Source organism: Haliotis rufescens, unplaced genomic scaffold (assembly GCF_023055435.1).
Source record: "Haliotis rufescens isolate VD_foot unplaced genomic scaffold, xgHalRufe1.0.p SCAF_14, whole genome shotgun sequence".
Classification (NCBI taxonomy): domain Eukaryota; kingdom Metazoa; phylum Mollusca; class Gastropoda; order Lepetellida; family Haliotidae; genus Haliotis; species Haliotis rufescens.
Window position 1 is genome coordinate 5,758,324 of NW_025963824.1, and position 72,089 is coordinate 5,830,412.

Consider the following 72,089-nt stretch of genomic DNA (forward strand, 5'->3'; position numbering starts at 1 on the left):
ATTTATTCCATCAAAAATTGGTAATTCATACAAAGTATGCTTGGCCAAGTCCAAAATATACATTATAATACAACACAGGAGTGCATATACAATATTACGCACAGGGCCTGGCATGACCAGCCGATTGATAAGACCGGGCCCATCGTACCACCCGTCTAGGCGAAGTAAGGGTCGAAGTAGTGTGTTGGGCAAAGGAACACAGTTCTAGGAACCAGTGCCCTCAACTACCAGACTCCCGTCCTCCGCCGACACAGGGACGCAACCCACGGCAAACAGGTTGCCCATTTTAGTCGCCTCATACGACCAGCAATGGGAGGCTGTGGAAATATTCTGCCCCGGTTCCACACGGGGGAAGAGCTATTTGCATTACCCAGCACTCACCACGAGGAGGTTGCTCTTCACGAGTGCCTTTTGAACATAAAGAAGATTGTGTCTCCATGCGTGAATTGGCAACAGGATCCTGCAGAGTTCAAAACGGATTAACACAAATTGGATTAAGGACTCAAAGTTGAAGTAAGGTATTATATTTTCTCAAGAAGTTGACATTGTTAAGTAAATGTGACTTTTATGGTCTTATCAATGCGTGATAAAAGAACTTACGGGTAATAAGACTACCTGTTCGAGTATGGAAGTGTGCGTTTATTCAGAAACAAGCAAATACAGGAGGGATTATTATTCACTGGAATCGTATATACACTGAATTGGATTTATTACGTAGGATTACGGAATTCAAGAACTGTAAGTTTCATCAAATATTTCAAGATTATTGAAACTGGTGTTGAACTGATTTGAAATCATGGCAAGTAGAACATTGAGTGATGCTGTTACAAGTGACAAAGATCTGATTCATGAATCTGCAAGAAATGCTAAATCATTAATAACCAAATCAAGATTAAGAAAACAGACTGAAAAGGGCCAAAAGTATATTTTGAACATGGCACAGGATAAAATAAAATTCTTATACAAGCAGGTTTCTTCAAAGATAAAGGACATTGAGTACTTGATAAGCTCTGATGCAGATTTGGATGCCGTCAAAAATGAATTTGAAGATTGGAAGGAATTATGTGACAAGTTTCAAGAATCGGCTAAAGTTTATCATGAAAAACTTCATATTCAATCAGCTAAAGACGAAGAAGCAGCTTGGTTCCAATCAAAGTCAGGCACCTTTTCACAATTTGAAAGAAATGTTACCTCCTTCATTAAATATTACAGAACGGGAGATGACATTAGACCAGAAGATGGTGTTTCTCAAGTTGGATTACGTAACGGTTCAGTAATCTCCTCGGCCTCCTCTGCCAAAATGGAAATCCGGGCAAAAAGGGCCGAACTTATTGCCAGACAGAAATGTTTAGAACGAAGGCACCTATTAGAAGAAGAAGAAAACAGATTAAAACAAAGACAAGGAAGATTAGAACTTGAGACAGAAGTAGAACGAAGGCACCTATTAGAAGAAGAAGGAAACAGATTAAAACAAAGACAAGAAAGATTAGAACTTGAGACAGAAGTAGAAATTGCTGATGCCCAGTATGACATTTTTTACCAGTATGACCGAGAATCACACAGTTCTCGAAAACCAGAAAGTTCACAAAGGTCCTTCAAGTCAGTAAAGACTCGAAATAAAGATCTGAATCCAGAAGCTGAAGAATATACTCCTATTCAGAGTACAAACCTGCAGGTTGGAGTCCACAATTCAAAATTTGATGAAGTCTGTAAACAGAATGAGATAATCCAGCTTGTGGTAGAACACCAGAAACTGGCCACGCTACCCACTAGGAAGATTCCTGTGTTCAGTGGTGACCCACTACAGTTTAAGCCCTTCATACGAGCATTCGAGCATGGTATAGAAGACAAAACCATCAATCCCAAAGATAGGCTCTATTACTTGGATCAGTACACCAATGGTGAACCGAATGACTTGGTAAGAAGCTGTCTATTCATGAATCCTGAAAGTGTCTATGAACAAGCCACTGTTGGATAAGAAATTTGGGAACAAGTACAAGATAGCAACAGCTTACATGGACAAAGCATTGAAATGGCCGGCTATTAAGTCAGAGGACAACGAAGCACTGAACAGCTTTGCTATATTCCTGACCAGTTGTGGAAATACCATGACCGATATAGACTATCTAAGAGAATTAGAACATCCAAAGAACCTCAGAGACGTGATCCAAAAGTTGCCATATAAGTTAAGAGAAAGATGGAGAACGGTTTCGTTTAATATCTTGGAAAGGAGAAATGTCACCTTTGCGGACCTTGTTTGTTTCGTAGATAAACAAGCACAGATCTTGTCAAGTCCTTTGTTTGGCAATATCATCGACGACATCCAAGTTCAAGCATGACCAAAGATGAAAGAAGCGCCAAAGAGATATAAGAGCTTTGCTACCGACACATCAAAGTCTGAATTAGGTGAAGAAACTGCCACCGGGGCAACCTACCCAGTTCAACCAAAATTGATGACTTCTGGTAAGCCATCTGCAACTAGAGAAAGAACAGCCAACACGTCTAGAGCATTCATCAAGCCGTGCTGGTTCTGCAATGAGGACCACACCATGGAAATGTGCAAAGGAATGCAGTGTAAGACATTGGATGAGAAGATTGACTTCTTAAGACCAAAGGGCTTGTGTTTTGGCTGCCTACAATTTGGACATATGAGTCGCGAGTGCCCCAGCAGATTGACATGTCATATATGTAAATTGAGACATGCAACCTGTTTTCATGACAACAGCAAGGACAGAGAAAAGAAAGAAATGGACCAAACGAAGCCAAAGGTTGTCACAAACAACAGTTTGGCTACGAGTGAGAGCGGGGATCACAAAGACGTGAGCTTCATGCCTATGGTCCCTGTTAGGTTTAAAGTCAACCCTGGTGACAGAAATGTCAAAACATATGCCTTCCTTGACAACGGCAGTTCAGCAACCTTTTGTACCAGCAAGCTGGCAGAGGAGCTCCAAGTCACTGGAAAGATGACAAACATAGTTGTCAGCACCATGACACTTCAGCACCAAGAAAACTGTAAATACCTCCATCCTAACAAATTTAGAAGTTGGTGACATTGACGGAAACAATTGGGTCAAACTGCCTTCTGTCTTTACACAGGATGAAATGCCAATTTCCACAAGCACCATCCCCAAAGAAAAGTTCATCCATCAATGGCCCATTCTACAGGACGTCACACTGCCACCTATAGATGCGGAAATAGGACTACTTATTGGCAACAATGTCCCAAGAGCAATGGAACTGTATGAGATAATCAACAGCGAAGGTAACGGGCCCTATGCAGTCAGAACCATTCTTGGATGGATTGTAAATGGGCTAGTGCAGGAATCAGAGTCTCCCAGTGAGATCTCAGTAAACAGGACTGGTGTTCTGGAAGACGAGACATTGGATCTTCAGTTAATAGGATACTTCAACAGGGAGTTCAACGAGCGAATCAGTAATGATCAATCTGAGATGTCAAGAGACGACAAGCAATTCTTGGACATCATGAACTCCTCAAAGACACTGACAGGATTTGCCAAACAATAAATTACAGGCTGAACAAAGAGCCATTTCACTAAAGAAGAAATTTAAGAAGAATGAAAACTTTTATGAAGACTACAAGGTATTCATGAAAGATCTCCTTGACAAAGACTATGGCCAGAAAGTACCAGAGAATAAGAAAGACAGTAAGGATGGAAAGGTGTGGTATATACCACATCATGGTGTGTACCATCCAAAAAAGCTCAAAGAAGAGTTAGAGAACTTGAACAAATGTCAGATTCATCAAGAGATGTTACAAAGAAATGTTGAATGGACATTCAATCCTCCTGCTGGTTCTCACCATTTTGGTGTGTGGGAGAGACTAACCAGAACCGCGAGAAAAGTATTGAGATCTCTGGTAAGAGAACAAACGTTGGATGACGAAACTTTGCGAACTGTGTTGTATGAGGTAGAGGCTATAATCAATAACAGACCTATCACCAGAGCATCAAGTGATCCAAATGATTTGGAAGCCCTCACTCCAAATCACTTCTTGCTCTTGAAAAGAAAACCAAATTTGCCACCAGGTATGTTTAGTATGGATGGTCATTATCCAAGACGGAGGTGGCGTCAAGTGCAGTACGTGGCAGATCTGTTTTGGAAGAGATGGTTTGGAGAGTACCTGCCATTACTACAGGAGCGACAGAAGTGGGTGAAGCTTAGAAGAAATTTGAAGATTGGTGACATTGTGCTCATAGTGGACAATACTGCACCTAGAAACTCTTGGTCGATGGGCAAGGTTGCGAAGCTTATGCCTGAAAGAAAGGGTGTGGTAAGACGGGTTGAGGTGAAAACTCAGACAAAAGTTTTGGACAGACCTATTAGCAAGCTATGCTTGCTTCTAGAGAGTGAGACTTAAGATGTGTTTTGAGATTGTGTGATGTGGACACTGCCTTAAAGACAGGATCAAGACTTTGAGACTGATGAAGTGTTGACAGTATAGAACATAAGATGTAATTCCTGTACAATGTTCAATGACAATGAGCTGTATTGATGTTAAGATAAAGGGCATTGATCAATATTGTATGTTTACTACATTCATGCATGATGTAAAAGACTAAGATTTAAATAAGACAAACAGGATTATCTTATGTTATAGAACGTAGTTATGCAGCTAATTACAGTTGCTTGGGAAGACATTGTTGTACATTCAAACTTTGCTCTGTCCATGAGTTCTTGGTAATTGTTATAGTCAAATACAAGTAACAATTAGGGGCCGGAATGTCAGAGCCGAATTTTAGGTATTTGTGGTTCATTGAGAATCCTTTTGATTGGATCTTTGTTAGGGTTTGTATGTGTACATCATTGATGCATGTGTTTAGTATAGTTATAAGATAAAACATTAGAAACAGCCAGCCCTTGCTGCCAGTGGCTGTTTCAGGCTATTTTCCCAAGGGTTGGTTACAGCAATAGTAAAATGTTGCAGCTAAGACTTAAAGATCTCTTTCGATCTAGAAAAAGCATAAAACACTACATGGAAGTATGGTATATTAAAAGAATTACATGATTTTGGTTTGCGAGGCCGTTTGCCTCAATTTATATCCAAGTTTTTAACTGACAGGCAATTTCAAATCGGCGTGGGTTCAACCCTGTCTGATCATTATAATCAGCATCAGGGTGTCCCACAATGCAGTGTTTTGTCTGTCACTTTGTTTAGCATTAAAATCAACAGTTTAGCAAAGGTTTTAAATGATTCAATTGATGGATCGTTGTTTGTGGATGATTTTAATGTTTCTTGCCGTGGTAAAACATGCATACGATTGAGAGGCAAATGCAGTTGTGTTTAAATAACATCCAAAAATGGTGTCGAGATGGCTTTAATGTCTAAATCAAAACCTAACTGTATCCAGTTTTGCAGAAAATATAAACCTCACAAAGACCCAGATAGATAACACCCCCATTAAAGTTGTAAAAGAAGCAAAATGTTTGGGTATAATTTTCGATCATCATTTAACCTTTTTACCACATATAAAATACTTAAAGAATAAATGTCTGAAAGCCCTAGATTTGTTAAAAGTTGTCTCTAATTCCAAGTGGAATCAGAAAACCCTCCTCCAACTATACAGAGCTCTTATACGCTCTAAACTTGATTACGGCTCCATCATCTTGTAAGAGAAATTTAAAACTATTAGACACCAAGGTCTGAGGCTTTGTCTTGGAGCCTTCCGAACTTCACCTATTCACAGTTTGTATGTGGCGGCTGAGGTAGACCTAACATTAAGTAAACTAAAGAAATCCGACTCAAATCAATCAATTTATCAACAGCAATATAATGAATTACAAAGCACGTATGATACTCTTAAATCTATATTTACAGATAGATCCAAGGATGGTGACGCTGTTGCCAGCGCCACCGTCATTGGATCCAGAACTATCTCAACCAGATTACCAGATAACTGTTCTATTTTCACAGCAGAAGCAAATGCAATTTTAAGGGCTATAAAATACATCCACAGCCAACCAAACTAAACATAAACAGTTCATTATTTGTTCAGACTCTCCTTCTTGCATTCAAGCTATTAAAAACATGTCTTCCACGCATCCACTTTTAATGTAAATTGTTGAATTGTTTAATGATCTTGCTACTGGCCAATACAACATCGTTTTCTGTTGGTTACCAAGCCACGTTGGAATCACTGGTAATACAATGGCCGATGCTGCTGCAAAAACAGCACTCAACAAATCTGTGACACCACTTTTGCTCCCATACACTGATTACAAGCCACTGATTAGATCTTACATTCGTGATCCGATGCAAAAGAAGTGGGACACCCAAGTAGGTATCAATAAATTACATGAAATAAAACCTAAATAAAAACTATTGGCAACACCTACTTGGGATGTCAGTCCAGATTTGAAGAGGTCATTATACAACGCAATATCACTTTTATTATATTGGTTGATATATGATTACACAAAAGACATTTCTCGCCACGAATAGCTGCAAAATTGCTGATGCGGCGTTAGGCAATATTCACTCACTCACTCATTATACAACGATGTCGTATTGGACATAGCAGGTATACTCATGAATATCTCTTGAAAGGTGAGGATCCTTCATTTTGTATCCCTTGTGATGAGAGAATCATGGTCAAGCATGTCCTGCTTCATTGTGTTGATTTTTCCATCACAAGGGATAAATACTTCAAGGTTTCTTCTATAAGGGATCTTTTTACTGCTATTAGTTCTCATTTAATTATTGACTTTTTAAAAGAAATAGAATTGTACCATAAGTTTTGTTAATATGTTTTGTATAAATAAATAGTTTTTTAGAATTGGTAGAATTAAATTATATCAGATATTGTTAGTGGCAGTATCCTCGAAGGGGGTTAAAGTACTGTAAAATTATTGTCCCCCTGAGAGAGTATCGAAAGGCCCTGTCTTCCACGAGTAAAACACTCCTCGTTTGGGTTTGGACGTTTCAAGAATACTGTTCTATTAAAATAAACTCTCTCACTTGCATTAGTATTTTTCCTAGCAAGTTTTCTTCCACTCCATCAGGATGGAAATACGATGTTTGGATCGCGAAACACCCCAACGTTTATCGTAGGGACTGGCCTCTACTAACACTTTAAGTTTGAATTAGTGCTTTTTTCAAATCCTCTGACTGGCTGTACTTGGCAAATGAAACCTTACGAACAACGTCGTAACCGACTTCATCCCATTTTTGCTGATTAAAACCTCTCACACTATTTCCTAGTCTCTCCTGTTCAAAGGGCAATGAAGATTCTAATATTCTAATAGCCGTGTCAACATCTCCAAAGGTACAGGTTTTTCTATACATATAATATTGTTCGTCACAATTAAAAGTTTCCATGTCCATGTTAATGCTGGTTAAATAATGTTGACTGAATGGTGATGATTTGGTATAGAAAAAAAGGTACTCGTCTGTAGTCAGCGTGGCCATGTTAGAAGTTGAAGTACAGTCACGTCTCGTTAATCCGACATGGTTGGTTGCACATAATTGTGTCGGATTTACGAGTATGTCGGATTAACGAATTTAAGTGATTTTTGATAAAAAATCGGACGTTTCACGATAGATAATAACCCTGTGTACCTTGTAATAAAATCATTAAAAACGAAATATTTATATTGTTATGTTGTTTATTCATTCATTGCTTACTTTATAATTAATGACATTGCAAAAATAATAATAATTTTCACATTTATACATAACAATAGAGACATTACTCACTGAATTTATCACATCAACGAAACACGTTTCCTCGTGTAATTGCAAGTGCTACTGTCTTAACATCTTGCTTCATCTACTTGAAATAGTATTTCATTGTTTTCTGTTTCTCACATTTTGAAGGCACCTTTCTCAAAGTCCCCTGCATTTTTGTAATGAAGTCCAAGTCAGTGACGGAAAACACAACCAAGTTGTGTGAGATGTGCCTTGATGGCTGCTGCTTCATCCTCTGTGTTATCTGTGTTAACATCGTCAGGCTGTCCTCGGACGATGTCAACGATGGCGTCGTTGGTCAGTTCTTCCTCACATGGGATGTCGTCATCGGCGGTCAAAAAGCCTTCGCTCGATGCCGTGTCGCCGTACATGGTGTTGAAAGTGGCATTAATTGCGTTGATGGCTTCGAGGTCGGCGATGACAGGTTGAGCTGTAGCAGTTGCATCTGGGAGAATACGGGTGTGCCGCCAACAGTTAATGATGGTGTCTTGCATCACTTCATTCCATGCAGCCCTGATAAAAAGCAGAGCTCGCTTCACGTCTAGGGGTTGTGGTTCTTCTGCTTCAACATTGTAAAGGTGTAACTTCATTTGCTGTTCCTTATAATAAAGCTTGAAATTCTTTGTTATCTAGTGGCTGAATGTGCGCTGTTGTGTTTGGTGGCAAAAAGTGACATTTCACATTAGTTGTGTCGACAGTAGCATGGGACGGGGCGTTGTCCAACAACAACACCAGGTGGCGTCGCTCCAATCGCATTTGCCGATCCAAGATCAGTAGCCAGGCTTTGAATATTAATGAAGTCATCCATGCTTTCTTGTTTACATACCAGTGGCAAACTGATGTAGGGACAAATGTTCTGCCGAAACAACGTGGCCTGTTGTATTTATGAATAGCTAACGGCTTTAGTTTCTCAGTTCCTGTTGCATTGCATGCCCACATAACTGTCAAGCTATCTTTGGCCTGCTTTTTGCCAGAAACGGGGATAGTACTGGGTGTTGAATGTGGTTCAATCTTGTAGAACAAACCCGTTTCGTCACAGTTAAATATATCACACAGATTGAATTCACGCAGCACTTCTTACAAGGATTCTCGACCTTCTTTCACAAGTTCTAGTGAAACGGATGCTGATTCACCATGGACTTTATGCATCTTAATTCCATGTCCCAGCTTGAAGCGATGGAGCCAACCAGTGCTGTATGAAAAATCTTCAATGCATAATTTATCACCCAACACCTTCGCTTGAGTTTTAAGAAGTTCGTCACTTAACATGATGTTTCTCTTTCTCACGTCTGAAAACCACTAGAACAGTTCATTTTCCACTTCTTTTTGGTGTGGCTTTCGACTTCGGGATGTGCTGGTGTCCGATGAAGAAACTGCTGTCCATTTTGATGATCCCTTCAAAATGTCGGAAATTGTTGATCTGCCTATCTTCACGCAGAATTTTTCAAGTTCAAATGTGATGATTTCATTCTGAGTGATGTTTGGTTTACTCTGCTTAAACTGACAGATCTCCTTCTTGATTTGCGGGGTGATTTCTACTCGTGCACGCTTTCTCGGATGTGTACAGCAGACAGACATTTTGACGAATGTTACAAGGTGTTTGTTGTTGTTGTTGCATTAAGTGTTTAAGAGGTCGCCTTCTGCCTAGGCAATTTCGGCTGACCTTTCCCTCTTTGGGACTCCTGTGTGTGAGTAGGGTACACATATCTATTGTGATTTTGGTGTTCACATAATTTCTGTTTTTGTATTGATATGATTTCATTTTTATCCTTGGCTGCTCTGTTTATATACGTTCGAGTAGCTGTACATCTCTCGGAAATAGAGTTAGTTTGGCCTTCGCTATTGCATCTCTTGGCTTTAGGAGATCTATGACAGAAAGCGGATCTAACTGCATGTCTGCAAGTATTGTCTATTTAATTGAGCTTTTTTTAATTTCATTTTCCAGTCTTAGAATATGATCTAGACACGAGGTTACAAGGTGAGTCGACCATGTTTTATATACCTGTTCGTATTTTAAACTGGCTTCATGCACATTTATCTGGCTTCAATTTGTAAACTACATTTGTATAGATTTGTACATACAGGTTTGAATAGCTTTTCCTATTAATTGTTAAGTTAATATCTGCAGCCAGTGCATGTCACAACACGGGGTTGTGTACTCGCGGGCAGATGACCAAGGAGTACGCTGACCACTGTGTCGGATTAATGGGACTAAATGGCACTGAATCAATCGGTTCCCATTATTTGTGTCGGATAAAGCTGAGTGTCGGATTAACGAGTGTCGGATTAACGAGACTTGACTGTAGTTGATCTTCTAGGGGGGAAACAATTGAATAAACTCTACCATATATTCACGCTCTCTCTTGTAGACGGCCCTTTAGTAACATGAGTAACAATACCAACAACACCTCCTTGTACTTAGTCTACAATGTTTTCCATATATACGTCTGAAACAGGAATAAATAAACTAAGTAGTAATGATGAATTGTTTAATAATAGAGACTTTATTGGATACCTTTTCGAAAAATAAATATATTATATTATAGATTGATCGTTTTTATACTGTACCCTTACCCGTAATTCCTAGATGTTGCTAGTGAATAGATGCAAATTCACTAGTATCTGTGCAGAGACTGGAAGGACAACGTAGCAGTACACGCACTGAATCGCAGAGTAGAAGAAGTTTCAATAAGAAACGCAAGGTGATACTAACGGATGATTTAGCACGGATTATTACATCTAATTTGTAAAATTTTCATTGGTCGAGGTATACATTCAAACATGACCTGTCCTGTTTGAATGCAATAAGCAAAGGTGGTACACCTTTTTCAAACACGATTGACCTAACCTACACCCAGTATATCAATACATCATTTATATTTGTTAATCACTTTATAGTTCATCATCGGACGTGGGAGAGTGTCAGTCATGGGAAAATATCATTCCTGGAAGTCTTCCACGAAACATACAGGTATTGGTCAATCCTCAATAACCAATGACATAGTTAAATAGGAAAGGAATACTATGCTCCAAGTCATTCCTTGGGTACCTACCTGCCTGCCTGCCTGCCATCCATCCATCCATCCATCCGTCCGTCCGTCCGTCCGTCCGTCCGTCCATCCATACATACATACATACATACATACATACATACATACATACATACATACATACATACATACATACATACATACATACATACATACATACATACATACGTGCTTCGACAACTTAATAGACTATGCCACCTTACAAAAGGATTTCCTATTGGTACAACAACACTGTCGATGTTGACACCGATCGGAGGTCAGGAAAGACCTACACTACATTTCATAAGTAACTTCCACTATTTTCGCGAAAATATCGCGAAATTTTCTCGCCACTACAACGGCACTAACGCGGAATTATCGCGCCACCTTTGAGCCATTAACGCGAAACTATTGCGCCACTTTCGAGACACTTTCGCGCCATTTTCACGTTAACATTTAACAAGATCACGGCACTTTCGCGACACTTTCACGCCACTATCGCGACACTTTCACGCCACTATCGCGACACTTTCACGACACTTTCACGCCACTATCGCGACACTTTCGAGACAGAATAGTCACGCTATCTTGTGACAGTTGTGCTAAATGTACGGTACAATACATTGTATTACTCTTTTCCTTGACTGATTTTGAGTTACATTTTCCATGGCATGCTAGTCTGCATTATATAAGATCATAGTGTAAAGTTTCTTTTCCTTTTACAAATACCGCTGTCTATGCTTTATTTTGACTACAAATGTAAGGTGATCTTGTGGTCATGACTCCAATCACAAATAATCGTACACAAATAAGCTGAGGTGATTTTCACGGCATCAAATAAGATAGAACAGAATCAAACACAATCATGTGTCGGCCAAAATGACCGTCAGAAAACCTCATAGCCAACAAATGTTTTGTGCATGTCTAGTATCCCATAATGTTTCGTGATAAGTTTCATTCTGAATATAATGTAAAATAGTCTGGACAAAATCGTTTGGCTATTTAAGATTTCCTATGATAAACGAAGTCCTTCACAAATATTACGTCGTTAGGTATTTGTATTACACAGTGACTTGTTCTTGATGTGTGGATAATTATTAACATTGTAAAAGAATTTACTTCTTTTCCATTCCATTCCGACTATATCATAAGCATGTGTTAATGAATCATACTTATGAATCAGGTTTAGAGCGTATGCACCACAAACACATGCAAATGCAAGTCAGGTATTTGCAAGTCAAAGACATACATGTACAGTTACCACATTGAAATAACACAACTTTATACGAAACTTCTGAAATAAACTTAGGGAAGAGCTGGTTTCGTGTTTTAGAGGAAGACACTGGAATATACATGTATGTATTTACATAGACTTATCAGGCTGATTATAACTAGATTTGAATGAGAAATTTTAATCAATTAGTCGTACATTTCTTAGAATTGATGAGTATATGTAAATCTTCCATGAACTGCTATTTGAGCGTCTTCGGGATTTATAACATGGTGCCCCGATTTTGATTTCAGTGGGGGGCACGGGTGGCCCAGTCGTCTCAGGCGCTGCAATTCGCTGTGCATAGTTGCGTCCCTTGGGCACGCCAGAAACCTATGATTGTGGGTTCTAAACCCTGTTCGCCCCAATCAAGTTTCTAGGTTTGTCAGCACCATACCCGTGCTCGTGGGGTTCACCGAAATGGTAAACGTCTGAGACCTGCATCACTTCGGGCTTTCCTCCCACATTAAGCTGACACGCCGCGATATAACTGGAACACTGTTAAATGGGCAATTCCCCGAGAGTTGTTGCCTTTGTTATTGTTTTCCCCCGTGAGTACCCGGATGATATAGCAGAGATCTAGACTAGTTCGCGACCTGTGCTGCGCCAGTTGTCACTTTTGCTGACAGTAAAAGGGCGTATAGTCACATTTATCAACATAATGAAATACAGTTTTGGAAATAATAAGGAAATGTAGGTATCTTTGTGGGTAGCATCTTTAATGGTGACGGTGTTTTGATAAGTCACTTGCTTGGTAATTGTGTGATTTTCGTTTACACTATTTTGACTTGCAACACAAAGAAAATATTTCATCTGCCCATTGCTTATTTTATGGTGTTAATATTTTTACAGTCAAAATGTGCAAATGTTTCACTTAGGAAATTTATTAAACGCCTAAATATTCAGTTATTTCAAAAATTGACTGAAAAATATGCCCATCTGTATTATCATGATGATGAATTCCAAACATTTGTATGTTTAATGTATGAAAATGTAAGGATATTAAAAGTACATTTCTATATTGTTTGGATTCTAATCCCAGCATAATTAATCATTTGTGATGTTTTAAGCCCTTTTGACCGTCTTAGTCATTTTTAGCCAATCTGTTAAATAAATGAACAGATTTTTCAGTCAATCGCCTGAAATATTTAGACATTCTATAGATTGCCTGAGTGAATCATATTTTACACATTGACTGTAACATATGATTCTGTTCAATGCTACAGCAAATGAATGAAAACAAAATGCAAATATCATAATGACAACCTACCAAAGTTATATGTATATTTTTAGTCAGCTCCCTTGTTCGAGGAATGCAATCGTAAATATTCACATAAAGGAACAATATTCCACACATCTGCAGCTGTACAAAGAAACTTATGTTTCGTGTCACGTGTCTCTGTAACAATCAAATATTTCAAAATATATTTATCGTTTCGGGATATTATAACCTTTGTTTGGTTTCTCAACTGATCACTTAGTTTGTTTCAGTTGTTTCACATAGGTGTCAAGTCTCAAAGGTCAGCTGAGAAAGCCAACGTGACAACTGTTTTCATAATGTCCACGGTTCTTTTAAAAAATCCATTTAGTTAGATAACAATGAGCAGTCAATCAACATTATATGAGCTTTGGACAAAGAATGTTGTTTTCACATCGGCACTTCACGCCCAGATATTGGGGTATTCCGTCTGCTTTAATAAACATACACATGTAAACGCTTACTTTTGACAAATCAACTGTGCAAAATAACAGTCATTATTCAATCAACGTAATTTCTGCTGATCCTTTGATGGCGAGGAATGATGGTGATCACTCCTCTTGCTGGGCTGAAACGTGCATATTATATAACATACATTTCACCTCACTTCAAACCGGGATTCGGTTTAAACCTGGATTTGAATTGAATAAATACCCCAGACACACGAAATGCCTAATGGGAACCTTTATCAGGTAATCTGAGTGGTGCCTCCAGTAATTATACCTGTAATAAATTAACTGAGCAACAATTGAATGACGACAAATACACAAGTGTAGGGTTATACCAGAAAACATGGATGACAACAAGGGAGTAGTTTACCCACGTAATCCGAAATCCGAAAATGCTTTCACTGCAGGGATACTTTTCTGATGATAAACTATAGCACCCAGGGGTATTTCCAAATAACGACATCCGATGAGCTTTTGTCGTTCTTTTTGTCTGTTTATTTAGGCTGAAGATATTTATTAACATGCGCCCTTGGTCACAATAGATCACGGGTAACCCATCAGTGTTGAAAAATGTGTAAAACAAATATTGCCTCCAAGTTTATTTAGCTGCCCTTGCAGACGGTAGACCAGTCTCTTGTCACGCTCAGTTGCGTTAGCAAGCAAAATCGACTCACAGCAGCTAGTGTGCCCAAGCGGCAAATGTCAGACTGCCGAGAAGAAGCTAGAGAATAGCGGCATTAAACCCAACTCACTCACTGATTTCAGTGATTCGTTCTTATAAGTAGTGCCCCTTCTAACTTTTCACTTATTATACCTGTTGTCAGTGTTGGAAACATTTCAATGTTCTAAAACAGATAATTAAATAGTTGGTTCACATACGCATCGACCCGTTGGACGCGGACATTTCGCAATTTCATAAATCAATTTCTGAAGTGGTCTAACGGGTTCATTTTGTGACACGTGTGCGTAGCAAAAGTGTCTGTTTAATGTACGCATATAACGTACGGGGTTTGCCTTAAATATATGCAATATTATTATTAAAGCAATACACATACATAAGTAGTATATAACGGGTCGCCAGAAGGCCATTTTGGTTGAGGGAGGTTGAAGTAAAATAGGGAAGGTGATTGGCTGATCCAAGTCACGTGGTCAGATAGGATAACTCATGCATCAACAGCACGTCACAGGTGAGGGGGAATGAAAGTTGTGTGTGTTTTAAGGCATCAAACCCTTTATAAGAAAACAAAAGCAAAGGGTATTGAATAGAGCTATATGTATGGCGTGCTGCACTGAATAGACAAGCAGCCCAGTTTGAATTGAGCGTGCTTGACAACTCACGTAGCCCTATATTCAAATAACCCGCGCTCTCTAGAGCGTGCGACCTGGTTTGATGAATACAGGGTGTTTGTTGAAAGTACATCATACCACAATAGAGACGGGTTGTGTCAACTTTATATACGCCGGATAATGTAGGGGAAAAAAATGTACGTCTAGCTGGATCAAATTCATCTTGTACGGTCTACACGTTGTACACCGTGAACGTTAGAGAATCTGTATGGAAAACAAAACATAGAAGAAATAGATAAGACTATACAATCAGTAAGCTAGCAGTGTCGTTTAATTACATTTAGCGCGCAAGAACGAGGTAGTCACGTCACCCTGCATTGACTATAACGCTGAAGGCAGCCGGATTTTGATTACCCGCGCTGCGTACTCTTGTGAACCATTTGTATAGAGGGCGTTCACTTATTCAGCCCTGTCCCGACTTGCATAGTTGATTTTTCAATGCTAGCGTTTCCTTTTAACGCGATGACAAATAAACCGTACGGTTTGAGTTTTAACCGTGTAACATGATGTGCACAGTTTTACTTCAGAACGTGATATTTTGAAAATAGATAGTTAGAACCATGTCTATGTTCAATAAGAAACTGATAAGTACATGTAGCAGTGTGACGGCACGAAGCTAGGTTTGTTGGGAAAGTGATGGAAGCAATCTATAGGACATTTTCATGTTTACAATACTCACCCTTAATTCAAAGAGAGAACAGAGTTTATCATCGAAGAATGTTTCACGAGGAAAATGTTTCATTGGAAATATATGTCGAAGCAGGTTTATTCATATCTATGATGACATTACTTTCTCCTATAGACTCGCGTGTTTAGACTTGTTTGAACACGTCTACCACGTCACGTGTGCATCACGTGACTAGGCCCGCAGTATATGAAACAGATTTGAACCAAAAGTGAATCCTTTACAGCGGAGAGGCTTTCTTTACCACTCTGAATGCTTTTCACTTTGCTCGGTGTTATCGTTAATTACCTAGAAAATCACAGCACTTTAGTTGAGTCATGGCAACGAGCAGTACAAGTCCATCTACGGGATGCACAAAGCAAGCAGTGGGTTCATCAGAAGAACACAGACAGAGTATGTTTCATATCGGCAGTAGTCGCTACATCAAGGCTACCCGTTGGAGTGGAGAGTGGAAAATAGACATTCGTCAATACGAATGGAGTGCTGAAGGCTTACTGTATCCCACCAAGGTAGGTATTTGTTTATCTCTCAAACAATGGGCGCAGCTGAAGGTTATTGAAAAGACTGTGTCAGACTCGTTAAGTCAAATCCTGAACAAGGAAGATTGCTCTCTCTGTCTACCGTTAGGGTGTAACGTTTTCCTAACCATGAACTCGCCCAACAAAGTCGTGGATATACGGCAGTGGTGGCTACCCGATGGCGAACGGGAATTAAAACCGATGCCTAAAGGCATGGCTCTTAAGCCAGAAGAATGGCGTCAGCTGCTCAAAGTCAGGGCGCTACTGGATGACTGTATGGCATACAATCCACGCAGTATGTGTACGTTATAATGAACTGTGCAGACTATAGGTTGACTGCTTCATGATATCATTTTCTAAATATAGCAGATATAAAAAGAAAGTACACCACGCATACTGTTTCATTCAGGCAAAAAGGAAGGAAATATATAAAATGAACAATACCTGTCTTACTTTAAGGAATGTGCTAAAGGCTTGTGATGATTATTGATAAATAATACATTACATAATCTGTCAATGGTATAGAACAATCTTTATATAGCTTATTTTCAAATTGTCTATGAAAGTTTCTATGATTAGCAACACAAATGTTACCTTTTCTTGATTTGAAGAAACAAAATAGAGCAAACAATATGGAAATTATGATTACAAAGATGAAATAGGGAGCAGGACTTTTAGTAACATACTGGAATTGGAAGATGAGATAAGGTCATTCTTTGCAGTAGCTGCTGGTGTCACAGTAGTCCATGGCATTGACGATGACATGGTGGTGGTGGTGAGTGTCTCAGTACTAGACCACAATGTCATTGATGATGTGAGAGCAGCATCCGTGGCGGTAGTGGTGTCAGCAGTGGGGGGGGGTTGACATTGATGATGTGAGAGCAGCATCCGTGGCGGTTGTGATGTCAGCAGTGGTGGGGGTTGACATTGATGATGTGAGAGCAGCATCCGTGGCGGTAGTGGTGTCAGCAGTGGTAGGGGTTGACATTGATGATGTGAGAGCAGCATCCGTGGCGGTAGTGGTGTCAGCAGTGGTGGGGGTTGACATTGATGATGTGAGAGCAGCATCCCCGGCGGGGGTTGTCATTGTTGTTGTTGTTGTTATGATGGCGATGGAGTGATGTCTGTTCAATAAGATAAACAATTCTTAGTATTCTTTTGTTTTCATTGTTGTATCGCAAGAATACACACACGCACGCACGCACGCACGCACGCACGCACGCACACACGCACGCACACACACACACACACACACAGTTCCCTACACGGTACTACCTTTAGATTAGTTCGAGAAAATCGTTTTAATCTTCAAGTGAGAAGGCTTTCATTAATAAAAATAGGTAATAGTATAGTTTTTCGCATACTCATTACAAAAATAATTATCATGTGTTGCACATTTATTTATAATATAAAATTTAGTTCGATCGTGAAACATTGGTTACTTACCGCAACTTATTCTGTTCACGTTGATGACATTCATGGGACTTATGATGTCGGAACATTCGACATCGCCCCCTCTAATTGACATCAGATCCGGGAACAGGTTTCCTCGAACTGACAGTTCATCCCCCCTCCCCAGCTCAATACGGAGGATACCTACGAAAGGGTTTCCGTTCACGTGTATGTACTTAACATTTGTCTTCTTCTAGATAAGATCAATCCGGCACCGCTTTTTTTACATGTGCGCATATCGAATTCGGGTTTCTCTGTCAGTACAGTCACTACAGAGCCGAGGGAGAACCAAACTATTATGAGACACTTCAGCATCATGACCATATCCCGGTCGCATCCCGCGCTCGCTCACATGTGACTGATTGGCTTAAGATAAGCATGCGCAGAAGAGGCTTGCAGAACTCCGCATACAATTTTTTCATGATATTTTACCCTGAGTGATCCCTATGCGGAGATGCTGATAATTAGTTTTCAACTGCTAAAATAAGACAATTTGCATCTGTTTGGTTTGAATGTGATGACATTGTCTGGAAATATGTAATGAAAATCGATCATTGATGATTTTTACTTGAATATGATTCGCTTCAGTTTGTTCATATTATCTGATTAACGATGCAATAATTACTACAAGGTTAAGAAATTCAAAACAATTTTTATTACACATCTAACTATGAAATATCACATGCGTTTCATCACAGAAGATACTATGTACAACTGCATAATAATATATTATAGATCTCTCCATCATAGAAATCTAATTATTCGTGTCTATCAAGGTTACCATAATTATGTCAATGATATGATAAATATAACCACTGACCCTATCCAGTGTCTTCCATGGTAATACATTTATCAATTATCTTTGCTTTGTGGCTGATGTGATATCAGTCCATTATTTTTGCAAAGTGACAGTCCATTTCTTTTGTCTCTCGTCAGTTAAATAATTTTGACGAACCCACGTTTCGTCCTCGTGGAAAGGTGTCGGATCATAGCGGGCATGAACGATTTCATATTCAACCATATGTTGCTTTGCTTTTCGAAAAAGATCCTCGTGTGTCAGAGTTTTCATGACCTCATCGAAGTACCACGTGACCTCGGAGCTATAGCTCTTAGGATATAGACACGTGTGTTGTCGCTGCGGGGGATGGATGATTTCACATCCGGGACATGGACAGTTAGTTTCTTTAATTCTTATCTCTATACCATTGCGCAGTGACGTGACATAGTATCCATCGAGGATATGTTCAAACTCCAGCCTCTGTTTCTCAATCTTCATTTTCCTGGGGAGCGGCGACACAAAGTTGTAACTCCCAAGCTGTATATGATACGGTCCCTCTGAGACCTGGAACTGCGTCGATTTAACTAACTCCAAAGCAATTGACATAGCCAACATTTCATCGCTATAATATCGCTCATTCTCATAGACCGTGCCTCCTCGTCGATCCATGATGATGAAATGATAATTCATCGATGACATCGTTGAGCTGTTGCAGTTCATGGCGGTGCTGTTGATAATAACCAAAATATATATATATATATATATAAAAAAATAAAAATAACAAAACAATACACATTACATATTCATTCCTATATGTGTTTAAAATGTAGTGTTATAATCGACATTTGCCTTTATTTCAATTTACTGTTTCCATAGCGATATGTTATTCTATTAATTCATTGATTACATTCCTTTATCTAGCAGTTGTTTTGTTAACGAATCGAGTATAATCGGTTAACCTGATATAGGTAAGATGTGCATCCATCGAATACATGTATACATGTGTCTTCGTGTAGGCATGCTTCTTGCAGTTTTCAGCTTGACTAGTAGTCATCCGCCTGTCTGCGACACGTCATACATGGGATAGTGCGCGTGCTTTAAACACGATAAACCATTGACAAGGAGAGATTTGGATCGTCCTACTCGGGAGCAATGTAACCATAGAGCATCGAGTATGTACCTTTTATTGTCTAAAGGAGACAGTAGATAATAATGTAGTACTTCATGAAAACAAAGGATTCTCCTCAAACTATGCGGGGGGAACAATGGAATGGGGATTACTGAGTCTGTTTGTTTTGGGGGGCAGTACGTGCTTTGATAAACTGGGGTGTCAAGTGGGTGGTCTGGTTGAAGGTCTAGCCGAGCGTCATTGTGTGTGTGTAAATGTCTTTGTACTTTTCCAACGTTATAAATAAAACATATGTGCATTCAAATTCGAGTTTTGGACAGTTGCGATGTTGCAGTTGAGCAGTAAGGATGGAAGGGGATCTCTGTACGGATTCAGTACCTTGTAAGTCTATTGTGGTGTCGTCAGACTGGACGAAACAATCTTCAGCCGATTTGGCCCATGCAGGATTTATCTATTTGAACCGTGGTGATGTCTGCCGTTGCTTTAAATGCGACATTCGATTGAAAGGATTGGGATGAATCCGTCAACGTTTGGATTGAGCACGAGAAGTGGTCGCCAGACTGCGCATATATTAAAATAGTTTCCTTTTCCCATGTATTACGAGGCACTCGTGAAGAGCAACCTCCTAGTGGTGAGTGCTGGGTAACGCTAATAGCTCTTCCCCCGTGTGGAACCGGGGTAGAATATTTCCACAGCACCCCATTGCTGGTCGTATGAGGCGACTAAAATGGGCAACCTGTTTGCCGTGGGTTGCGTCCCTGTGTCGGCGGAGGACGGGAGTCTGGTAGTTGAGGGCACTGGTTCCTGGAACTGTGTTCTTTTGCCCAACACACTACTTCGACCCTTACTTCGCCTAGACGGGTGGTAAGATGGGCCCGGTCTTATCAATCGGCTGGTCATGCCAGGCCCTGTGCGTAATATTGTATATGCACTCCTGTGTTGTATTATAATGTATATTTTGGACTTGGCCAAGCATACTTTGTATGAATTACCAATTTTTGATGGAATAAATTGCCTAGAGTCTTACGCCAGAAGGCGGTGGCTCATGGGCCAATCTGGTACTTTCGACCTCTGAGTTCTGTATGTCTTCAATTTCTTGCCATGGGCCGAACCAGCCTGACATTTTATTTGATAGACAAATACAGCTATTCATGTTGTTCTTACTGGAGTATAACACCTCTGTATCCCTGATGTTTGCATGTTGGAGATCCGGTGCAGGAAAACATCGCTCTGTGTAGCACTCCATGGTGGGTGGGGAGCAGGGGTGCTGAATAAATTACTTTCATCATGGCTCACAATCAATCTGGTTCGAACCGTTATGACAAGAAAAGACGTCTAGAAGCTGAGATTTTCTCGGCTGATGAAGATGTTTCTCCTTCACCAAAATCAAATTCTTGGGCTCGGTTTCTTGTAGTCGAAGCACTTAATGAACAACCATTAAAAATAAACCCTTTTGCCATATGTAAAGCCATTGAAGGTATTTGTGGTGAGGTAAAGAATGTTTCACGTCTCAGGAGCGGCTCTCTTTTGGTAGAGTGTGCACGGAGACAGCAGGCTATTAATCTTTTGCAATGTACAATCTTTGCTAACACGCAAGTTGTTGTCTCTGAACACCGAACTTTAAATTCGAGTCGGGGGATCATCCGCGACAGAGCACGTTGTCTGGCGGAAATGTCAGAAGAAGACATTCTTGAGGAACTAAAAGGACAAAGCGTCACGTCGGTGAAGCGTTTCACTAGAAAGGATGGGGAGAACATTGTTCCAACAAATACATATTTGTTCACATTTTCACTTTCAACCATTCCCCAGTCTATAAAGGCAGGCTATTTTAACATCGGAGTGGAGGTGTATGTCCCCAATCCACTCCGGTGTTACAAATGTCAAAAATTTGGACACGGCTCAAAATCATGCACTCGTCCTAATGTTTGTCACCGTTGTGGTAGCAATCATGACGGTTTCGATTGTACAGCAGACCTCAAATGTATAAATTGTACGGGTCAACATGTAGCGTCATCCAAATCCTGTCCTTTTTGGAAACGTGAAAAAGATATTTTGACTATCAAATGTCAAAACAATGTTTCTTACCTTGATGGGCACTCGTGAAGAGCAACCTCCTCGTGGTGAGTGCTGGGTAGCGCTAATAGCTCTTCCCCCGTGTGGAACCGGGGTAGAATATTTCCACAGCACCCCATTGCTGGTCGTAAGAGGCGACCAAAGTGGGCAGCCCGTTTGCCGTGGGTTGCGTCCCTGTGTCGGCGGAGGACGGGAGTCTGGTAGTTGAGGGCACTGGTTCCTGGAACTGTGTTCCTTTGCCCAACACACTACTTCGACCCTTACTTCGCCTAGACGGGTGGTAAGATGGGCCCGGTCTTATCAATCGGCTGGTCATGCCAGGCCCTGTGCGTAATATTGTAAATGCACACATGTGTTGTATTTTGATATATATTTTGGCCTTGGCCATGCATAATTTGTGTGAATTAACTATTTTGGATTGACTAAATTGCCTAGAGTCTTACGCCAGAAGGCGGTGGCTCATGGGCCAATCTGGTACTTTCGACCTCTGAGTTCTGTATGTCTTCAATTTCTTGCCATGGGCCGAACCAGCCTGACATTTTATTTGATAGACAAATACAGCTATTCATGTTGTTCTTACTGGAGTATAACACCTCTGTATCCCTGATGTTTGCATGTTGGAGATCCGATGCAGGACAACATCGCTCTTTGTAGCACTCCATGGTGGGTGGGGAGCAGGGGTGCTGAATACATTAATTTCATCATGGCTCACAATATATCTGGTTCAAACCGCAATGACAAGAAGAGACGTCTGGAAGCTGAGATTTTCTCATCTGACGACGATGCTTCTATTTCACAAACTTCAAATTCTTGGGCTCGGTTTATCGTCGTGGAATCACGTAATCAACTACCTTTGAAAATCAATCCCTTCGCTATTTCTAAAGCCATTGAAGGTATCTGTGGTGAGGTGAAGAATGTTTCACGGCTCCGGAGCGGCTCTCTTTTGGTGGAGTGTGCACGGAGACAGCAGGCTATTAATCTTTTAAAATGTACTAGCTTTGCTAACACAGAAGTTGTTGTTTCCGAACACAGAACGTTGAATTCGAGTCGGGGGATCATCCGCGACAGAGCTCGTTGCCTGGCAGAAATGTCAGAAGAAGACATTTTGGAAGAACTCAAAGGACAAAGTGTCACATCAGTGAAACGTTTCAATAGAAAAGATGGTGAAAATATCGTTCCAACCAATACCTATTTGTTCTCCTTTTCTCTTCCCACAATTCCACAATCTATTAAGGCAGGCTATTTTAACATCGGAGTGGAGGTGTATGTCCCCAATCCGCTCCGATGTTACAAATGTCAGAAGTTTGGCCACGGCTCCAAATCATGTGATCGTCCAACTGTTTGCCACCGTTGTGGTGGAAACCATGATGGTACAGGCTGTACAGCAGACCTGAAATGTACAAATTGTAAGGGTGAACATGTAGCATCATCGAAATCCTGCCCTTTTTGGACACGTGAAAAAGACATTTTGACAATCAAATGTCAAAACAATATCAGTTACTTTGATGCCAAAAAACTCTTTGATAGCCGGACACCTTCATCCAAACAATCTTATGCTGCTGCTGCTGCTGCTGCTGTCTCTCGCTCTTCAACACGTAGATCTATAGAATGTCAGACGGACTTGACGTGGACACATTCTGAACACCCGCTGCCTCTGACTACATCATGTGACAGTCAAACAACTCATTCTGTCAGCCCAGGTGAAATGTCTTCAGATTCTATCATTGTGACTCAGGTTGTGGCCCCATCTACACCCACTCCTGATAAACCAGCTACCAACAAACCATCAACTGAAATGCCAAAAAAACAAAAGAAGAAACAAAACAAGAAAATTTCTACAAAGATCCCTACTCTCACTGAAACATCTGTAGATGTTCACAATTACTTTGAGCCTCTTGAGATGGATGTCACCCCATCTTCACACCACAGCAGTGGTGACTCCTCTTCACGTTTACGTGAACGATCTCCGGTAGAACCACCATGAATCATTCGAATCTAATTCAATGGAATTGCCGAGGACTTAGGCACAATTTTAACGAACTGCAATTATTATCAACGGATATTTGTCCATCAGCAATTTCTTTACAAGAAACGTACCTTAAAACAACCGACACATTTGATTTAAGGCAGTATAGTTCGTATCACTCCTTCTCTCCTCCGGGAGATAAAGCTACTGGAGGAGCTTCTATTTTGGTGCGGCGGGGCGTTGTTCACAGTCCTGTTCCGCTTGACACGAATATGCAAGCTGTTGCAGTTAGACTTACACTGCATATTGCCTTCACACTTTGCTCCTTATACATTCCTCCATCTTCAAATCTTCAGCGTAATGATCTCCAAAAACTGTACGACCAGCTCCCAAAGCCCTGTGTCATCATGGGTGATCTAAATGGACATAATCCTTTATGGGGAGGTTCTATCATTAATCAAAAGGGTAAAGTCATCGAGGATTTTGTTTCTGATAATGACCTCTGCATCTTTAACGATGACTCGGACACCTACTTACACCCTGCAACTGGTACGTATTCATCATTAGATCTGTCTTTGACTGATTCAGTGTTGTTGAATGAATTCTCATGGACCGTCCATGATGACCTATGTGGGAGTGACCATTTCCCGACCGTGCTTAAACCCATTCATCCCGTTGATGATCCACCTTCACCTCGATGGAATTTTGTGAAGGCTGATTGGCTTTTATTTCAATCTTTATGCAAAGATAAATAACAACCTACGTCTTTTCAGAATGTTATTGACCCCATTCAGTTGTTCTCAGATCAACTGAATGAAATTGCTGATGAATCAATACCTAAGTCCTCGATCAACCCACGTGTTCGTAAACCGTGGTTTGATGACACTTGCAAACACGCTAGGAAATGTCGTAAGAAGGCGGAGAAATACTTCCGTAAACATCCCACTGTCCATAACTTGAACATCGTCAAAATTTCAAATGCTAAGGCGAGACGTCTTTTTAAACAAAATAAACGTCAATCCTGGCAGAATTATGTCTCAAAAATTAACTCTCGTACCCCCATGTCCAAGGTATGGAACATGATCAAAAAGATCAAAGGCAAGGGATCAAATTCTACAGTAAACCATCTAAAGGATGGCGATACTTTGCTAACGACTAAATCTGATATTGCCAATAGACTTGGGAAAACGTTATCTCAACATTCTTCTTCATCTAATTACGCTCCTGAATTTCAAAAGTATCAACTCCAACAGGAAAAGAAAAAAGTAAATTTTACATCTGATAATGGTGAAGATTACAATGAGGTATTTTCACTACATGAGCTACATACTGCCTTAGGGCAAGCTCATGATACAGCAGCAGGCGCTGATAATATTCATTATCAGCTACTGAAACACTTGCCAGAATCATGCCTTGAAACTTTGTTGACTATATTTGATGACATTTGGACATCTGGGACGTTTCCACCTTCATGGCATAATGCCATTGTTATACCAATACCCAAACCTGGGCGGGATCATTCTGATCCATCAAATTACCGCCCTATCTCTTTAACTAGCTGTGTTTGTAAAACGATGGAACGCATCGTAAATAATCGATTAGTGTGGTACTTGGAAACAAATAATCTTCTTACCAATATACAATGTGGTTTCCGGAAGAACAGAAGTACTATCGATCATTTAGTGCGTTTAGAATCGTTCATTAAAAATTCCATTGTAAATAGACAACATGCTGTATCGATCTTTTTCGATTTAGAAAAAGCTTACGATACAACATGGAAACATGGTATTTTAAAAGATTTACATGACTTTGGTTTAAGAGGCCGTTTGCCTCATTTTATATCGCAATTTTTAACTGACAGACAATTTCAAGTTCGTGTTGGATCAACCCTGTCTGATCATTATAATCAGGATCAGGGTGTTCCACAGGGCAGTATTTTGTCTGTCACATTGTTCAGTATAAAAATAAATAGTTTATCAAAAGTATTAAATGACTCAATTGATGGGTCATTGTTTGTGGATGATTTCAATATATCATGTCGTGGTAAAAATATGCGTACTATTGAACGCCAATTACAGTTGTGTCTTAATAAAATTCATAAATGGTGTCTTGAGAATGGCTTTAAGTTCTCACAGAGGAAGACCAATTGTATACATTTCTGTCGGAAATATAAACCCCATAAAGACCCTGAACTCTTTTTAGATGGCACTCCAATCAAGATTGTAAAAGAAGCCAAATTTTTAGGATTAATTTTCGACCATCATTTAACCTTTTTGCCACATATTACTTATCTGAAGACCAAATGCCTGAAGGCCCTAGATTTGTTAAAAGTCGTTTCAAATTCAAAGTGGGGAGGGGATCAGAAAACCCTCCTTCACTTATATTGATCATTGATCCGTTCTAAATTGGACTATGGCTCCATTGTGTATGCTGGAGCTTGCAAGAGCAATTTAAAAAAGCTGGATTCAATTCACCATCAAGGACTACGTCTATGTCTTGGTGCTTTTCGAACTTCTCCGGTTGACAGCCTCTATGTGGAGGCTGATGAACCTTCTTTAAAACAACGCCGTACTAAATTGTCTCTTCAATATATTTCTAAATTACGTTCGAACCCCTTTAATCCTGCTTATGCCTCTGTATTCTACCCCCTCTATGAAAATCTATTTCTGAAGAAACCGAAGCTGGTTCCTCCACTTGGGATTCGGCTCAAATCCAATATTACTGCTGCAAATCTTGATCTGGATCTTATCTCTCCTTCTCGGCTTTTGTCTACTCCTCCCTGGCAGTTGGTGAGGCCAGAAGTAGACATTTCACTGACACGCTTTCTCAAGTCTGAAACAAATCAACTGGTTTATCATCAGGAATATTTACAATTAAGAAACAAATATGACACTCACCGTTCAATCTTTACTGATGGATCCAAGGGTGGTGGCAAAGTAGCAAGTGCCACTGTCGTTGGATCACAAACCATATCATTTAGAATACCTGACAATAGCTCTATTTTCACTGCTGAGGCCAATGCTATCCTTACAGCTTTGATATATATTAAACACCAGTCTTCATGTAAACAGTTTATCATCTTTTCTGATTCTCTTTCTTGCCTTCAGGCACTGCATAATGTATCTTCCACTCATCCACTGATTTTAGATGTTTTAGAACTTTACAATGATCTTTCAACTGGCCAATACGACATCGTCTTTTGTTGGTTACCGAGTCATATGGGCATCACAGGTAACACAATGGCTGATGCTGCTGCTAAAGCAGCACTCAACGAATCTGTGACACCACTTCTGCTTCCATACAGCGATTATAAACCTGTAATAAGAAACTACATCAGAGATATAATGCAGCAGAAGTGGGACACCCAAGTAGGTATTAATAACTTACATGCTATAAAACCAACCATCGGTTACACCTACTTGGGTTGTCAGTCCAGATTTGAAGAGGTCATTGTACGACGATGTCGTATTGGCCACTCGCGATACACACATGAATATTTGTTAAAAGGTGAAGATCCTCCGTTCTGTATCCCTTGTGATGAGAGAATCACGGTCAAGCATGTCCTGCTTGACTGTATTGATTTTTCCATCACAAGGGATAAGTATTTCAAAGTTTCATCGTTAAAGGATCTTTTTAATCAGATTAATTCTCATTTAATTCTTGGTTTTTTAAAAGAAATAGAATTGCTTGATAAATTTTGATATGTACATGTATTGTAAAAAGTATGTGATTTTAATTTGGTAGAATGACGTAATAACTGAGTTTGTTAGTGGCTGTACCTTCAAAGGGGGTTGAAGTAACGTAAAATAATTGTCCCCCTGAGAAGGTATGTAAGTCCCATTTCATTCAAAGTATTTTTCATTTTCCATGTTTTTAATCGTAGAATTCTTGTTGTTTTTAAATGTTTTGGCTTAAACTTGCCGACAATCACCAGTAACCGGAGGGATGGTGTAAATCCTGCTGGGTTACCATGTAGGTAGCAGAAGTATCGTAAGTCCCCATGGTACCTAGTATGGTGACCTACCTTTGGCTATTGGTGATCTAAAGCCCATTTTTATTGTGTACTGTTTTGAATTGTTATGAATTTTATTCTGATATGCTAGTTTTACAATCTACATCTGTGATAGTCTAGTGTTTTTACTGTCCTTTGTCGACAGATTTTATTGTCACTATGTATTAATATATAACTTGATTTAGTCACGTTATGGCTGAAATATTGCCCATGTGACTTAAAACTTAACTCACTCACTCACTCTTACCTTGATGCTAAAAAACTCTTTGATAGCCGGACACCTTCACCAAAACATTCGTATGCTGCTGCTGCTGCTGTTACGGTCTCTCGCCATTCAACCAGTAGATCTATAGAATGTCAGACTGACTTGACTTGGACAATTTCTGAGCATCCGGTTCCTCTGACTACAACATCCGAGAGTCAGACAAATCATTCCGTCAGTCCAGGTGCTATATCTTCAACATCTCCGGTTGTGACTCAGGCTGTGGCCCCATCACCGCCAACTCCGAAAATACCATCTTCTGAAATGTCAGCTCCAAACAAACCTTCAACGGAAATGGCAAAAAAACAAAAGAAAAAACAAAGTAAAAAAATTACAACAAAGATCCCAACTGTCACTGAAACATCTGTAGATGTTCATAACTTTTTCGAGCCTCTTGAGATGGATGTTACCCCATCTTCACACCACAACAATAGTGGTGACTCATCTTCACATTCACGTGAGCGTTCTCCTATAGAACCACCATGAATCATTCTTGTCTAATTCAATGGAATTGCAGAGGGCTTAGGCACAACTTTAATGAACTACAGTTATTAACAACAGATTATATTCCATCAGCAATTTGTTTACAAGAGACGTACTTAAAAAATACAGATACATTTGAATTAAGGCAGTATAGTTCCTATCATTCTTTTTCTCCTCCAGGAGATAAAGCTACTGGAGGAGCTTCTATTTTGGTGCGGAGGGGCGTTGTTCACAGTCCTGTTCCGCTTGATACGAATATGCAAGCTGTTGCAGTTAGACTTACACTGCATATAGCCTTCACACTTTGCTCCTTATACATTCCTCCATCTTCAAATCTTCAGCGTAATGATCTACAAATACTGTACGACCAGCTCCCAAAGCCCTGTCTCATCATGGGTGATCTAAATGGTCATAATCCTTTATGGGGAGGTTCTATCATTAATCAAAAGGGTAAAGTCATCGAGGATTTTGTTTCTGATAATGACCTCTGCATCTTTAACGATGACTCGGACACATACTTACACCCTGCAACTGGTACGTATTCATCATTAGATCTGTCTTTGACGGATTCAGTGTTGTTGAATGAATTCTCATGGTCCGTCCATGATGACCTATGTGGGAGTGACCATTTCCCCACGGTGCTTAAACCAATTAATCCCGCTGATGATCCACCTTCACCTCGATGGAATTTTGTGAAGGCTGATTGGCTTTTATTTCAATCTTTATGCAAAGATAAATTACTACCTACGTCTTTTCAAAATGTTACTGGCCCGATTCAGTTGTTCTCAGATCTACTGAATGAAATTGCTGATGATTCAATACCTAAGTCCTCGATCAACCCACGTGTTCGTAAACCGTGGTTTGATGACACTTGCAAACAAGCTAGGAAATGTCGTAAGAAGGCGGAGAAGTACTTCCGTAAACATCCCACTGTCCATAATTTAAATATTGTAAAAATTTCAAATGCCAAGGCAAGACGTCTATTTAAGCAAAATAAACGTCAATCCTGGCGGACTTATGTCTCCAAAATTAACTCTCGTACCCCTATGTCCAAGGTATGGAACATGATTAAAAAGATCAAAGGCAAGGGATCAAATTCTACAGTTAACCATCTGAAGGATGGCGATACTTTGTTAACTGATAAATCTGCCATTGCCAATAGCATTGGTGAAACTTTATCTCATCATTCTTCTTCATGTAATTACGCTCCTGAATTTCAAAAATATCAGCTTCAACAGGAAAAGAAAAAAGTAAATTTTACATCTGATAATGGTGAAGATTACAATGAGGTATTTTCACTACATGAGCTATATACTGCCTTAGGGCAAGCTCATGATACAGCAGCAGGCGCTGATAATATTCATTATCAGCTGCTGAAACACTTGCCCGAATCATGCCTTGAAACTATGTTAAATATATTTGATGATATTTGGACATCTGGGATGTTTCCAGCTTCATGGCATAAAGCCATTGTTATCCCCATTCCCAAACCTGGGCGGGATCATTCTGATCCATCAAATTACCGACCTATCTCTTTAACTAGCTGTGTTTGTAAAACGATGGAACGCATGGTAAATAATCGATTAGTGTGGTACTTGGAAACAAATAATCTTCTTTCCAATATACAATGCGGTTTCCGTAAAAACAGAAGTACTATCGATCACTTAGTGCGTTTAGAATCGTTCATAAAAAATTCCATTGTAAATAGACAACATGCTGTATCGATCTTTTTCGACTTAGAAAAAGCTTACGATACAACATGGAAACATGGTATTTTAAAAGATCTTCATGATTTTGGATTAAGAGGCCGTCTGCCTCATTTTATATCACAGTTTTTAACAGACAGGCAATTTCAAGTCCGAGTGGGTACAACCCTGTCTGATCATTATAATCAGGATCAGGGTGTCCCACAAGGCAGTATTTTGTCTGTCACTTTATTCAGTATAAAAATTAACAGTTTGTCAAAAGTTTTAAATGATTCAGTTGATGGATCACTTTTTGTGGATGATTTTAATCTATCTTGTCGTGGTAAAAATATGCACACAATAGAAAGGCAATTACAATTATGTCTTAATAAAATTAACAAGTGGTGTCTTGAAAACGGGTTTAAATTTTCCAAATCAAAAACTAATTGTATTCATTTCTGCAGAAAATATAAACCGCATAAGGACCCTGAACTATTTCTGAATGGCACCCCTATCAAAGTTGTTCAGGAGGCCATGTTCTTGGGACTTATTTTTGATAGCCACTTAACTTTCCTCCCACATATTAAATACCTTAAAGCTAAATGCCTGAAGGCACTCGACTTATTGAAAGTAGTTTCTAATTCAAAGTGGGGAGGGGATCAAACAACTCTCTTACACTTATACAGGTCACTAATCCGTTCAAAACTTGATTATGGCTCCATCGTCTATGGTGGAGCCTGTAAAAGTAATTTAAATAAACTTGATACTATACATCATCAGGGCCTGAGGCTTTGCCTTGGTGCCTTCAGGACGTCTCCCATTCACAGTCTATATGTAGAAGCGGATGAACCTTCTCTTAAACAACGCCGTCTAAAATTATCTTTACAATATGTCACTAAATTATATTCTAATCAGTCCAATCCAGCTTTTAATTGCGTCTTCAATCCTCTTTACCAAGATATTTACAATAAAAAGTCATCTCTTGTTCCACCACTCGGAATCAGAATCCAGTCTGCCCTGTTTGCTTCCAATATTCAACTGCAAGATATAGCTCCAACTCAACTGTTTTCAACACCTCCTTGGCAAATGGTAAAGCCAGAGGTAGACCTGACATTAACCAAACTTAAGAAATCAGATACTAACCAATTAATATACCAACAAGAATACCACCAACTTAGAAACAATTATGACACTTATAAATCTATATTTACCGATGGATCCAAGGATGGTGGCACAGTTGCTAGTGCCACTGTCATTGGATCCAGAACAATCTCTTCCCGTTTACCTGATAACAGTTCCATATTCACTGCAGAAGCAAACGCCATTTTTACAGCACTTAAATATATCAGTAATCAATCTAAACATAAACAATTCATACTGTTTTCAGATTCTCTTTCATGTCTTCAGGCAATTAAAAATATGTCTTCAAAACATCCACTTTTAATCCAAATTCTTGAGTTATTTAATGATCTTGCTACTGGCCAATATGACATCGTCTTTTGTTGGTTACCAAGCCATGTTGGTATTAAAGGTAACACAATGGCCGATGCTGCTGCAAAAGCAGCCCTCAACAAATCTGTGACACCACTTCTGATCCCATACACTGATTGTAAACCCTTGATTCGATCTTACATCAGAGATCTTATGCAACAGAAGTGGGACGCCCAAGTAGGTATCAATAAATTACATGAAATTAAACCAAATATCGGTTACACCTACTTGGGCTGTCAGTCCAGATTTGAAGAGGTCATTATGCGACGATGTCGTATTGGCCACAGCAGATATACGCACGAATATTTATTACAAGGTGAGGATCCTCCGTTTTGTATCCCTTGTGATGAAAGAATCACGGTCAAGCATGTCCTGCTTGACTGTGTTGATTTTTCCATCACAAGGGATAAATATTTCAATGTAAAAACAATTAAGGACCTTTTTAATGATGTTAATTCTCGTTTAATATTATGTTTTTTAAAGGAAATAGAGCTTTTTCATAAATTTTGATGTGTTCAATGTATTGTTTTACAAATTGGTAGTGCGAAATTCATAACTTAGATTGTTAGTGGCTGTACCCTTGATGGGGGTTGAAGTAGCGTAAAATTATTGTCCCCCTAAGAGGGTATGTAAGTCCCAAATCATTCGAAGTATTTTTCTGCACACTAGGCTTTTAAACGTAGTATCTTCGTTATTTTAATCTAAGGCTTAACTGGTACACTGTCGCCAGTGACTGAAGGGATGATATAAATCCTGCCGGGGTCCATGCAGGAAGCAAAAGTACTGTAAGTCCCCATGGTCCCCAGTATGGTGATCTCCCTTCAGTTGCTGACGATTTCTAGCCCATTTTTAAATTGTGATGTTCATTAATGCTTACTGCCTTTTAATATTCTCAACTAGTTTTAAATCAAGTCTGTGATATTCTAGTTATTCTACTGTCCTTCGTTGACAGCTTTTTATTCAGTTTAAATATATGTATCATAAATGTATCATAAATGTACTTTCTCGTCACGATATGCCTGAAATATTGCCCATGTGACGTTAAATAATAACTCACTCACTCACTCACACCATGTATTACGTCACGAAACGTCCAGGATCTACTGTGCATGTCCCCCTATAGGTATTTAAAACTCATGTACTTACTTAAAAGTACAAAACATCCATATGGATGTACAAATAATAACAAAATTAGTATCCATCTCCTGAGGTAGCTTTCATCGGCACTGTACTTCAAGTACAAAAAAAATCTATATATGGATGTACAAAACTTTAAAAGATAAATAGTAACTTTCTTCTGAGGTAGCTTTCATCGGTACTTCTGATTATTTAAGACAAAATGAAAAAGAAAAACCCCAAAACTCATGCACTTACTTAAAAGTACAAAACATCCATATGGATGTACAAAAACTTTTAAAGATAAATAGTAACTATCTCCTGAGGTAACTTTCATCGGCACTGTACTTCAAGTACAAAAACATCTATATATGGATGTACAAAACTTTTAAAGATAAATAATATCTATCTCCTGAGGTAGCTTTCATCGGCACTGTACTAAAAGTACAAAAACATCTACATGGAAGTAAAAAACTTTTAAAGATAAATAGTAACTATCTCCTTAACCCTTCTCCTGAGGTAGCTTTCATCGGCACTGTACTTCAAAAGTACAAAACACCTACATTGAAGTATGTATGTTTATATAATAATTACTCCTGATCATATTGTGGCAGCATTCATTTGCCATTTTCTTATCCAAAGTCATGAAGCAACACTCATTGCTATTTCCCATACAAAGTATAATAATCTCAAGATCAAAAGAAGTAGCATAGTAGTAGTAGTAGGATTCAATGCTATTTCTCGTACAAAACCATGTTAATAATCGGTCAACAAGTATCTGTTAAGAATTGTAATGTATAGATGTACACATCATTATTCCTTTTGACTAATCTTTCGAGCTTGAAAGCGTGTCAAATACGCTACTGTATTGACTTGCTGGTGATCATCCTCTGTGAGCAAGGGTGTTTGTGAGGTATCCGGTGCGATGCTACTCTCTGGTGTGTCTATTTGTGAAACGTCAACTGGAATAGTCGGAGAAGCATGCTGCTGCTGTATCGGTGTTGATGTGGATGGATGTGAGGATGGCAATGGCGTTGATGCTGATGAGGATGGTGAGTGAGATGGTGGAGGTGTTGGGGTTGGTGAAGATGTTGGTGGTGATGGAGAGGATGGAGATGGTGGTGGTGGTGATGGAGAGGATGGAGAGGATGGAGGTGGTGGATACAGACGTGTTGACGAGGAGGATGACGACTCCATGTTGCAAATACCTTCTGCATGCTGCATTTGCCCTCTTACACATTTCAATATCAAGTGACATACTGCTAATAATATGGTCAAGCAACTGATCACCAACACAGATGTGACTTCCTTTAGTAGCTCTGAAAATTATTTAAACTATAATAAAACATTAAATTATGAATTACCAAATTTAAATTATAAATAAAAACATTAAATTATGAATTACCAAATTTATAATGTCTTTTCAAATTAAATTTCCTCCTCTTCGTCTTCACCTGATATAGGTGAAATTTCAATTTGGAAATTCTTATTTCTAAAACTTTCTTGTTTTTTTCTTCTCCAACAAAGAATAACAAGGATAATAGCAATTACAACAATTACAGTAAGACTAATTACAGAAAGAACAAAGCTTAAATCACCTCTAACACTTGAAGACATGGAAGGAAGTGGTGGTGGTGTTGGTAAAGGGGGTAGAGGTGAAGGTGGTCGGTCCGCTAGTGATGGTACCTAGAGGTGTAACAATACATTGATTAATTGCAATAGTTTGTCTAGCTATTATTAGTTTTATTGGTTGACTCAATAGTTTCATTAGTTCTTTTATTGGCTATTTATTCACAGATGCAAATTTAAACAAAACCACGAAACATTTAAAGAAAGTGATTTTCATGAATTTAAGAAACTTGAAAGTCTGATTTCACCTTGTTTTGCATTGCAAAAGTTTTAATCATCTATGATACATTATCAGAAATTTATTTCTGAAGTGTCATTTTAAAACAATTGCAATAGCATCACAGTAGTAGGCACTTGATACTTTCAAAATGGTTGATGCTAATGTGAAGTTAACCCAAGTGGTACCTCGTGTCCTAACCCTATTTGTCGTGGTCGTTGCACCCATTGTGGTCGACTCTGTGCTGCTGCGGGTGTGGTTGGTGGTGATCTGACCACTGCTGGTGTTGGTACGGGGGGATTGCAATCACCCAATTAAACACACACACACACACACACACACACACACACACACACACACACACACACACACACACACTATTAATAGTAATATTATTAATACTATTCCATTAAATTACTATCCAATATTACAGGAAAATTCCTAAATTTCAAAACTATTGTATCGAATGGATTCCATCGTGGACAGCACAGAATAAATTTAACACTGAGAATTGTTCATATGAATTGAATTATTTAGAAAGCATTTACTTATCAAATGTAATGACAAACCACATGTTTCATTATTGACTCGAATTGGTCTAGTGATGTTTAAAATACTTTCATAGTCCGCTCCTTTTCCTCTCACAAATTGTAGTTCAGGAAATAACTGACTTGCTATGCGCAGCCGGTCCATTGCAGTCATTTCTATTTTTAAGATCTGACTATAGGTGTCTCCTGAAAAGATGTGATAGATGATGATGATGATGATGATGATGACAATAATAAAAAATAATAATACTTGAATTTTGTTTACTTCTTAAAACTCTGCCTACTGGATTTGTCAATACTGAGATACATTCCTCAGCATGATAAAAGAGTTTATTTTAGCTCTAGATAAGATTTCTAACTTTCTTTTGTTAATATTTAATATTATTTAGTAACTATTGATTTCACTTTGTCCCTTAATTGGAACATCACTAATCGCACTTTGAAAATAATAATAATTTAAAAATCTACCTTTCGTGTGTTCCCAAATACATGCTGCTGCTGGGCATCTTATTATGAATTTCTTGTGTTGACAGTTTCCCGTAATTTCTTTACAATACCCGGTCTGGTCAGTCCACAAAAGGACAACTAACCAAACAAACCAACTCCCTTCTCTCGGACATCTTGAAAGAGTGTGAGCTAATTTCATTTGAACCGATGATTAACTTTAACTCTTCACATTTTTTAACATAAGAACAGTGATGCGATGGGAAGCCCTTTAACCCTGTACGGAGCTCAGATGGTGCGGTGGGAGTAGGGTGAATGGGTGGAATGTAACCATTTATCCAATCACATTGGCGGGAAATGTAGTACTGTGACTAAAACTTTGCTAAAGGATGTATGAATGTCCCTATATGACTTGTATATGAAAGTTCTCCATACCCACACAATTGATTTAATTGTCATTTTATGATGGTGTTTTATAAGAGAATGCATGATCGAGTTTTACGCTTTTCCAACCATATAACATAATTGAAGTCACAATTCTCTGACTTTCTCATGTGTTCTCCGTCCATCACAAAGTTGATCAACAACAAAGATCATTGTAAAACTTCAGTTTTGTTTTAATAAACATTAAATATTTCAAATGAAACAATCATGAATCAGATATAGATATCATGACTATTTCTCACAGTAAACAATTAGAAAGACGGTATTTTATCAGAACAATCACATGAATATACATTTCATATCTAATCAGTACAATTCACATGGTTACAATAGAGACTGTGTCTAACAGTTATCTCAAAATATACTGTCATGCATTAATGACCCATCAGATCGTCGTCGTCCCTGCGACTCAACCGGTACGTATATCAAGAAACGGTTTAAAGTTTGAGCAAAGCCAATCTTCCTTTAATATAATCTGCAGCATTCGCTGGTAACTGTTCTTTTTCTCCGTTGTTAAAAAGTTGGCTTTCAACCATTTAAGGTCACTATATTTTAGTCTATGGATCTCGTGAAAGATGATACCCCTGGACTGCATGAAGTCATTGGCGTCACCAAGGATCTTATCGTGGTCTAGTTTTGTCTCCACTTCATCGAAGTACCAAGTGACCTCATTAGCAACACTCGAAGGAGTGATGCAGGTATGTTGTCGTTGAGATGGATGCCCCATTTCGCACCCTGGACACTTGGGAACTTCCCACACAGCTTCTTCTATCCCAGACTTAATTTCTTTCAAATAGAACGCATCTAAGACGGATTCGAACCAATGTTGTTCGTGGACACTCTTACGTCCGGGCAGGGACAAATTGTAGTGTAACCTGTATATATAAACTCGGTACGGGCCTTCCTCATCCTGAAACCTTGGGGGTTTCACCAGTCTCGTTGCTGCTGAATAGGCACTCCCCTTAATACGATACAATTTGATTGATTTGTAGACAATCCGTCCGCGTCCGTTCTGCACACGAAAATGGTATCGGCTTACCTTGTTCATCTCAAACAAAAGAATGGAATCATCACTATTATGATCATGATTATTATTATTATTAGTAGTAGTAGTAGTAGTAGTAGTAGTAGTAGTAGTAGTAGTAGTAGTAGTAAATGTAAATGCAACAGAGAGGACTCCGGTGATTTTATCACAGACAAGATGCTCGAACACAACAGAGGTAACAAAGGATCCACACCCTCTTTGATATTAACAATTTTGACATTATTGAATTAATATTATTTCAAATTTATTACTGTAAGTACCTCATAACTGTCTGCATGCTTGTCCGTGTTCTCTGTTTTTTTCTCTCTCTCACTCTGGACTTTGTAAAGCAGATAGTTCAACATGAGACCATGATCAGTGAGTGTGAGTAACGGTGGAACTTTGTCAACACAGATAATTGTGGGGGAATTGTCTGTTTGTGACCATAAGCATAACTTTTTACTCCACAGGGTAGTAAGTATCTCTTATTGTCCAAAGGGGAGAGAGCTACTTTGTTGACTTTCACCGTGTATAATGTATTGTGAATAAATCGTATCTGCCTGAATGTCGCCCAGTACTGCTGTCTATCGAAAAGACACTCTTTATACATTTGGTGACGGAGATGTTTTTTCACCCAACTTCGCTGCATGCCTTTGGCACGTTTCTCATTTACCACCTTTCCAGCATGATCCCCATCGACCAAGAAACTATAATTTTTGGCTTTCAGACCCACAAATTCACGGATGATGTTTCCACCCTCTTCATCTTTCATTAACCCAGCCACTTTGTGCCGGTCTTTGCTGTACAGTGGATGAGATTTTGTGTAATTGGAGGTATCAAACAAATGAATGTGTTGTTGCATGAACAGGTAGGGATCAAGCAGAGGTTTTTCTGGTGGGGCACTGATCGAAATCAGGACAGAATCCGTATCCGTCATTAACAGCTTCAACTGTTCACCGTATTGTCTGAGAAGCACATCGTAATAGAACGAATATATGTGTTTTTTCGCGTGTTCCAGGATACAGAATCCTACAGCGATAGGTTTGTTGAGCTGAATCGTCACCCTTTCCATTTCAACTGCTGTCAAATGTTCGGAAAACACATTTAAACACTTAAAGTTACACTTTGAAGTGTATTTGAGCAGCCTGTCAGCATCTGTCACCAGCTGTACATTCTTATATTTTCGACAGGTTCCAATTTGTTTTCCATAACAAGCATTGTTGAGGAGCTTGTGAAAGTCACATGTTGCATTGTCTGTGGCCACCTGTCTTTTCGCGATGTTGATGTCGATGTCGATGTATGGTTTCATCCATGCTCGCTTGCCTAAACCTCATGACTTTGTGAATGTGAGATAGTTGTAATCCCAGTCTCAGATAAAATTTGAGAGTTTTGAAATGAATGACATAGTTGAACTTGTCTTTCAGTGTACAAAACAGTTTTTTACCCTCGATTTGGTGAGAGGCAAACCTAAGTGCTCAAGAATATCCCTGCAATAGGGGGACAACTCGTCCGGGGGTCATCGTGCATGGGAGCAAGGGGAAACGAATTTAAAAATTCGTGGAGGGGACCAGGTACCAACAAATCGCACTCTATGGCAGAATCGTACTCTCCATCAAAGGGAACACTCGGCCAATCTATCGTCTCAAAATCGTGACGCTCTAAAAACGTAAAATCGGACACAGCTAATGGTTCCATCATGCATTTGCTGTACAAGCTGTTCACGTCATAGTAAAGCAAATAGTTGGTGTCCTGAATGGGATCAAACTCGGTCATGTAGGGATTGTTAGCCTTTGAATACCTATGACTGATCATGCTGACCCCTCCGCGAATACCTTTTTCAATGAACGAATAATAGTCGGGGTGAGTAAACAATGAGTTGCACTCCTGTATGCTTCAGACCACTTACCAGTGTAAATCCTGGTAAACTGAGAAAGTGAAAAGGATCTAGCCCATAATCTCTTCTACACATCTGTCGAAACGTTTGCAGGACGTCGCATAAAATTAACGTGTCCACAGACGCGTACAGCCTAACAAAGTCATTTAGCGTGTGACAGTCCAAGGTGTCCCACAGCTGATGAACAAAGGCATATTCTTGATCGGAAATGTGCTCCTCAGTGAGCGAGGAATAAAAGTCGGCTTTTGAGGGTAATTTCTTTTCTTTTAGTTTTTCTAAACTGTCCATACACTCATAACACATGTACTGATATTTTCATCTCTCGAAGGATTGATACATTACTCATTTCAAATACTTTCGAAAATGAAGAATTATATTAATATGTTCACCATTATCGCTGCTCTATGTTACTCATAACTTTATTACTTTATTTGTACTATGATCAAAGTTTTTCATTAACTTCTTTTACATTCTCGAAATTCATCTTTAAAACGAACGATGGTCCATACACTCAGTGCATAGAACGGTACACCATACCTTTCTTTTATGCAATCAGCTCACGCACTTGGATCAAGCTCAGAGAGTCGTTTACGTTATTTATTTATTTTTTATGCGTACCCACGCTTATACATTCACCCCTACCTCACCAGTGCAAAAATGTGTCCTATCCCTTAAAACAGTTTTATTTCAAAGGATAAAAAAAGTCTTGTACTCGTAGAGACATCTCAGATATAGCAAGATTATGTTCTCAATCTTGTTCGTTAAATCTTTAATTTCCTACCTACTTATCGAGTCAAGAAACGAGCACACCAAGAAACGGTCAAGATTTCCAACTATGTGAATCGAGACATTTCCATTTTGCATTATCCAAGTTTGTCATAGCAAAAATTCCAATACCAGGTTCTTCCGAGTACCATTCCTACGAAGAGTAACTGATTCATTGGTTAAACTGTCAACCAATCCGAGTAGACTGAGTTTAATTTCCCTAAAATTATATTCACCATATGCACAAGTCATTCATTACTGACCAACACTTTTTATCGTGATTGACAGTACATACGTCTTAAAAAACACTGTCCATCGCGACTTCCTTCACTCGACAGGACGACTTCCAGCCAGCCAGCCAACCAGCCAGCAAACCAACCAGCCTACACCCACCCAGCCTACACCCACCCAGCCAGCCAGACATACTACCAACCATCCAACCAAAGTGAGTATCCATGTTTATTAATCAGCTGTCTTAAGCAGTTAACGTTGTTATGGATTTTCATAAGCCTTTTCAATCAGATTGACAGTGTCTTTGGTTACGTTTTACTGTCTTATTGCTGTGTACTGATTATTTGTCTTCACATCATGATGCGTGCATCTTAATGTTACTAACTTTCATGTCTTTATTGTGGTACGTTGTATACTTCTCATCAATCACTTGATGTGTACTTCTTATCGCTGAAATGTATTTCTTAATGTTTTACTTGCTTTATGCTGTACAACAAATTTCCACGGATAATAAAGCATTATCTTATCTATCTTATTTTAACTAGCCTGTAAGACAACCAGCCACCCAGCTGACCACCCAGCAAGCCAGTCAACCAGTGTCATGAGTACCAATACTACTATTACTACTAGTGCTGTTGCTGCTGCTGCTCCTCCTGCAAAACGTATCTTGTATTATTTCAACAATCCTGTTGACATAACAATAGACCCAAGGAGCAGTCGGGCCTTCATCCATATAAAAAAGAGGAATGCCAGAGGGGAAAAGTATGTTGACTGCGCTCAGGAAATATTGGAAGCGGCGGAGGAAATGGAATTGGTGTCAGACACGGATGATGAGGTGTCGGCGAGATATCATCCATACGCCAGGGAAGGTGAGTATTATTATTATTATTATTATTATTATTATTATTATTATTATTATTTTTATTATTATTTTGGATGAATTCATAATGTATGTTAAACAATACATATGATCTATTAACCGTGCAGTTTAAATTAAGATAGTTGTCAAATGTATTACCATACATAATGATGTTTACCTTTATCTTATTTTCTAAGAATGTTAAACTTCGTAGTATTACTTTCAACGACTTTACTTTATATATATATATATTGTAGGTGCACCGTACGTCCCGAGACCTCCCGACTACCCACCACCACCTTATAGACCTACTCCTCCAACACCAAGTACGATGAGTTCACCACCAACACCAGCCATTGTCGCCACTGCTGCTGCACCGTCGACACCAGTCGCTCCAACACCAACGTGTAAACCAATGTGTATACCAACACCAGGGGCTACACCGTGGACACCGGCACCAGGCGCTACTCCGTGGACACCGGCACCAGGCGCTACACCGTGGACACCGGCACCAGGGGGTACGCCATGGACACCAACCACCAACTCTTGGGGGTATTCATTGCCTCCCCCTCCTCCCCCATCTGCCTCTCCTCCGGTGGGGAACAACAACAACATGAACGTCATCAACAACAACGACAGCAACATGTCGCAGATGCAAACAGGACAGCCGTCCCAGGTGATGTCCCGCCCTCAGGTGTCACCAATTCTAATGATGGGGGTTACTACTTCTACTGGTACCCACGTACCAATCACTCCAACACCATAAACAACTGCATCAGCTGTTGCTGGTGCTGCTGTCCAGTCAGTGAATAAATATGTCTCAAAACTTGATTATCTTATTTTTTCCTTAGTTTATCGTAATGTTGTTAGTTTTGACTACATACGTAATGCATTTTCATCTCATGACAAAAAAAATTGTACAAAAATTTAAAAAAAATATATAATAACTTATCAAAAACCCTTAAAAATCATGAACAACAACAACAACACTTGTATGTGTATGAAAATGCATTACGTATGACGTGTAGTCCCTCGCTGAAGCTCACGTTATACGAGGTCAATAAACACACACTGCGGGTATCACGGATTCACCTCACTGCTTACACACAGGACGAAATGAACAAAGTTCCCACGCTGGTCCCATTCATTCATTCGTGAAACGAGAGAAAGCTACCTTCTGGCGCGCGTGTGTGTGACATTTCAATTCCACTCACGTATATAGTTGGAATTTATCACCAGTGCGAGAGACCGCGGTCCTTCCGTTCCAAAACTATTTCAGGCATCCTCAAAGTAAATATTTGCTCACTTAATCCTTTCTTTTGTTGTCCCCGCATAGTTTGAGGAAAACCCTATTGTTTTCATGAAGTACTACATCTCGAATTTGAATGCACATATATTTTATTTATAACGTTGGAAAAGTACAAAGACATTTACACACACACAATGACGCTCGGCTAGACCTTCAACCAGAACACCCACTTGACACCGCAGTTTATCAAAGCACGTACTGCTCCTCCTCAAAACAAACAGACTCAGTAATCCCCATTCCATTGTTCCCCCCGCATAGTTTGAGGAGAATCCTTTGTTTTCATGAAGTACTACATTATTATCTACTGGAGACAACGCGACTTTCCTTACCTTCACTGTGTACAATGCGTTGTGAAAAGACCTAAGTTGTTGAAAAGTAGCCCAAAACTATCAAACACACATTGTTTTAACATCTTATGACGTAGGTGTTTTTTCACCCAGGTACGCTGTAAACCCTTAGCACGTTTCTCCTCTAACAGTACAGTACTCTTTTCGCCTTCCTCGCTCTCTACTTCCTGCTTTACTACAAAACTGTAGCATTTACTTTTCAATCCTACAAATTCGATGATAATATTATGTGCGGTTTCTGATTTCATAAGAATCGGCTGTTTATGTCTTTCTTTACTGTACAGCGGATGAGTCTTTGGAAAATTGGAAGTGTCAAACAATTCCATGTGATAGCTCATAAACAGATAAGGGTCCAGGAGGGTTATTTCAGGTGGAGCACTCACGGTGAATAAGAGCGAATCTGTATCAGACATACACAGTTTCACCCGACTACCATACTATCTAACCAAAACGTCATACCAGAAAGAAGAGATTCTTCTCTTGGCATGTTCCCGAAAACAGAAACCCACGGCGATGGGTTTGTTTAATGCGACTGAGGTGCGTTCCATTTCTACTGAAGTCAACTGTTCGGAGAAAATATTGAGACGTTTGAAATTGCACTTGGCAGTACATTTCGTCAGTAGGTTAGCATCGGTCACCAAACGAATGTCCTTATACTTACAACAGTTTTCAATCTGTTTTCCATAACACGCATTGCTCAAAAATTTGTCAGAATCTTTCGATGCACTGTCACTAGCCATTTTACCTTTGTGTGTGTTGATATCGATATAAGGTTTCATCCATGCATCCTGAGCGAATGTGACTACAGCGTGAATATGTTACACTCGCATTCCCAGTCTCAAGTAACACTTCAACGTTTCGAAATGAAAAATGTAGTTGTTTTTGTCGTAAAGCGTGCAAAACAATTTTTTCCCCGCTCGATTTAGTTTAGATAAACCTAATTCTTTTAAAATCTCTTCACAGTACGGTGAAAATTCGTTCGATGGTATGTCTCTATGCATTGGCGCAGGAGGGAATGAAGCGAAGAAGTCGTGTAAATGCGGAGGGATTGTCAGATCGCATACTATCGCATAGCCATAGTCTCCGTCATAAGGGACAGACATCCAGTCAATGCTGTCAAACACGTCACGCTCTAAGAACTCAAACTTCCCCACGGGCAAGGGCTCTGTCATACAAGTAGCGTACAGGAGTAGAGGAAAAGTTAGTAGTTCATGACAACAATAGCGTAATCCTCCCAATTTCAAAGGAAAGCGATGAAGCGCGAGCGAGTGGACAATGGAGGGGGGTACTTGAATGTGCGTTAGACCGTTGAATCCTCCCTAAAGATGTGGTAACAATGGGGACAAAGGATGATATTGATACAGGTGGATTGAAGTGTTGACACAGGTGCTCGTCGTCTGCTAGCGGTTTCCCGTTCGTCGTCTGCTACCGGTCCCCCCCGACTTCAACGGGGTAAATGCGAATAAGAAAAAAGTTCGTCTGCTTTAATAGTCGTCTGCTGGTTTGTTAGTGACAGTTGTAGACAACGAACATGTCTTAATTAGTCTATGATATCATTTTCCAAAATTAGATGGTATATAAAACGTTAGTCCTCGCATAACTAATCATTCTTAGCACAGACCGTCTTCAGTGTCGCATCCATCTACATCAGGCATCGTGAGAAAGTAACATTGAGTTAAAATGACGAGTGAAAAAACGTTTTTTTACTCCTGGAAGTACGTGCACCGCAAACCCGAACAGCTACAGGAAAACACAATAATTCAATCACCGGACTGGTTTCAAAATCGGAAAGAGTGTGTGAGAGATGCTGACAATATGTTTCAGCCAGACAATGATGATACAGCCAAAAGAATAATCATCAAGAAGATCAGAACATTCCCCTTATGTGTCGACGAACTAGATGCGCACCACACGCGCAAGCACGCTGAGGAACTGCTGTCGCTCTGTTACTGCTTGGAAGTGACTAAGCTCATTTGTCAACTATCCCGAGAATTGTGTTTTGGCTGTATGTTTGAAGCAGAAGGTGATCAATCCCATACCTGTCGCTTGACGGAAGAGGAACAGGTGGACAAATACTTTACAATGTCAATGAATGATCTCAAGGATGTACGTGTGTTAGATCGATGGATGAGCATTTTAGCTGATGACTCATCATTGAAAGATTCCTTTAATTTTGTACCTTATCAGTGTAAAGATTATCGCAACACGTATTTCAAAACCCCAGAATGGTTTGAACAATTGAAGCGACGTGCTGTAAAAATGTTAATATTTGAAAAACATTACTCCTAGTAGTTGAAAATCCTTGACTTGTGTTAATAGCTATTCGTATGGTAGTTGAATTCACAAGATTTATTCTATACAATAAAGCATGATAGTATTGAACAATGCATGTGTCTGTTATCATTGTTGTGTATATAAAGAGAGTGTGCGCGGATGGGCGGTCGCAGTTGAGTTTACCTCACGAGACAGAAACATGTCTAGTAAGTCACGTGTAACACCGTCGTCGTCTCGTCAGAAAGAGTTAGAGAGCTATTACTTTAATCCCAAGTCCCCGGGTGCGTATTACGGTGCCTCCAAATTTCAACAAAGTTTAAAAAGACGTGGTAAAACGGTTAGCGTGTCCAAGGTAAAAGCCGAGTTGAGCAAGCACGATGCTTACACGCTTCATAAGTCGGTGAATCGCAAATTTCAACGTCTCAAAGTACTCGTCAACCGAGTAGATGAACAGTGGGATGTCGATCTGATGGACTTGAGTCGCTATGCTAAAGTGAACGGTGGTGTACGTTACGTGCTGATAGCCATTGACATATTGTCTCGCTATCTGTGGGTAGCCCCTTTGAAAAACAAGAAACCCGAGTCCATCGTTGACGGCTTTAAAGACATCCTTTCACACAGACGTGCACCTCAAAAGATCAGAGTGGACAAAGGAACGGAATTTAAAGGGACATTCAAGGATTTTATAGAGCGTCAGTCGATCAAATTGTTCGTCACTCAGAACGAAGACATTAAAGCGAATTACGCCGAGAGAGTCATTCGAACGTTGAGGTCGCTCATAGCGAGGTATCTGACACACAAGAACACCGAGCGCTATGTGGACGTGCTACCTGATTTAGTGTATAATTACAATCACACCGTACACAGAAGCTTAGGCGAGTGGGCCCCTGCAGATGTGAATGAACGAAATGAAGTCAAAGTATGGGGACATTTATACATGAAACCATCAGCATACATGTCACACAAGTTCCGTTCCTTTCAATATAAAATAGGGGATATCGTGAGAATCAGTTATTTGAGAAAATCTTTCGCTAAGGAACACAACTTGAGATGGACGGAAGAGTTATTTAAAGTAGCAGCCCGTTATCGACGACAGGGTATTCCTTTATACACGCTGAAAGATTTTCACGACCAGTTCTTAAAGGGACGCTTTTACGGAGAAGAATTACAGCGTGTCGATAAAGATCTAGATGCCGCATGGGATATCGAAAAAGTGTTAAAGAAAAAGAAAGACAAAGGGAAATTGTACTATTTAGTCAGGTGGGCAGGTTGGCCGTCGAGTTTCGATTCCTGGGTAGAAGCAAGGGAAGTGAAGGACAAGTAAAATGGATAAATACATCGTGTTTAACTGCGCAGACTCCCGGGAGTATTATCCGGACAACACGCCTTACCGTTTCCGGGTGAAACTGTCTCAACATTTGAAACTGGAGGGCATGTGGATGGTGGCTCTGTTAGAAATAAAACTAGGACGAGTCGAGTTGAAAGATATCAATAATACCACCATTGACGTGTTGTGTAATCTGTGCGACAGTTCACACGTGGGTGAGAATTATCTACCTTTATTGAGACGAGTCGATCTGAGAGACGGACCCAATTATTATTTTCACCAGCCATGGTACTTACCCGTTATCGTGAGAGACACGTCAGAAATCGAAGTGTATATAAAGTGTGCAGAAGGAACATCGCATTCATTTCTGAAAGAGACCGTGAACGTATCACTCGTGTTGCGACTGTATCCCTTTCTGACTTAAGCACGATGGAACGGAAACTGTACATTCCCGACACTAAGAAGTTTGTGGACTTTTTAGTACATCGCAGAAGTAAGCATCAGGGCAAACAGCTGATCAAAGGTCGACCCAGGTCGCGAATCATTCCCATCGCACCCCTAGCCAAAGTATCACCCAGCCGCGACTCTAAATTGAACGTAACAATGACGTCACCCAATCAGAACGTGGTCCAGAGAGCCGTGGCGGCTCAGAAGCGAACTAAGGCTATAAAACGCAAAGCAGGAGACAAGATTGTCACATCGAAGAAAGTACGTCGCGAGGGTAACAGCTCTAAACGATCCTTCATCGAGTTTAAAGATACCCCCGCTGTCGACCCCAGAGACATCTTCAACCAGTAACCATGTCGGTACTGACAGAGAAAGAGTTTTCCGAAGCCCTGCCAAATAGCTTAGATTTATTCGAACTGCCACCCTATCAAACCAGCATCCTTCAACATTACTACGAGAACGTAAGGCCCCTGTCCGTCATCACCGATTCCAGTCCGGTGGAATTTCACATACCCAATGGAGGGAAAGACTACATCGACTTGAGCAAGACCCGACTTCACGTCAAACTCAAAGTCACTCACACCGACAAAACGCCCTTAGCCGATAAAGAAAAAGTAGGGCCCGTCAACCTCACTTTGCACAGCTTGTGGAATCAGGTGAGCGTGTTCCTACAGGGACAACAAGTGAGCTCCAGCAATGCCGGTTACCCTTACAAAGCTCTCATGGAAACCGTCCTCGACTACGGCGCCGATACCAAGACCAGTCAGCTGACCAGTCAGCTGTATTACAAAGATTCGGGTGTCACCGTGGATGATTTTAACTCCGCTGATCCCTATGCCGGTAGCAATGACGGTCTCATCAATCGAGGAAGCTTTATCGCCGGAAGCAAGTCGCTCACCCTAACGGGGCCCCTCATGGAAGACGTGTTCGGTTTCGACCGTCATCTGGTGAACGGCGTGGACGTGGGGCTCAAACTGTTTCGCTCCAACACGACCTTTGTCTTGATGTCCGACGAGACCGATACACATTACACCGTCGAACTGCAAGACGTGTACCTGAAAGTATGCAAACTGAGGATCAACGACGCTCTCATCGTGGCCCACAACAAACAGTTCGAAAAAGCCAACGCCCTGTACCCATACGAACGATCCATGATCAAAATGGCCTCGGTCGCCTCGTCCAGTCTGAGTTTTAACTGGGACGCCATGTTTCAGGACGAAGTCCCCAGTCGACTCGTGATCGCCTTGGTGAGGTCCGATGGGGTGAACGGATCGTACACGGTCAATCCCTTCTGTTTCCAAGGCAACATCGTTAAAAGCATGGGACTGTACTTGAACGGTACCAGTGTACCCGGACGGCCGTTAGAATCGAACGACGTCGAGGCTTACGCCGGTCTGTACGACTGGAATAACGAATGGCGCAAAGACAAAGGTTTGAACTTGGACCGCACGGAATTTTCCGTAGGTCATGCCTTGTACGTGTTTAACCTGCAAGACATCCAAGGCGACAGAGGGGAATATCTGAATCTGGTCAAGTCGGGTAATCTACGACTAGAAGTCCAGTTTGCTCAAGCCCTCGCCCATACCTTCAACGTCATCGCCCTGGCCAAGTTTCCGGCCCTCATCAAAATCGACCAAAGCCGTAATGTGTTTCTAAAGTAGACAATGTACAAACGACAGTTACAGTGTGCCATCCGTAGCGACCCCAGCCTCCGTACACACGTGGTGGGTGTGTACGCGAGAGATACATTAGCTAACATCACCGTACCTTCCAGTGGAAAACCATGGGGATGTGTGGCTAACACGGACCTAGCACGGGGCGAGGGTCAACATTGGGTTGCCTTTTACTTTGACGGGTGTGGAGTCGGCGAGTTTTTTGATAGTTATGGACAGAAACCCAGTTACTATCATCGTGAATTTGAATATTTTATCAAGAAACATTCTCGCAGTTATCGATATAACACGTCTGTTTTACAGCAATCTAGTTCGAGTGCTTGTGGATTCTATTGTTTATATTACGCGTTACAGAAATGTAGAAATAGTGCTAGTTTACGAGATATCGTACAGATGTTTTGTACAGACAAAACACGCAATGATGCGTATGTGACTCGCTTTATCTGTGACTATTTCAAGTACTGTTTCACGTGTTCTACGATATAACACGATCTTTCCTCCTGTAGAGTGGTAGACGAGTCAATAAAAACAGAGAAAATGTCTATTGTGTTTCAGTTCTATATATGACATGGACGTATGTATAGGGTTCTATGTAAGTTGGGTTATACGGTTTTTATGATTATTTAAGATCAAAGTCTCACGAGTACGCGTCATTGTCGAGTGTGACACCGTACGATTCAGACATGGCGAGATACGTCCTGCGACATTACACGTTTTTCAGACAACTTCTTTCGTCGAACGATTACCAAGAAACCTTGAGCGATATTCGCAGCATGAACGGCGAGCAAATCAAGGGTACTAAAGCCATCGTAAAGCGATTGCTCGATGCTCGCATCCTGGTAACACGCGGTGAGAATCGTCGTTTCTTACAGCCTTATCCCCACAACCATTATTTGAGAATGTTGCGACGTATCGCTCGTCCCAACACGACGAATAGAAGCATTAAGCGAACCCTGTTAAACCATACTCCCTTGATTCAGTTTATATTCGAGTACGAACACGTCAGACAGGTCAGAGACGAAGCCCAAAGAGCTCTCCAAAGACTGGCTAGACGTCAACAACGGACACTCGTACCGAGGGCTGCATAAATAAGCCCGCACCGGTGACAGAATGTATCAGTTCAAACAAACACTCCGTGAAATATGTCCGAGAAATGTTTGCTCCCTTTCATCACACCTACCACCTTGTCCGTGATCGGGGGCACGTGTAGCGGCAAGACCTATTGGACGAAACGCCTGTTAGAGAATGCCAGTACAGTGTTTGATAAGCCACCCGACCTCATCGTGTACTGTTACGGGGTGTGGCAGGATCTGTACGCCGACGTGCAGCAATCTATTGCTAACATTCAGTTTCACGAATCTTTGCCCAGCGAAAGCCAACTACGTTTGTGGTCCGATCAGTCGAGCAAAAACATGATTCTCGTGTTAGACGATCTCATGATGGACATATGTACCAGTAAACTCATGTTAAACGTGTACACCACCTTGTCGCATCATCTGGGCATTACCGTAATCAATCTGCTACAGTCCGTCTACCCTAAAGGTCCCTGTTCACGGACGGTCAGCGTGAATACGCATATGTTCGTCTTAATGAGCAATCCCCGTTCCGCTCACGAATACAAGATTTTGGCCTCGCAAATATTTCCAGGTCAAAGCAAGTATTTTTCGGAATCTTACAAGGATGCCGTGGAAGGGAGGAAATACGGCTATTTAGTCGTGGACGCTTCGCCGTACAGTGACCCGGAATACGGACGCTTACGCACCGGCATCTTACCCGGTGAACTTTGCACCCTCTATTTTCCCAAATAAAAAGCGACAAACAAGCTTTAATCGAGTCAGTCTTACAGCAGCCGCGCTATGAGCAAGGTCTACTTTTGGACGATCGTGTGTAACCCGCCACCCTCTACCTTATCCGTAAGAGCTACCCCGCACCAGACCGAAGAGATCACCTTAAAAGAGAGCCCTACGTGGTTTTCATCGAAGGAAGCGTGCATCACATCTCTTAAAGAAGCTTGGCGGATTGGAGTGGACCAACCCGATTCATACGGCGGGCCTGTAGGTTATACGTACAAAAAGGTTCGCTTCACACCATGAGCGAGTGTATTCGAGATAACGTGGATTTTCTCCACGTACTGAGTCGGTCTAAGCCTGTACAGCGTCAAACGTTACTGTCTCATCTGTCCAAAAACCAGTTTAAGGCCATCATCACGTTGTTACATAACATTATCATCGGACACATTACCGTGACGGATCGCGAGAAAAAGACCTTGTACCGGTACAGAAAGATCATTCGGTTACTAGCCAGCAAACGGGAAGGATACAGAGCTAAAAGGGAGTTGCTGGTTTCTTTTCACTTTATATTACCACCTTGTGTGAGAGCGCTCGACAGGTATTTCGCACCCGAACATGACGAAACCCATGATCCTGTTATCTCACGAGACGTACCATCGCCTGATCCAACCTCCTCCGAAGATGGAAGCCAACCCCCCTCCAGTCCTGAAACCCCCACCAGCCCCTATGCCGCAACAGCAGCAGACTCCAGACAACACTACAACTGAGGAACCACCGGCTGAGCGGGATACGTCCATCCACGATAATATCACCTCGCCACACAACAAACTAACAGGAGGGTGTACATCAACTATGACAGCAGTGGACACGCCTGCACACCCACCTAGTGTTTTAAATCAACTGTTACAAGATGTTCGGTCGGATAAGCTTAAGGGGAAATTGGTGTCCCTGTGGCAATATCTCAACCAACAAAAAGCTCTCGGTCGCATCAATTGGAATACTAATCTCGAATTGATAAACAAACATGGACATACTATCAACCATTCCAATGTCATCGAGTTCATTCGACAGTTAGTGTTACAGAAAAATCATTACAATCTTGATGATGAATTTCAAACTTTCCTTCAACTACTAAAACTACTGCCTGCATCACAGACCTTTTTCACACAAGTAGGAAAAGGTCAGCAAAAGCGAAAATTAGCTACTATGAACAAAACAAAAAACATGTTTGTTCAAAGCAAAGTGAAATATGGTGTTCCTGGAACAAGGAAAGCAAAGCTTTTGGAAACCTTTTAGTAACAATGTTACTGAAGTTGTTGGAATGTAAATATATGTAATATTGGTTAGGTATTATGAGATGTTACTGTAAAGCAACAACTTTCTGAATAAAAGTTAAGGAATTATTCATTTGTATGTTATATATGTATGTATGTTATATGTATGTATGTTATATACATATGTATGTATGTATGTATGTATGTATGTATGTCGGATGATCTTGTACGAGTCGTTGTATTATCATTTACGAATTATCTCCCTTGGACCATACCTTCAAGATGATGTTCAGTACAAACTAGGAAAATTCAAGTCATTTTCCTGCAAGTTCAGTTTTTACACCTGTCCAAGCTGAACAACATCATGATGATATGAAACATCAGAAATTTAAACATTTAGAAAAAATAGGACATAATACTGACAGAACATTAAAGAATTTTTATTCGAATCACAGTTCCTTTTATACAAAAGTATTTCTTAAAAATCACCTTTGAGGAAAACAAAAACAAATTATCACATCCCTGATGAGTTCAAAAACTTGGAAAAAAAAAAGGTTTTCAACCGTAGCTCTAGGACTTGAACGGTCAGCAGCATCTCGATTGTACATAAATATAAAATCACATCCATGATCATGAAAAAACAAAACAACAAATTATCACATCCCTGATGAGTTCAAAAACTTGTTCATATCACATGATATATATATGGAAAAAAAAAAAGAAAAAAAAAAAAAGGTTTTCAACCGTAGCTCTAGGACTTGAATGGTCAGCAGCATCTCGATTGTACATAAATATAAAATCACATCCATGATCATAAAAAAAAACAAATTATCACATCTCTGATGAGTTCAAAAACTTGTTCATATCACATGATACATATGGAAAAAACAAAAAAGGTTTTCAATCGTAGCACCACAACATCAATGGTCAGCACCATCTCCATTATACTAGTAAGTAGTATCAATAAAGTTCTTTTAGTTATCAAGTGAACTTGTTCATATCACATGATACATATGGAAAAAACAAAAAAAGGTTTTCAATCGTAGCACCACAACATCAATGGTCAGCACCATCTCCATTATACTAGTAAGTAGTATCAATAAAGTTCTTTTAGTTATCAAGTGAACTTGTTCATATCACATGATACATATGGAAAAAACAAAAAAAGGTTTTCAATCGTAGCACCACAACATCAATGGTCAGCACCATCTCCATTATACTAGTAAGTAGTATCAATAAAGTTCTTTTAGTTATCAAGTGAACTTGTTCATATCACATGATACATATGGAAAAAACAAAAAAAGGTTTTCAATCGTAGCACCACAACATCAATGGTCAGCACCATCTCCATTATACTAGTAAGTAGTATCAATAAAGTTCTTTTAGTTATCAAGTGAACTTGTTCATATCACATGATACATATGGAAAAAACAAAAAAAAGGTTTTCAATCGTAGCACCACAACATCAATGGTCAGCACCATCTCCATTATACTAGTAAGTAGTATCAATAAAGTTCTTTTAGTTATCAAGTGAACTTGTTCATATCACATGATACATATGGAAAAAACAAAAAAAGGTTTTCAATCGTAGCACCACAACATCAATGGTCAGCACCATCTCCATTATACTAGTAAGTAGTATCAATAAAGTTCTTTTAGTTATCAAGTGAACTTGTTCATATCACATGATACATATGGAAAAAACAAAAAAAGGTTTTCAATCGTAGCACCACAACATCAATGGTCAGCACCATCTCCATTATACTAGTAAGTAGTATCAATAAAGTTCTTTTAGTTATCAAGTGAACTTGTTCATATCACATGATACATATGGAAAAAACAAAAAAAGGTTTTCAATCGTAGCACCACAACATCAATGGTCAGCACCATCTCCATTATACTAGTAAGTAGTATCAATAAAGTTCTTTTAGTTATCAAGTGAACTTGTTCATATCACATGATACATATGGAAAAAACAAAAAAAAGGTTTTCAATCGTAGCACCACAACATCAATGGTCAGCACCATCTCCATTATACTAGTAAGTAGTATCAATAAAGTTCTTTTAGTTATCAAGTGAAATTCTCCTTGTCTGATATCTTGTCAGATATCTCAGTGGGGTACGTACTGGGGGAGTTGTGGTTTCCTTGATTGGAGTTGCGGTTTCGTTCATTGAAGTTGTTGTCAAGCATTGTGCTGTAGGGACTGGAGAAGCAGTTGCAGGTAACTGGTAAACAGGTGTCCGCTGATGTGATGGGGGAGGTGATGGTGATGGTGGTGTTGGTGGTGGTGGCATATGCGGAGATAGTGGTGGTGATGGGATTTCGAAAGGTGATGGGGGGTGCAGATCATCATCAACATCAGCATCATCATCATCAACAACAGTAGTGTTAAGCGAAGGTGTGCGGGATCCGTTTACACATCTCAACAGTCGTGTAATACAGTGTCGTATTATCAGTTTAAGCACTTGCAGCAGGAAAACTAATGTCATCATGATCAACACACCAACTAATTCCTGTTGAATGACTGAAAAACCAACAGACAAAACAAAAATCTTACTTTAAGGAATGTGCTAAAGGCTTATGATGATTAATGATAAATAATACATTACATATCTGTCAATGGTATAGAACAATCTTTATATATCTTATTTTCAAATTGACTATGAAAGTTTCTATGATTAGTAACACAAATGTTACCTTTTCTTGATTTGAAGAAACAAAATAGAGCAAACAATATGGAAATTATGATTACAAACATGAAAATAGGGAGTAGGACTTTTAGTAACATACTGGAATTGGAAGATGAGATAAGATCATCCTTTGCAGTAGCTGCTGGTGTTACAGTAGTCCGTGGTGGCATTGACGATGTCATGATGGTGGTGGTGGTGGTGAGTGTCTCGGTAGCATCCGTGGCGGTAGTGGCGTCAGCAGCGGTGGGGGTTGTCATTGACGATGTCATGATGGTGGTGGTGGTGGTGAGTGTCTCGGTAGCATCCGTGGCGGAAGTGGTGACAGCAGTGGTGGGGGTTGTCATTGTCGTCGTCCTCAATGATGTCGATGGAGTGATGTCTGTTCAATAAGATAAACAATTCTAAGTATACCTTTTGTTTTCATTGTTGTATCGCAAGAACACACACACACACACACACACACACACACACACACACACACACACACACAGAGAGAGAGAGAGAGAGAGAGAGAGTTACCTACACGGTACTACCTTTAGATTAGTTTGAGAAAATCGTTTCAATCTTCAAGTGAGAAGGCTTTCATTAATAAAATTATTATCATGTGTTGCACATCTATTTATAATATAAAATTTAGTTCAATCGTGAAAAATTGGTTACTTACCGCATCTGACTCCGTTCACGTCGATGACATTCATGGGACGTATGATGTCGGAACAATCGACATCGCCCCCTCTGATTGTCATCAGATCCGGGAACAGGTTTCCTCGAATCGCCAGTTCATCGCCCCTCCCCAGCTCAATGCGGACGATACCCACGAAAGGCTTTCCGTTCATGTGAATGTACTTGACATTTGTCCTCTTGCATGATACGATCAATCCGGCACCGTTTGATTTACATGTACGTATATCCAATTCGGGTTTCTCTGTAAGTACAGAGCCGAGGGAGAACCAAACTATTAACAAACACTTAAGCATCATGACCATCTCCCTGTCGCATCCCGCGCTGGCTCACATGTGACTGATCGGCTTAAGATAAGCATGCGCAGAAGAGGCTTGCAGAACTCCGCATACAACTTTTTCATGATATTTACCCTAAGCGAACCCTATGCGGAGATGCTGACAATTAGTTTTCAACTGCTAATATAAGACAATTTTCATCTGTTCAGTTCGAATGTGATGACATTGTCTGGAAATATGTAATGAAAATCGATGATTGATGATTTTTACATGAATATGATTCGCTTCAGTTCGATGCAATAATTACTACAAGGCTAAGAAATTCAAAACATTTTTATTACACATCTAACTATGAAATATCACATGCGTTTCATTCCAGAAGATACTATGTACAACTGCATAATAATATATTATATATCTATCCACCTCAGAAGATTCTATGTACAACTGTATAATAATATATTATATATATCTCTCCATCATAGAAATCTAATCATTCGTGTCTATCAAGGTTACCATAATTATGTGAATGATATGATAAATATAGCCACTGACCCTATCCAATGTCTTCCGTGATAATACATTGATCAATTATCTTTGCTTTGAGGATAATGTGATATCAGTCCATTATTATTTGCAAAGTGACAGTCCATTTCTTTTGTCTCTCGTCAGTTAAATAAGTTTGACGAACCCACGTTTCGTCCTCGTGGAAAGGTGTCGGATCATAGCCGGCATGAACGATTCCATATTCAACCATATGTTGCTTTGCTTTTCGAAAAAGATCCTCGTGTGTCAGAGTTTTCATGACCTCATCGAAGTACCACGTGACCTCGGAGCTATAGCTCTTAGGATATAGACACGTGTGTTGTCGCTGCGAGGGATGGCTGATTTCACATCCGGGACATGGACAGTTAGTTTCTTTAATTCTTATCTCTATACCATCGCGCAGTGCCGCGACATAGTAACCATCGAGGATATGTTCAAACTCCAGCCTCTGTTTCTCAATCTTCATTTCCTTGGGGAGCGGCAACACAAAGTTATAACTCCCGAGCTGTATGCGATACGGTCCCTCTGAGACCTGGAACTGCGTCGATTTAACTAACTCCAAAGCAATTGACAGAGCCAACATTTCATCGCTATAATATCGCTCATCCTCATGGACTGTGCGTCCTCGTCGATCCGTGATGATGAAATGATATTTCGTCGATGACATCGTTGAGCTGTTGCAGTTCATGGCGGTGCTGTTGATAATAACAAAAAACAAACAAAAATATATAAAAAATAAATAAAAATAACAAAACAATACGCATTACATATTCATTCCTATATGTGTTTAAAATGTAGTGTTATAAACGACATTTGCCTTTATTTCAATTCACTGTTTCCATAGCGATATGTTATTCTATTAATTCATTCATTACTTTCCTTTATCTAGCAGTTGTTTTGTTAACGAAATGAGTATAATCGGTTAACCTGATATAGGTAAGATGTGCATCCATCGAATACATGTATACACGTGTCTTCGTGTAGGCATGCTTCTTGCAGTTCTTGACTAGTAGTCATCCGCCTGTCTGCCACTCGTCATACAGGGGATAGTGCGCGTGCTTTAAACACCATAAACCATTGACAAGGAGAGATTTGCATCGTCTTACTCGGGAGCAATGTAACCATAGGGCAAGGATGTTACCCCGTCATCGAGTATGTACCTTGTCTAAAGGAGACAACGCCACTTTCCTAACCTTCACTGTGTACAATGTGTTGTGAAAAGACCTGATTTGTTGAAAAGTAGCCCAAAACTGTTTTCTATCAAACACACATTGTTTTAACATCTCATGACGTAGGTGTTTTTTCACCCAGGTACGCTGTACACCCTTAGCACGTTTCTCCTCTAACAGTACAGTACTCTTTTCTCCTTCCTCGCTCTCGACCTCCTGCTTTACTACAAAACTGTAGCATTTACTTTTCAATCCTACAAATTCGATGATAATATTATGTGCGGTTTCTGATTTCATAAGACCCGGCTCTTTATGTCTTTCTTTACTGTACAGCGGATGAGTCTTTGGAAAATTGGATGTGTCAAACAATTCCATGTGATAGCTCATAAACAGATAAGGGTCAAGGAGGGGTTTTTCTGGCGGAGCGCTCACGGCGAATAAGAGCGAATCTGTATCAGACATACACAGTTTCACCCGACTACCGTACTGTCTAACCAAAACGTCATACCAGAAAGAATAGATTCTTCTCTTGGCATGTTCCAGTAGTGAGTGAGTGAGTTATTATTTAACGTCACATGGGCAATATTTCAGCCATATCGTGACGAGAAATTACATTTATGATACATTTATGATACATATATTTAAACTGAATAAAAAGCTGTCAACGAAGGACAGTAGAATAACTAGAATATCACAGACTTGATTTAAAACTAGTTGAGAATATTAAAAGGCAGTAAGCATTAATGAACATCACAATTTAAAATGGGCTAGAAATCGTCAGCAACTGAAGGGAGATCACCATACTGGGGACCATGGGGACTTACAGTACTTTTGCTTCCTGCATGGACCCCGGCAGGATTTATATCATCCATGTTCCAGTATACAGAAACCCACGGCGATGGGTTTGTTTAATGCGACTGAGGTGCGTTCCATTTCTACCGAAGTCAACTGTTCGGAGAAAATATTGAGACGTTTGAAATTGCACTTGGCAGTACATTTCGCCAGTATGTTAGCATCGGTCACCAAACGAATGTCCTTATACTTTCTACAGTTTTCAATCTGTTTTCCATAACACGCATTGCTCAAAAGTTTGTAAAAATCTTTCGATGCGCTGTCGCTAGCCATTTTACGTTTGTACGTGTTGATATCGATATAAGGTTTCATCCATGCATACTGAGCGAATCTGACTACGGCGTGAATATGTTTCACTCGCATTCCCAGTCTCAAGTAACACTTCAACGTTTCGAAATGAACAATGTAGTTGTTTTTGTCGTAAAGCGTGCAAAACAATTTTTTCCCGCTCGATTTAGTTTTAGATAGACCTAATTCTTTTAAAATCTCTTCACAGTACGGTGAAAATTCGTTCGATGGTATGTCTCTATGCATTGGCGCAGGAGGGAATGAAGCGAAGAAGTCGTGTAAATGCGGAGGAATTGTCAGATCGCATTCTATCACATAGCCATAGTCTCCGTCATAAGGGACAGACATCCAGTCAATGCTGTCAAACACGTCACGCTCTAAGAACTCAAACTTCCCCACGGGCAAGGGCTCTGTCATACAAGTAGCGTACAGGCTATTGACGTCGTAGTACAACAAATAACCCGTCTCTTTTGTAGGGTCGTACTCGTCCCCCATGTACACGTTGTTACTTTTGAAATAACGATGGCTGATGAAACTACATCCACCCCTGATACCCCTCTCAAAATACCCGTACAAATCGGGGGGTGTTAAGAGACGTAACTGAACACCAGTGAGCTTGAGGCAGCTCATGTTCGAGAAACCGGGCAGACTCACAAAATGAAACGGCTCGAGACCGTAGTCCTTCATGCACATAGATCGAAACATTTGCATGACGTCGCATAACAACAAGGTGTCTACCGTCACGTACAATTTCACAAAATCATTCATCGATTTCATGTCAAACGTATGCCAAAGTTGTTGTACAAAGTCATAATCTGGATCCGAAATTCCTTCCTCGCTCAGCGAAGAATAAAACTCATCTTTGGACGGTAAACATGTCTCACCCAATACCTCAAAACTGCTCAGATATTCATAACAGAACGGTAATTTTCTCGTCAAGAGGTGTACATGGTGAGGATACTGTTCATTTAAATGTTGAAAGTGCTCAATGCCTTTGTCTTTCAAGTTTTTAGTTAACTTGTCTAGGGAAGCATTCAAAAATTTATAAGAATCCAAGAACACGAGGTTGTCGACGCTGAAACTTAAAAAATTTTCAGTATTGTGACCAATACAATTTAATTCTCTGTCCGAAAAGGCTTCAACAGCCTGTAACAACAGATGTGTGTCGTACTTTTCTGCATTGTGTAGCACACAAACGACCCTCTTTCGTTGTCGATAATTGAGATTACAGTCAAAATGCGCTAACCCTCTGACCCGACCTGTTAAATGATCGTGGTCCACGACCGGCGATGACAATTCGAACCCCTCTCCGCATAACCAACAGACATCATCTATGTTTATCTCTATGCCATCATCGCGAGAGATGATGGGGTCAACTGGATTTGCATAAATTTCGTCTTGGATCCAATCGTAAGCCTCTAAAATACTCTTCATAAAATGAATACCGGCATCGGGACCGGTGTACACTTGCAAGGGTTGACAATAGTCTTGTACACGACTAATCAGTTTGTAAGCGTAGGCACAGGGAACGTGAGTTTGGAGACGATTAGAATCCGGATCGTCTTGCGGTTCGAGTACAGATTCGAAATCGGCATAAAAAATGAAATCGCATTCTTGTTCGTAGGATTTCTGACTCAAACCGTATTCGAGCAAATCGCCATCATCATCTTCACTCGGCATTGTGATTCTCTGGGTTTTTTGATTACAATAGGAAGCATGTTTTTCGAAGGCCGACTGGTTTGTAAAAGACCAAAGACATCGTCGACACACTTCACTGTTTCTTTGCGTAATAGATGATTTCACCAAACTCGCCAAGTTGGTAATTAAACAGAAATGACTCTTTCCTATATCTGTTAGTAGCAAGAGATCGATACATCGTTCGCGAGGAACATCATCCTGTTGTTTACTAATGAGAGCAGGATAAATGTAACCTGGAGTAACGTTACCGCGTTTGTCAACCACCGGTTCTTCATACCCATATACATTAATGGATACATTGTTTTGACTTTCAAATTTAGAAACCTTTTTTAAGGTCATGGGAAAGGAGATACCGTTTATATTAAACTTATCGATGTGGGGCAAGTAATGGATTTCACGTTCGCGATGAGACTCTGGCGGAGCGGGGAAAAAGTGAGCTATCACCGAATACAGAAAACACAGATCATCGCTGTTGTCTATGTTCAGTATTGATTTCTTATGTCGTTTCAATTCCGTGGGTAGATTGATGAACGATGAGCCACGAAAGGGTCTGAACCGAGTTACGGTTAGTTTGACGTTGAGCACTCTTTCAAAGTTTAGATTTGAACTCTCTCCCTCATAGTTATCTATACGTCGTAATAATGTATTGACGTGCTGGTGATATTGTTCGATCAAACTGTCACCCTCCGTACCAACTACCATCGGCGAATGAAAAAAAGGTTCCGTGTGATTCACTTGTCCATCGTCTGCTAGTTTTGAAAACTGAACGTGTAGACACAGCCCCCATTTAACAGATTTTTTTTCGTCCATTTCCCTTCTTACCACATCAATAACTCTCTCTTGTGTGGACGCTAAATACAATAAAGGGTCACTACCCTCATTAATACCGTTTGGTGTGAAGTTAAATACCCTAGCCTCACCATCAAATGCTTGACGCGCGCACCCGTGAGGTATGCTATTTTGTCTCGTGTTAGATTGTGTAACTGGTGTCTTCGTTTGCCGGCGTCCTTTAGCACGACCGCTGCCCAAAATTCCACCCCTTACCGACCTACCGTTCCTGGCGGGGCCTTTCCCTTTGCCAGAGAATGAACCGTGCTGCCGACGTTTGTGATAAGCTAGTTTGTACTTACTGCTACAGGAGAAATTGCATTGTTGACAGAAAAAAAGAGATGGGTGATGACGTCGCACATGCCATTTTAAGTAATTTAGATTGGTGTATTGTTTTCCACACTTTTCACAACCGAACAGTTGATGAACTTGACAATCTTTTAGGTGTTTTCTCAAAGCCGAGAAAGTGTTACTTTGCATTCCACACTTGCGACATTTTAACGTTTCTCTATGACATCTAAGAATGTGTTTTTGTAAATTGTCTTTTCTGGTACACACAATGTCAAAGTGATTGCAAGGAAATTGCTCGGGTTCTTGTTCAAAACAACTCTTTTGATGACGATATAAGTTTACTTTAGATGAGTATGATTTCTGACATAATACACAAACATAGACCGGACACGTTGTGTAGGATGACATACTATCTATTCTCTCCTTGTACAATGTCTATGTGTTACCCGTTACGCTATCCATATAAATATATCTGTAAGAGTAAACATAAGGTTGTTAAACATACGTATGCACTCGCTCAGTATCGCATAGCTATAGAATCATATATATACCGCACTTACGTTTTTTAAAATGAAATCTTAACTCACTTACCAATTCGTTCAAAGTCGGCGAAGAAGTTTCAAACAAGGTAGATCTGTGCGTGTGAGGACCAAAGTCAGAGGTTGTATTCAACTATAAGCAGCGTGCTCAAAGTGTCCTTCCAAATTTCCGTTGCTGACTTTTATACTTAACCGTATAATACGAGTGATTGGTTAACTTAATGAATACGTTTACGACTACAAACATTGTGAGACATCATCGACGAATCACTGGTTCCCGATGTCATCCTAGGTAACACCTACTTTTTTATGATTGATAGATGATGTGAAAACATACATCGTCAATTCATTTTTGTTTTGTTTATGTTTTTTTTGTTGTTTGTTTATTTCGGTTTGATTCAGTTAACTGGACGTCACACTATCTATACACTATAATGTACTAGTGTTTATGTTACAACTCTATTGATTTTAATATTGATATGGACACGATATGACTGAACTAATGCCTGTGCACTAATAATACTCCCATTCACTGACTGTTGAAGTATGAATGGATTTGATATCTTTATATTAACCTGATGAAAGTATTCGAATGAACGAAACTAAAAAAAAGTTACTTACGGTAAAAGTGTATTTCTTATTTTATTTTTTAATATGGCCTCTGTTTTAAAATTCATTTATAACCTTTTTATGATGAGCAATGCATTTTTTACCATGGCAGTATTGTTTTCATATACGTAAATGTGTAGAGTGAGAATACAATTTTCTCTGTCACTATCCGGACGATTTTCGAGTGTAACTTAAACGTCCATAAGTAAGCTTAAGGTCTAGATAAATAAAACAGGGTTCGACTGTCACGAAATCTTTTACGTTTCATAACTTCATCTGACAAACAGGATAAATTTGCTAGGTGGTGGGACGAGACTGTCACAATGTTCTTCAACTTTGACTAGAATACCATAAAATACAATAGGAACGTACTAGTGGAACCCCATCTTGAGTATTTTAAAAAGATAAGCACTGTTATATTTGAAACTTTACATACAATGCGAGCAATCGCGCACTAACTCGAACCCACTTCTCGGTTGCTGTAGACAATAAGAAGACATATGTAACCACGAAACATTTAGTATATCCAAACTTATACCACCTGCAACTGAACAAAAAAAATATGAAATGAAAAGAAAATGTTAAATCATCTTGCGTGGGAACGTGAGGATTTTCTGCTGGAACTTTCCTGCATGGATTGTAAAGATTTCTGCTAGAACTTTCAAAAACTATCGTGGATTGGTTACTTCAGAGTATCCAATGAAATGTGTTACCTTTATTTCATGACTTAATTTCAATTATTTTATATGCACAAGGTATTATACACGAAAACTGTCAATCACTACTCGGTATAAGGTAGATAAAAAGGGACAGACATCGGTGACGGACGTCAGTTTTTTTTAGCGCACAACCACTCTGCCTTCCAACCAGCTCTTCAGCAAACACCAAGCCAGCCAGCCAGCAAGATACAAATCGACCAAACACCAAGACAGCTAGTCATCCAGACACAACCCGGTCTTCAACTGCTGCCTACCTGCCTGCCTGCCTACCTGCCTGCCTGCCTACCTACCTACCTACCTACCTACCTACTTACCAGCATTAACAACTTGACTACCGAACATGGCCACGAAAAAGGTTAGCAAACGTATAAGCTACTGGTATAACAATACCGTCGATGTGAGTTTGGATCCAGCATCGTCTAAACCCTTCATCCACATTAAAAAAAGAAATTTGAAAGGAGAGAAGAGTATAAGCTTATCAACGGACGCGTTTAAGGCACTTGTGAATAAACAGGAGCAGATTCTAGAAGCTGCTGAAGATGTAGAGATGACTGCCCGTTGCGACTCGGAGGTGGATCACAGCAGCCGTTTCCATACTTATAAAAGACCCGGTAAGGCTGGAATTATTTACTTGTTTTCATCTATCTGTGTATGATTTACGTTTGTATTATGTGAAGCACAAGTTAAACTAATTAGTTGATCAAACATATGTTCTAGTATGATTTAAAATGTTTGTATTAATACTGTTACATTAACAAGGAATTTGATCTTGTATATATTCACTTATTCCCGTTATCCAACAGAACTGGTGTATACATATTTCATTTAAAACTTCCTAATGTTGTTCTACATTCCATTTTTTTTTTTTTTTTTTTTAGATACGATATTCAGACCGTCATCGCCTCCAGGCCCTCCCCCTCCTCTCATCTCCGAGAGCGATACCATCTTTACCAACGATGAACGATTGCATGTACGGCCACGATATAGGCCCTACACCACGCCCTACCCTGGTGTAGGATTCAACAACGACGACTTTGCCAAACGTCATCATCACCATGATGATCATCCTTTGAAACGACCCCAGCCTCTTCACTCGTACCATACAGCTGGGTACAACGACGGTGCTGGATACAACGACGGTGCTGACTACCGCAGTTCGGGCTACAACAGCTCGGGCTATAACGGTTCGGGCTACGCTTCTGGCTATCCCCCGATGATCAACAACCAGCCACCTCTTCTGAAGCCTGAGCTTCAAGCCCAGTACCTGCCTCAGCCCCATCCTCAGACCATGCCACAGCCCCAACCTCACCCCCAGCCTCAGCCTCAGCCCAAGCCACAGCCCCAGCCCCATCCACAACAAAGCAGCCCAAATGATCCTGAAATGGTATGAAAATACCAGCTGAGCTGTATTAGGCTGAGTGCACACTCCTCGTATAAAGTGCGTATTGTAATAAAAGTTTTTAACCAACGCTAAATGTTCTGCTATTTTTTATTATACTCAGATAGGTATGATCGATAAAGGGATACTGTTCCCTTCAACCCAATCGCCGCAGTTTGGCAGTGTTTTACAAAACCGTACGTTTACTGACACATCTACCATAGTAGAAAGGAGCATGTGTCTTGAAATTGATGCTGTACATATACTTTCTCCATTTACACAAACAACATTGATACCGGTTATATGTATCTACTAAACACATTGCCTTTTAAATGGCCTTTCAATACACCGGGGCACTAGAGCCCGGCACGCGAGCCAGGCCACGCACCGCGCACACATTTATACACTGCTAAGCGCCTTACTGCCGACAGAGACCATATAATAGATATAATTATATGGTCTCTGCTGCCGAGAACTCGCGACAGGTACCCGTGTTTGACAAAGAATAAAAACTCATAACAGACAAATCAACATTTGTATTGACCATCAAACTATGCTTGAAATGATGAGATGCGGTATGCGGTTCATCCCCATCGTCTAACTTCTTCAATTTCAGGAAGACACTTACAACAACCATCCTTAGTATCAAAAACCAGCAGACGACTGTCCAAAAGCAGACGAACTTTTTTCTTATTCGCATCTAACCCGTTGAAGTCGGGGGGACCGGTAGCAGACGACGAACGGGAAACCGCTAGCAGACGACGAGCACCTGTGTCAACACTTCAATCCACCTGTATCAATATCATCCTTTGTCCCCATTGTTACCACATCTTTAGGGAGGATTCAACGGTCTAACGCACATTCAAGTACCCCCCTCCATTGTCCACTCGCTCGCGCTTCATCGCTTTCCTTTGAAATTGGGAGGATTACGCTATTGTTGTCATGAACTACTAACTTTTCCTCTACTTACAGGCTATTGACGTCATAGTACAACAAATAACCCGTCTCTTTTGTAGGGTCGTACTCGTCCTCCATGTACACGTTGCTACTTTTGAAATAACGATGGCTGATGAAACTACATCCACCCCTGATACCCCTCTCAAAATACCCGTACAAATCGGGGTGTGTTAAGAGTCGTAAATGAACACCAGTGAGCTTGAGGCAGCTCACGTTCGAGAAACCTGGCAGACTCACAAAATGAAACGGCTTGAGACCGTAGTCCTTCATACACATAGATCGAAACATTTGCAAGACGTCGCATAACAACAAGGTGTCTACCGTCATGTACAATTCCACAAAATCATTCATCGATTTCATGTCAAACGTATGCCAAAGTTGTTGTACACTAACTAACTATTGATAGTCACGATATGGCTGAAATATTGCCGATGTGACTTAAAAATTTAACTCACTCACTCAGTCCTTGCTCAGCGAAGAATAAAACTCATCTTTGGACGGTAAACATGTCTCACCCAATACCTCAAAACTGCTCAGAACGGTAATTTTCTCGTCAAAAGGTCTACATGATGAGGATACTGTTCATTTAAATGTTGAAAGTGCTCGATGCCTTTGTCTTTCAAGTTTTTAGTTAACGTGTCTAGGGAAGCATTAAAAAATTTATAAGAATCAAAGAACACGAGGTTGTCGATGCTGAAACTTAAAAAAATGTCAGTATTGCGACCAATGCAATTTAATTCTCTGTTCGAAAAGGCTTCAACAGCCTGTAACAACAGATGTGTGTCGTACTTTTCTGCATTGTGTAGCACACAAACGACCCTCTTTCGTTGTCGATAATTGAGATTACAGTCAAAATGCGCTAACCCTCTCAGTGACCTGTTAAATGGTCGTGGTCCACGACCGGCGATGACAATTTGAACCCCTCTCCGTATAATCAACAGACATCATCTATGTTTATCTCTGTGCCATCATCGCGAGGGATGATGGATTTGCATAAATTTCGTCTTGGATCCAATCGTAAGCCTCTAAAATACTTGTCATAAAATGAATACCGGCATCGGGACCAGTGTGCACTTGCAAGGGTTGACAATAGTCTTGTACAGGACTAATCAGTTTGTAAGCGTAGGCACAGGGAACGTGAATTTGGAGACGATTAGAATCCGGATCGTCTTGCGGTTCGAGTACAGATTCGAAATCGGCATAAAAAATGAAATCACATTCTTGTTCGTAGGATTTCTGTCTCAAACTGTATTCGAGCAGATCGCCATCATCATCTTCACTCGGCATTGTAATTCTGCGTTTTTTTATTACAATAGGAAGCATGTTTTTCGAAGGCCGACTGGTTTGTAAAAGACCAAAGACATGGTTGACACACTTCACTGTTGCTTTGCGTAATAGATGATTTCACCAAACTCGCCAAGTTGGTAATTTAACAGAAATGAGTCTTTCCTATATCCGTTAGTAGCAAGAGATCGATACATCGTTCGCGAGGAACATCATCCTGTTGTTTACTAATGAGAGCAGGATAAATGTAACCTGGAGTAACGTTACCGTGTTTGTCAACCACCGGTTCTTCATACCCATTTACATTAATGGATACATTGTTTTGACTTTCAAATTTAGAAACCTTTTTTAATGTCATGGGAAAGAAGATACCGTTTATATTAAACTTATCGATGTGGGGCAAGTAATGGATTTCAAGTTCGTGATGAGACTCTGGCGGAGCGGGGAAAAAGTGAGCTATCACCGAATACAGAAAACACAGATCGTCGCTGTTGACTTTGTTCAGTATTGATTTCTTATGTCGTTTCAATTCCGTTGGTAGTTTCATGAACGATGAGCCGCGAAAGGGTCTGAATCGAGTTACGGTTAGTTTGACGTTGAGAACTCTTCCAAAGTTTAGATTTGAACTCTCTCCCTCATAGTTATCTATACGCCGTAATAATGTATTGACGTGCTGGTGATATTGTTTGATCAAACTGTCATCCTCCGTACCAACCACCATCGGCGAATGAAAATAAGCTTCCGTGTGATTCACTTGTCCATCGTCTGCTAGTTTTGAAAACTGAACGTGTAGACACAGAACAGATTTTTTTGCGACCATTTCCCTTCTTAACACATCAATAACTCTCTCTTGTATGGAAGCTAAATACAATAAAGGGTCACTACCCTCATTAATACCGTTTGGTGTGAAGTTAAATACCCTAGCCTCACCATCAAATGCTTGACGCGCGCACCCGTGAGGTATGATATTTTGTCTGGTGTCAGATTGTGTAACTGGTGTCTTCGTTCGCTGGCATCCTTTAGCACGACCCCTGCCCGAAATTCCACCCCTTACCGACCTACTGTTCCTGGCTGGGCCTTTCCCTTTGCCAGAGAATGAACCGTGCTGCTGACGTTTGTGATAAGCTAGTTTGTACTTACTGCTACAGGAGAAATTGCATTGTTGACAGAAAAAAAGAGATGGGTGATGACGTCGCACATGCCATTTTAAGTTATTTAGATTGGTGTATTGTTTTCCACACTTTTCACAACCGAACAGTTGATGAACTTGACAATCTTTTAGGTGTTTTCGCAAAGCTGAGAAAGTGTTACTTTGCATTCCACACTTGTCTTTTCTGGTACACACAATGTCAAAGTGATTGCAAGGAAATTGCTGGGGTTCTTGTTCAAAACAACTCTTTTGATGACAATATAAGGCTACTTTGGATCCGTATGATTTCTGACATAATACACAAACATAGACCAGACGCGTTGTGTGGGATGACATAATATCTATTCTCTCCTTGTACAATGTCTATGTGTTACTCGTTACGCTATCCATATAAATATATCTGTAAGAGTAAACATAAGGTTGATAAACAAACGTTGCACTCGCTCAGTATCGCATAGCTATAGAAACATATATACCGCACTTACGTATTTTAAAATGAAATCTTAACTCACCTACCAATTCGTTCAAAGTCGGCGAAGAAGTTTCAAACAAGGTAGATCTGTGCGTGTGAGGACCAAAGTCAGAGGTTGTATTCAACTCTAAGCAGTGGGCTCAAAGTGTCCTTCGAAATTTCCGTTGCTGACTTTTATACTTAACCGTGTAATCCGAGTGATTGGTTAACTTAAAGAATACGTTTACGACTACAAACATTGTGAGACATCATCGACGAATCACTGGTTCCCGATGTCATCCTAGGTAACACCTACTTTTTTATGATTGATAGATGATGTTAAAACATACATCGTCAATTCATTTTATTTTTTTTTGTGTTTTTTGTTGTTTGTTTTTTTCGGTTTGATTCAGTTAACTGGACGCCACACTATTTATACACTATAATGTACTAGTGTTTATGTTACAACTCTATTGATTTTATTATTGATACCGACACGATATGACTGAACTAATGCCTGTGCACTAATAATACTCCCATTCACTCACTGTTGAAGTATGAATGGATATGATATCTTTATATTAACCTGATGAAAGTATTCGAAAAACAAAAAAAATGTTACTTACGGTAAAAGTCTTTTTTTTATTTTATTTTTTTTATATGGCCTCTGTTTTAAAATTCATTCATAACCTTTTTATGATGAGCAATGCATTTTTTTTACAATGGCAGTATTGTTTTCATATACGTAAATGTGTTGAGTGAGAATACAATTAACAATTTTCTCTGTCACTATCCGGACGATTTTCGAGTGTAACTTAAACGTCCATAAGTAACCTAAAGGTCTTGATAAAAAACAGGGTTCGACTGTCACGAAATCGTTTACGTTTCATAACTTCATCTGACAAACAGGATAAATTTGCTAGGTGGTGGGACGAGACAATGTCACAATGTTCTTCAACTTTGACTAGAATACAATAAAATAAAATAGGAACGTACTAGTGGAACCCCATCTTGAGTATTTTAAAAAGATAAGCACTGTTATATTTGAAACTTTACATACAATGCGAGCAATCGTGTACTAACTTGAACTGACTTCTCGGTTGTTGTAGACAATAAGAAGACATATATAACCACGAAACATTTAGTATATTCAAACTTATACGACCTGCAACTGAACAAAAAACTATGAATTGAAAAGAAAATGTTAAATCATCTTGCGTGGGAACGTGAGTTTTTTCTGCTGGAACTTTCCTGCATGTGATTGTAAAGATTTCTGCTAGAACTTTCCAAAACTAACGTGGATTGGTTACTTCCGAGTGTCCAGTGAAATGTGTTACCTTTATTTCAAGACTTAATTTCAATTATTTTATATGCACAAGGTATTATACACGAAAATTGTCAATGACTTATTGGTATAAGGTAGATAAAAAGGGACAGACATCGGTGACGGACGTCAGTTTTTTTTGTCTTTTTTTTAGCTGACAACCACTCTGCCTTCCAACCAGCTCTTCAGCAAAAAAAAACAAAACATCAAGCCAGCCAGCCAGCCCAGAGACCACCAGCAAGATACAAGTCGACCAAACACAAAGACAGCTAGTCAGCCAGACACAACCCAGTCATCAGCTGCTGCCTACCTACCCTACCCTACCCTACCAGCATAAAAAAACTTGACTACCGAACATGGCCACGAATTAGGTTAGCAAACGTATAAGCTACTGGTATAACAATACCGTCGATGTCAGTTTGGATCCAGCATCGTCTAAACCCTTCATCCACATTAAAAAAAGAAACTTGAAAGGAGAGAAGAGTATAAGCTTATCAACGGACGCGTTTAAGGCACTTGTCAATAAACAGAAGCAGATTCTAGAATCTAGAGATGACTGCCCATTGCGACTCGGAGTCGGATCACAGCAGCCGTTTTCATTCTTATCAAAGACCCCGGTAAGACTCGAATTATTTACTTGTTTTCATCTATCTGTGTATGATTTACGTTTGTGTTATGTGAAGCACAAGTTAAACTAATTAGTTTATCGAACATATGTTCTAGTATGATTTAAAATGTTTGTATTAATATTGTTACATTAACAAGGAATTTGATCATGTATATATTCACTTATTCCCTTTCTCCAACAGAACTGGTGTATACATATTTCAATTAAAACTTATTAATTTTGTTCTACATTCCATTTTTTAGATACGATATTCAGGCCGTCATCGTCTCCAGGCCCTCCCCCTCCTCTCATCTCCGAGAGCGAAAGCATCTTCACAAACGCGGATGAACGCTTGCATGTACGGCCACGATATAGACCCTACCCTGGTGTAGGATTCAACAACAATGACAACGACGACTTTGCCAAACGTCATGATCATAATCATCATCCTTTGAGACGCCCCCAGCCTCTTCACTCATACCATACAGCTGGGTACAACGACGGTGCTGACTACCGCAGGCTACGCTTCTGGCTATACCACGATGATGAACAACCAGCCACCTCTTCTCAAGCCTCAGCTTCAGCCCCAGTCCTTGAACTTGACACTGTACATATAATTACTCCATTTACACAAACAACATTGATACCGGCTATATGTATTTACTAAACACATTGCTTTTTAAATTGCCTTTCAATACACCGGGGCACTAGAGCCCGGCACGCGAGCCAGACACGCACCACGCACACATTTATACACTGCTAACCGCCTTACTGCCAAGAACTCGCGACAGGTACCCATGTTCACAAAGAATAAAAACACATAACAGACAAATCAACATTTGTATTAACCATCAAACTATGCTTGAAATGATGAGATGCGGACAATTAACTAATCTGTCACCTACCTTAGGTGCGCAGGGAATAGTGCAGGTTATAAAAGTATTTGAAGGGGAGCCCACAAAATTTAAAGAGTGGATTAAAAGCATTTAAAAGCATGCACTACTTTTAAATGCAGATAGGGAAAGAGTAAAGATGGTAGGCTACCAGTCGAGTTCAGGGGCGGTCAGCGACTTCATACACAGGTATCTACAGGATCATGACCAGGCAACGTGGCATGAATTAAAACACGAACTCACTAGGAGGTTTGCGGAAATTACATGCATTCATGTTGTTGCGGTCGGTCAAACAAAAGTAGGGCGAAAGTGTGCAGCTGTACGCAGAACTCCTGCTGAATCCGGCCGAAGAGGCCTATGCTGGATTAGGTAGGGATGGAAATGGTGCGACAATAGAGCACCAATTTGTAGGATTTTTTTATAGATGGGTTAGCCCATGACTATTTGAAAATGAAGGTCATGACAGTAAACCCACCCAGCCGTAACGTGCACGACAGACGAACAAAATCTGAGAGCCAGATATCACCTTAGAATAGGAAAAAGTAGACGGTTGATGGATGACCAACGTGGGGAAGAGCCCATGGAGGTCGACCATTTCCAGCCACAGGCCAAACGTTTTAAGTGCCAGAAAGTGGGCCACAGGGCAAGGGATTGTAGGATAGCCGACAGACACAGATTGATTGGCCTGGCATTAATGCAATCATGAATGGTCGAGGAGGTCGCTCCAACAACCCACCGGCATTACTGTGCTGGGTATGTAACCAGGCGGGACATCTCAAATGGGATTGCCCGAGTAAAGCTAGGAGTAATAGGGCACGTCAGTAGTATATAGTGAGGGCGCAGAGTCTGGTTTTGGTAGACCATGGTAGACCACCAGACTGAAAGGGCCCCCCAGCCTATCGGAGCGAGCGCAAGGGACAGTGCATCACAGGTGTGGGGGAATGAAAGGTGTGTGTGTTTATAAGGCAGAAAAGAATTCGTAAGTAAACAAAAGTAAAGGGTTATGCATAGAGCTATGTGTATGGCGTGCTGCCCTGAATAGACAAGCAGCCCAGTTTGAATTGAGCACGCTTGATAACTCACGTGACCTCGTCGTTTCAAATTGTTTATTGGTCATAATGGTTTCGTTTATTTCAGGTGTTAGTAGAAATTACAATTAGTGTACAACTCACGTAGTCGTTTCAAATTGACCGCGCTCGCTAGAGCGTGCGACCTGGTTTGATGAATGCAGGGTGTGTGTTGAAAGTACAAGTACCACAATACAGACGGGTTGTGTCAACATGATATACGCCGGATAATGTAAGGAAAAAAAAATGTACGTCTAGCTGGATCAAATTCATCTTGTACGGTCTACACGTTGTACACCATGAACGTTGGACAACCTGTATAGAAAAAAAATATAGACAAAATGGATAAGACTACGCAATCAGCAAGCTAGCGGTGTCGTTTAATTACGTTTAGCGTGCAACAACGAGGTCGTCACGTCACCCTGCATTGACTATAATGCTGAAGGGGTGTGGAAAGAGCTGAATGCAGAGTGCTCTGTCAACACGATATCGAGAGATGCAATTTGGTCATTCTACAATATATAATACATCAGCCAACACTGTTACCGCCTTAGTCTGCTGAAAGCGTTCAAACTGACAACACGT

General features: G+C 40.1%; 3 protein-coding genes across 4 annotated transcripts; 2 read left to right on the forward strand and 1 right to left on the reverse strand.

Annotated features, from left to right (window-relative positions):
* Positions 1-44,892: 44,892 nt before the first annotated feature.
* On the forward strand, positions 44,893-46,017 carry LOC124142150 (SCAN domain-containing protein 3-like). The gene has a single exon (XM_046507763.2). It carries the CDS (start codon positions 44,893-44,895, stop codon positions 46,015-46,017), a length of 1,125 nt encoding a protein of 374 aa, XP_046363719.2.
* An 803-nt stretch (positions 46,018-46,820) lies between these two features.
* LOC124128824 lies at positions 46,821-48,128 on the forward strand. Its single transcript, XM_046510438.2, has one exon. It carries the CDS (start codon positions 46,821-46,823, stop codon positions 48,126-48,128), a length of 1,308 nt encoding a protein of 435 aa, XP_046366394.2.
* Positions 48,129-51,376: 3,248 nt separating this feature from the next.
* Positions 51,377-57,173, reverse strand: LOC124140272 (mucin-2-like). Of its 2 annotated transcripts, XM_048395688.1 has the most exons (4): positions 56,328-57,173; positions 54,560-56,095; positions 53,996-54,274; positions 51,377-53,729 (listed from the first exon to the last, which is right to left on the reverse strand). In XM_048395688.1, exons 2-4 carry the CDS (start codon positions 54,879-54,881, stop codon positions 53,269-53,271), a joined length of 1,062 nt encoding a protein of 353 aa, XP_048251645.1. In that variant the 5' UTR covers positions 54,882-56,095; positions 56,328-57,173; the 3' UTR covers positions 51,377-53,268. The 2 variants fall into 2 exon arrangements, with proteins under 2 accessions (XP_048251645.1, XP_048251644.1); XM_048395687.1 differs by having other exon boundaries at positions 54,560-57,173.
* Between the last annotated feature and the right edge of the window lie 14,916 nt (positions 57,174-72,089).

Bases quoted from the DNA above. Each gene is read 5' to 3' on its own strand.
- LOC124142150 (XM_046507763.2), top strand. From the start codon at position 44,893: ATGTCTAGTAAGTCACGTGTAACACCGTCGTCGTCTCGTCAGAAAGAG.
- LOC124128824 (XM_046510438.2), top strand. From the start codon at position 46,821: ATGTCGGTACTGACAGAGAAAGAGTTTTCCGAAGCCCTGCCAAATAGC.
- LOC124140272 (XM_048395688.1), bottom strand. From the start codon at position 54,881: ATGGTCATGATGCTTAAGTGTTTGTTAATAGTTTGGTTCTCCCTCGGC. The intron at 54,275-54,559 runs GTAAGTAACCAA...CTTATTGAACAG, and splicing joins CGTGAACGGAGTCAGATGCG to ACATCACTCCATCGACATCA. The intron at 53,730-53,995 runs GTATGTTACTAA...TTGGTTTTTCAG, and splicing joins TATCTCATCTTCCAATTCCA to TCATTCAACAGGAATTAGTT.